Source organism: Crinia signifera, chromosome 11, assembly GCF_055691185.1.
Source record: "Crinia signifera chromosome 11, ASM5569118v1, whole genome shotgun sequence".
Taxonomy (NCBI): Eukaryota; Metazoa; Chordata; class Amphibia; order Anura; family Myobatrachidae; genus Crinia; species Crinia signifera.
Genome location: NC_139227.1, coordinates 48,083,171 through 48,143,544, shown reverse-complemented (window position 1 = coordinate 48,143,544; position 60,374 = coordinate 48,083,171). Strand labels below are relative to the sequence as shown.

General features: G+C 46.4%; 1 protein-coding gene and 1 non-coding gene across 2 annotated transcripts; one reads left to right on the top strand and one right to left on the bottom strand.

Moving 5' to 3' along the window:
* Positions 1-7,640: 7,640 nt before the first annotated feature.
* SLC7A10 (solute carrier family 7 member 10) lies at positions 7,641-53,632 on the bottom strand. Its single transcript, XM_083164775.1, is given in 12 exon segments — positions 7,641-8,154; positions 11,837-12,014; positions 13,407-13,556; positions 20,129-20,167; positions 20,169-20,226; positions 22,271-22,374; positions 22,483-22,606; positions 24,981-25,134; positions 27,859-27,984; positions 29,892-30,043; positions 35,156-35,360; positions 53,250-53,632. Coding segments are annotated over 12 exon segments (1,593 nt in total). The 5' UTR covers positions 53,422-53,632; the 3' UTR covers positions 7,641-8,023.
* Positions 53,633-57,835: 4,203 nt separating this feature from the next.
* LOC146046481 (U2 spliceosomal RNA) lies at positions 57,836-58,025 on the top strand. Its single transcript, XR_014465902.1, has one exon. It is a non-coding gene; the product is annotated as a U2 spliceosomal RNA (small nuclear RNA).
* The last annotated feature ends 2,349 nt before the right edge of the window (positions 58,026-60,374 follow it).

Below are 60,374 nucleotides of genomic sequence, written 5' to 3'. Positions count from 1 at the left end.
TTTTATGTCTACTTTGAGCTAAAGACAACAAACTGGGTATATTAAAAATGATATGTGGCAGGGGTAGCCAAACCAGTCCTCGAGAGCTACCAACAGGCTGTTTTCCAGACCAACTGTGAATCTGTATAATGTGTCAGTTAGGAATGAAGGTAGCACATGTTTGAAAATGTGACCGTTAGGAATGACTGCACCTGTGCACCAGCTAGGTGGTCTGGGAAATGTGTCCTGCTGGTCATCACTGCACAGTGATGACTCTAATTACCTACCCCCCCTCCCCCCCTTGTGGGAATATCTGATAGGAGAGACTGCAGAACATGATCACACAGGGTCTTCTTAACAGTGCTGGTTTATCACTAACCTATAGCATGCTGCTGCTAGTGAGTTATTAATCTATCTTTTGTTAAACACATACGTTTAAATAAAGTATCTGGTGTACATACTGATTTCACAATAAAATACACTAAAAACACACTTCTATGCTTAGGAATCAATACACACAAGGTCAAATTGCATTTGGAATGTATTGCTTAAACATCACATTAATCATGTATACTGTGCTGAGCATACCTCCCAACTGTCCCGCTTATCGCGGGAACGTCCCGATATTTTGGGACATTCCCGCTTCCCTCCCGCCGCCGGCAGTGTCCCGTGGCGGGGGGGGGGGGGCAGTTGGGAGTCCCCCCCTGTAGTCCGTTAATAGACGCTGTGCGCATGCGCACAGCGTCTATTCTTGCCTTGCAGGCAGAGGGGCTGGGGGCTGGCCAGCAGCTCACAGAGCTGCTAGGCATGCCCCCACCGCGGCGAGAAACGGGGGCGTGGCCTCGCTATAGCGCCGCGAGTATAGGACACGCCCTCTTTCCGGCAGACCACGCCCCCACAATTTGTTGCGCTCCTTCGCTGCGCACACCGTCCCGCCATAGCCAGCCCAGATGTTGGGAGGTATGGCTGAGTAATGAGAAAATAAATATCACAGTGTATGTATGGGTGCAAACAAGAAACCCCATGTTGCAGACAGCAGTATCAATCCTGCAAAACTTTGCAAAATATATTGTTACTAATGTTATATAGAAATATCTTGAAACAACAAGCATTTAAGCATAGACACACCCATATGTGCTGCTAGACATGCCCCTTGGGCAGAGTGTGACACGCCCCCTCAAAGGCGCATCCTGATTCTAGTTTCAAAAGTAGGCAAGTATGCTCTTGGTAGATCTCGGGGACCAGTTCGGCAAGCCTCGTGTGTTCCCTGTACACCCGACATCAGGTCTCAAGATGGAAATTGTAAAGCATGGTGTATATAATAAATGTAATGCTCAAAAATGTATTTATAATACCGGTCAAGTAGGCCAATTACAAAGTAATATATAATATCAATAATAGTTATGGTTTCTTAAGCCTCATCAGCTGCTTCCTGAAACCTGGCGTTACGAACAATGGCCATAGTTTAGGGCAGGCTGTGGTTTTCCAGCTGCAGACGAACTACAACTCCCAGAATGCTTGGCTGTCCCTCCCACTGCTAGTGCTTATCTACATATTTGTACTCTCACCCAATCAGAACCCTGGCCTATACCCATGAAATATTTTGTAGGAAACCCCCCCAGGATCTAGAGACATGGGCGGGGTCTTGGTGATGCGATTCTCCGCCAAACACGCTGATGTTCCGACTGTCAATCACTTTGTGCATACGTCATTTCTGCTGTCACATGACCATTGCAGCACATACGTACAGCGTCTTAGAGACCGTTTATCGCTCATCCGCGAAGAAATCAGGTTTTGCTACAGGACATCTGTGAATGAGGCCCTATGTACCTGTTTATATTTGCAATCCATTTTTATTCAAGAATCTTCATATTAAATATTTATGAAAAACAGAAACTGCAATACGATAACTGTTAAATCTACAGTTCATTACATGTACTTGCATAAAAATGAAAGAATAAAAACATTTTACTAGCGGCTATTCAGCTCTTAATCCCATAAAAGGTGCAAATAAATAATTGGTACAGCGCCATCTTGTCTTGTACTTGGTGTGGTAACCTGAGTGATGTCACTGTGTGCGCCTCCTCTCCTGTGGTACCTGTCAGTCAGCGCAAATTACTTCCTGTGTACTGTACAAACCATAGGTATTGTGCAATGATTTCTTCTTCGTTAGTCGTTATTGCCTCATGCCTCAACGATGCCTCTACTCCCTAATAAAGGGATGCACTAAAAATCTGAAGACTGACAGCAGAATCCCGATGGCAAAAATCCAGGATGCATCCTGCAGGTAAGTAGGTTGGGTTGGGGGGGGGGGAGTAACTAGGGTTAGACTATTTGAGTTTAGGTTGTGAAGAGTGCAGTGGTTAGGTTTAAGCTGCAGGGGGGGTTAGTGGTTTGCTGCAGGAGGGGTGGTTGGGGTTAGGCTGCATGAGGGGGACATTAGACTGGGTTGGGGGGGGGGGGCTAGACTGTACACTTATATGGTGTCCATGTTGACATAGACACCAAAAAATGTGAAAAACTCACGTCGGCCTTACATCAACAATGTCCATGTCGACATAAAGCTTGTGCCGACCTTCTGTCAGTGTTAACCTAGGGTATGTCAACTTTGTGACTGTCAACATTGTCTACCCTCTATTCCGTAACCCATGAGAAGGCAGTCATCTGGCAAAGAACAGGTGGTATATGGCCAGGCCCCTCCTCCCCCTGTGGCGGCTCCTGATTGGCTGCTAGTTCAATTAAACTGAGGCTGGCACCAATATCAAAATTCCACTGATGCTCCCCCAATGGCCACCTGCCCATGCACTAACTGCAATCATATGGCAGCCTGGTACCAATTCTGTGTCGAGCCCCCCCTACTCTCTGGAACCCCCCTCACCTCCCCTGCTCACAGTGAGGCAGATGTATGAAGCCTGGTAACGTGATAAAGCAGCAGCCAATCAACTGGTTTATTTTTTATTTTTACAAATGACAGGAGTTGATTGGCTGGTGCGTTATCACTTCACCAGGCTTAGCACGTCTGCAGCAGTGTTCTTAGACCGGGTTCCTGAAAATCAGTCATCAGGACCCCAAGCAGTTCATGTTTTTCTGCCGATCTTTAAAATGTTCCAGTTCGTACACCTGTGCCCAACTAAGTGACCTGTGTTGGGTCCTGAGGATCGAGTTTGAGGACCATTGCTCGAAAACGGGTCAGGTAACTAAAAATATATTTAGCTATGCCAACGTTACCCCCTTGATTTGAAAGGAAGGAAATCATATAATTGTAATACACACTGTACCCACAGAAATTGATGATATATCCTGTTAGTACAGTACACAGCCTGGCAGCCATTGATGATGATGATGACCATGTGTGGCTGTATGTGGTAGAACATTTGTACCACACACAGCCATACATGGTAATCATCACCAATGGCTGCCAGGCTGTGTGTGGTATAGCCATTGATAATGTGACATCCAGGTAACTATTAGTGTCAGTATTACCAGTGGCGGATTCACGTGCCCCCCCTATCATTTCATTTGGTAGCTGAGGACCAGGGCTTTCCAACGAGCCCAGCCCTGTGTCTCTAGCCCCCCTGGAACCGGAGATATCGCCTGGCAAAGCTGTAACGTTTTTTTCCCCATAGGATAATATGGGACCCGTCAATTCCGACCCCCACCCGGTTCCGACGGCTGCCAATTTCAAATCGCTGGGCCTTTAATATGATACCAGGCTAGTCCATATCAGTCATTCGGTTCCAGAGATATTGCGTGTAAACCGATTTTTTTATTTTTGAAATGTCATTTCATGGCTGTTCATGTTCTTTGAGGGCAGATTACTCTGGAACCAAACGTTCCAGTTTCAGTGGACCAAAATCATTCAAAGCCCACTCAAAAGTTCTTCAATATGATACTCATGTAAATGGGTCAGTTGTTTCCGAAGATATAGCCGGTTAAATGAGTTAACTGGTTAAAGGGGGGGGGGGGGGGGGGGGGTTCTCTCCCCCTCACACCAGAAAATGCAGGGGCAGGGACTAAGCTGGTGTAAAAGGGGCCAAACTGGGAATGCATTTTCTGTTGTGAAAGGGGTATTATTTAAAATAGCCGGTACCTGCAGTGCTCTGAATACAGCCAGGCTCTGCCACTGTCAGTGGCTATCACTTCTGCCAGGCGGCGGCTGTCCCCCATTTACTGCGAGCATGTACTCCCCCTTGGCAATGAACATGTAATCCCACATGGCAACGAGCATGGAACCTCTGGCAATGAGCATGGAACCCTTGGCAATGAGCATGTAGATAAGCAGCACTTATGTAGCATAATTTTTAATAGGCATTATGGTGTTTGGCATAATACATAATGGACATAATGGCGTGTAACTTAACGTGTAATGGACATTATGGTGTAAATGTTTAATGCGTGCCTTTGGTGGACAATGTCACTGTTTATGAAGCGTATTGTGAATTTTGGCTTAATATTTGTGGCATTATGTGAATTCTGGCTCAATCCGTGTGGCATTATGTGAATTTTGGCACAATATATGTGGCATTATGTGAATTTTGTCTCAATCTGTGTGGCATTATGTGAATTTTGTCTCAATCTGTGTGGCATTATGTGAATTTTGGCTCAATCCATGTGGCATTATGTGAATTTTGGCTCAATCCATGTGGCATTATGTGAATTTTGGCTCAATTCGTGTGGCAGTATGTGAATTTTGGCTCAATCCATGTTGCATTATGTGAATTTTGGCTCAATCCATTTGGCATTATGTGAATTTTGGCTCAATCCGTGTGTTATTATGTAAATTTTGGCTCAATCCATGTGGCATTATGTGAATTTTGACACAATCCATGTTGCATTATGTGAATTTTGGCTCAATCCGTGTGGCATTATGTGAATTTAGTTTCATTCCATTTGGCATCATGTGTAAGGGGGAAGTATAAAGGGGTCTAGTATTTTGTTGCATAATGTGTAGAAGTTGTATATGGTGTTGTAGACTACACTCAAGGACACACCTCTGTTGAGTGGCCACACCCCTTTTCCGGAGCACGCCTTCGGCGCGCATACAACTACATACTTCGCTTTTGTCGCCATGGTGGGCCTGCATACTTTAAATGCCAGGGCCTATTTTTAATCCCATTCCCACCCTCTCTCTGCCGCTCTCTTAGCATGTACACTGGCACCACTAACACTGCCCCTCCCCCACCTAAACCCTCTTTTATCATGGTACCCCCCCTGTCATTTTATCCTGGATCCGCCCCTGAGTATTACAATATGATATAGGGACAGTCTGTGCAATGTATCCCCTAGACTAGAGATGGGTATACCCTGACAGGAGCCTATAACCAGGCAAAGAAACTCGGCACTGCCACAACGGCAGTACAGACTGCGCGCTGCCGATATGGCGCAGGAACTAGTCGACTCTACTGAGGAAGTGGACGGACTTGGAGGCAGGGCTGGGGCATCACGCAGGGAAGCATGTTATACACAAGGACCTGACACACTGCACTGCATCCGGTCCTTGTACACTACAGTACTGTAACACACACACACACACACACACAACGGGGCATGCATATAGAATCTATACATAGATTCTATATGTAATGAAATGGGGGTAATGGACAGTCTCGCTGCCAAGAAACAGCCGGGCATGCATATAGATTCCATGGCATGATACCAGGCTAGTCCATATCGGTCAATCGGTTCCAGAGATATTGCGTGTAAACCGATTTTTTTATTTTTGAAATGTCATTTCATGGCTGTTCATGTTTTTGAGGGCAGATTACTCTGGAACCAAACGTTCCAGTTTCACTGGACCAAAATCATTCAAAGCCCACTCAAAAGTTCTTCAATATGATACTCATGTAAATGGGTCAGTTGCTTCCGAAGATATAGCCGGTTAAATGAGATAACTGGTTAAAGGGGGGGGGGGTTTCTCTCCCCCTCACACCAGAAAATGCAGGGACTAAGCTGGTGTAAAAGGGGCCAAACTGGGAATGCATTTTCTGTTGTGAAAGGGGTATTATTTAAAATAGCCGGTACCTGCAGTGCTCTGAATACAGCCAGGCTCTGCCACTGTCAGTGGCTATCACTTCTGCCTGGCGGCGGCTGTCCCACATTTACCGCGAGCATGTACTCCCCCTTGGCAATGAACATGTAATCCCACATGGCAACGAGCATGGAACCTCTGGCAATGAGCATGGAACCCTTGGCAATGAGCATGTAGATAAGCAGCACTTATGTAGCATAATTTTTAATAGGCATTATGGTGTTTGGCATAATAGATAATAGACATAATGGCGTGTAACTTAACGTGTAATGGACATTATGGTGTAAATGTTTAATGCATGCCTTTGGTGGACAATGTCACTGTTTATGAAGCGTATCGTGAATTTTGGCTTAATCTTTGTGGCATTATGTGAATTTTGTCTCAATCTGTGTGGCATTATGTGAATTTTGGCTCAATCCATGTGGCATTATGTGAATTTTGGCTCAATCCATGTGGCATTATGTGAATTTTGGCTCAATTCGTGTGGCAGTATGTGAATTTTGGCTCAATCCATGTTGCATTATGTGAATTTTGGCTCAATCCATTTGGCATTATGTGAATTTTGGCTCAATCCGTGTGTTATTATGTAAATTTTGGCTCAATCCATGTGGCATTATGTGAATTTTGACACAATCCATGTGGCATTATGTGAATTTTGGCTCAATCCGTGTGGCATTATGTGAATTTAGTTTCATTCCATTTGGCATCATGTGTAAGGGGGAAGTATAAAGGGGTCTAGTATTTTGTTGTATATGGTGTTGTAGACTACACTCAAGGACACACCTCTGTTGAGTGGCCACACCCCTTTTCCGGAGCGCGCCTTCGGCGCGCATACAACTACATACTTCGCTTTCGTCGCCATGGTGGGCCTGCATACTTTAAATGCCAGGGCCTATTTTTAATCCCATTCCCACCCTCTCTCTGCCGCTCTCTTAGCATGTACACTGGCACCACTAACACTGCCCCTCCCCCACCTAAACCCTCTTTTATCATGGTGCCCCCCCTGTCATTTTATCCTGGATCCGCCCCTGAGTATTACAATATGATATAGGGACAGTCTGTGCAATGTATCCCCTAGACTAGAGATGGGTATACCATGACAGGAGCCTATAACCAGGCAAAGAAACTCGGCACTGCCGCAACGGCAGTACAGACTGCGCGCTGCCGATATGGCGCAGGAACTAGTCGACTCTACTGAGGAAGTGGGCGGACTTGGAGGCAGGGCTGGGGCATCACGCAGGGAAGCATGTTATACACAAGGACCTGACACACTGCACTGCATCCGGTCCTTGTACACTACAGTACTGTAACACACACACAACGGGGCATGCATATAGAATCTATACATATATTCTATATGTAATGAAATGGGGGTAATGGACAATCTCGCTGCCAAGAAACAGCCGGGCATGCATATAGATTCATATGCAAACCCGGCTGTGTCTCAGCAGCACAACCATCCATTACACCATTTGGGGTAATTTACCACTGTTTCCTGACCACTGCTCTAAAAGATCTAAAAGCAGTACCATGCCTTCACAGCAGGGGGCGCTATTTCCCTTTCTTTGATTCCAGGACACTGCATTTGTTAAACAGTTACATCTGGTTTCACACTCGCACAATAGACTTCAGGTGGTTGAAAATGAGGCTTTTATTTGAGAGAAAAAAAGGCCCGTTTGATTTATACAACAGGAAGGCCAACCATGTTTTCTCAGTTAGAATATACAGCAGTACGTTTCACTGCCGGCGAACAGTGTTCCTGGGTCTCCGTGTTCTTGCCCCAGGCAGGGAAGGGGTTAATTAGCACATTATAACAAAAACAAAAGCGTCCAATTGATTTCGGTTACTCGCCTGTCAAATGTCAAAAAGTCCCTGCGCGTGTTTGTTTTCTGGGACGTTCCTCCACCCCCCGCACACCTTCCTTTCAGGGTTTTCTCTATGTTGCTAGGGCTTCAAGTACATTTTCTCCACAAATTGGCATGTAAACAAAATGCAAGTTGATACTTGGGAAGCGGCTCATTGCATTTTGATGGACTTCTCCTTGTCGGACTCCGCAATGTCGTTGCAAAGCTCCAGGTCGTCCTCCGGAGGGCTGGGTTGTGGGTACACAACGTAGCAGACTTTCTGGCCACAAAATGTCATGGTTTCTGAAAGTACAGTTTGATGAGTTAATTTATCACACAAAGCAAACTCTGGGCGGAGCAAACGCACTGCAGAGAAACACACTGGGTGGCAGGAATGCTCATACTGCCAGACTATTCTTACATGCATGACATACAGTATACAGCAGGAGTAGTAGGGGTACATTCTACATATAGGGCCTTGTTCTGGTTGACTCAGCTGCAAAGATCGCAGATTACCAAGTCCCAGAGTGTCCTCCCACTCAGGGGCGTAACTAGAAGTTTGTGGGCCCCATAGCAACATCTTGATAGTGGTATACCTCCCAACAGTCCCGATTTTAGCGGGACAGTCCCGATTATCAGGGCCTGTCCCGCTGTCCCACCCGCGGGTGGCAGTGTCCCGCGGTGTGGGGGGGCTGTTGGGAGTCCCCCCTGTCAGCTGCTAAGCAGCGGGGAATAAACGCTGTGCGCATGCGCACAGCGTCTATTCCCGCAGCCAGGGGGCATGGCTAGAGGCTCACAGAGCCTCTGGGTCATGCCTCCATAGCGGCAAAATGGGGGCGTGGCCTCACGGGGAGCCACGAGTATAGACCACGCCCCAAATTAGGCCACGCCCCCATACGGCGCGCAGCAGCGTCCCGCCTGCAGACCTGGCAGAGTTGGGAGGTATGTAAGTGTGACAGGGAGAGGGAGGGAAGGGATAGCTGGCAGGAGAGGCACTACTAGGGGACAGGCTGTCAATTTGGGGGTTGACAGGCACATGCCTCATAGAAAAAGGGGAGCAGGCTGTCACTTGGCAGGATCAGCTTACAGATTAGTTTACAGGATTGAAAGGGGCCGACTGTCACTTGGTGGGGGTTGGCAGACAGATATAGGAAATTGCAAGGGGAGGGGGGCGCAGGCAGTTAGTTACAGAACATTGCAAGGAAGGGGCAAGGAGGCTACCCATGACCTCAAACCCCCAGCCAGTTACCTGCTTCTAGCTGATATTAGAGGCTCTCTCACCCCCTTCAGACGTCCCAGGCTAGCAGCTCCTCGTGTGAAGGAGAAACCTGCTGCACATTGTTTATCTCAGTGACTGTCTGCTAAATACAGACAAAGGAGCAGCGCCCTCTAGTTTTTTGTTTTGCACTCCCAGCCTCCTGCCCGGAAATAAAGCTGACAGCTCCAGTCCCTGCACTGCACGGCTAAGAATACTACGGTATTTTAAATTAAAATAAGGAAGAAAAAACTGAAAAGGGTGCAGGGGATAGCCTGCTGGGTCCTCGGGCCCCCAAATGGCTGGGCCCCATAGCAGTTGCATCCCCTGCACCCACTGTAGTTACGCCACTGCTCCCACTGATATATCCTCTCACAGCCATCATTCGATGGTCGGTGAATGATTTCTCCTGGGCTCGCAAATGTAAGTCAGTGGAGACTGACATATTCACAGGCACCGGGTCAAAGACAGAGCAGGTGGCTGATGTCATGCCCGCCCCAAGCACACTTCTTCCCGCCTGTGCACCTATGGGAACGCCCAGCATTCCCATGTCCCAGCACAGCCCCCGTCCGCCCTCCCTCCCCGCTGCGAACGGCCCAGCAACAATGGAAATCGCAGAGGCCCCTCACAGACTGGGTTTGCACATGCGCACAAATACGCATGCACAAACCCCATCCACCAGGGCAGGGGCCAATTTCGGATCACTGCAAATGAACCAGAATCGGACACATATACTGTAGATACTCCTAATAAGCTTAGAAAGTCATCAATAAGTCTCAATGCACAACAAGCAGGATGGATAAGTAGTCAGAGCTTCCGAGAAGGGGGGGGGGGGGGTTGCTGGAGGGGCCCGGCAGGGGCCCTGGTCCGACCCACCACATACCTTGCCCCTCCGTCCCTGCTGGGCAGCAGCAGCATCACACACACATACAGCATGTGATGTGCTGACAGCAGGCTCAGCATGAGCGTTTCACTGACAGCGTGAGAGATCATGCTGAGCCTGCTGTCAGCACAGCACATGCTGTAGGTGTGTGCTGCTGCTGAGGTTGTGGGGGTGAGGGACGACTTTAGTTTTGTCACCCACCTTAAACATTTTTGGGGCGTGGTCTAATCGCAGGAGGTGGCCACGCCTCCCACAATTAGGCCACACCCACCAAATTTTACCTGGGCCCAGCATACCTCTCGGCTGCCCTGCAAGTAGTAACAGGTGTAAACCACATTGTACTGTATAGTAACAAAGTAGTTGCCACGGCAACCTTTCATCGTTGTTTTATTTGGCTATTTGCTTCATACAGTTGATGTGGTAGTATCGTGGTGGTACACTAATTGGGGGCCCAAGTGCTCAGATATATATACTTACCCCCAAAAAAGAAAAACAAATGTCAACATTTTATTGTGTTGATCATTCAGGCGTAAGCCTTGAGCTTGTGTCGACAAGCAATGTTGACCCTTTGCATGTCTACCCTATGATCCATACCCGTCTGCCAGCACTAATAGGCATTATTATTACATTGAATTTGTAAGAGCCAAAAGTGGTTGGCAGTGCCGTACATAGGGCACATATTAGAACAATACAGGGAGCACAAGACTAAACATAAAAGTAACTAAAGCAGGTGCTTCTGTAATCGCTGAGAAAATGCCTGGCCCGCCACTGCCCCAAAGGTCTGCACAAACGCAGTGGGGAAATCACAGGGAATATGGTGCAGAAGAGCCAATAAGCTTCTAACTGCCACGTTACATTCTGGGCTTGGAAATTGCCATTTAGGATCTGGGTGATTGGTATTTTATCTCCACCCCCCTGTATCTCTCACCAAAGCATAGTGCATAGGCCCCTTAGCAGTCTTTCTCTAGGCCAGTGGTAGCCAACCCTAGCCCTCGAGAGCTACCAACAGTTAACATTTTCCAGACAACCTAGCTGCTGCACAGCTGCACTAATTAATCACTGATACATTTTAAAAGATCCACAGATGGAGCTAATTAGCTCACTTGTGATTCTGTGAGGAGACCTGCAAAACATGCACTGTTGGTAGCTCTCGAGGACTAGGGTTGGCTACCCCAGCTCTAGGCATTCTGGGTGAGATTTACTAAGCCTTGAAAATGAGAGAGATACAGCATAAAGCATAGCCCTGGCTAATTGGCTCCCAACTGTAACATTCCAACTTTTGATAAATCTCTCCCTTTGTCTTGTCTCATTAGCCTTCTAAACCAAAACCTACTGGTGCCCGGGTAACACACTGGCCAAGACCTACTGGTGCCTGGGTAACACACTGGCCAAGACCTACTGGTGCCTGGGTAACACACTGGCCAAGACCTACTGGTGCCCGGGTAACACAGTGGCCGAGATCTAATGGTGCCCAGGTAACACACTGGCCAAGACCTACTGGTGCCCGGGTAACACACTATCCAAGACTTACTGGTGCCCGGCTAACATACTTTGCCAATCATGCTAAGGGACATATTCAGTTGTATTATCAGTTTCGACAATCATGATGCCGATTTGCCCAATCCATGTCTTTATCGACTATTGGAATGCTTGAGGCCATTGGATAAAAAACAGCCAAAACATTGAATAGGTTGAATGTATATTCTAGCCAAAAACTGCCGATATTTACTCACGATATTCCTGGCAGAGGCTGAATATGCCCCACGGTGTGTATCATCCCCCAAACCATCAGAGTGTGGGTAAAGGTGTCAGCAAATAACCATACGGTATGAAGGTCTCTTACTTACCAATAAATCTATCTACACACTTTGGTTTATTCTTCCAGTAAACGCCCAAGAAGAAGACTGGCACGCCCGTCAAAATAATGATGAGCCCTACGCCGCACACTATTGGCTCGGAGTAAAAGCTGAATATCAGGAGGAACGCCCAGAATATCAGGTAGGTGATTGGAATCAGTAGGTTTACCTAAAACAAAGCGATACATAGCTCACATCATCTGTACATGTGACATCACTGACCGTTATATAATACACTGACACTGGCCTTCATATATTACACTGACACTGACCGTCATATAATACACTGACACTGGCCTTCATATATTACACTGACCCTGACCGTCATATAATACACTGACACTGGCCTTCATATATTACACTGACACTGACCGTCATATAATACACTGACACTGGCCTTCATATATTACACTGACACTGACCGTCATATAATACACTGACACTGGCCTTCATATATTACACTGACACTGACCGTCATATAATACACTGACCGTTATATAATACACTGACCATCTTATCAGACACTGACACTGGCCGCCATATATTACATGGACACTGACCATCATATAATACACTGACCGTCATATAATACACTAACACTGACCGGCATATAATACACTAACACTGACGTCATATAATACACTGACACTGACCATCATATATTACACTGACACTGACCGTCATATAATACACTGACCATCATAAAATACACTGACCATCTTATCAGACACTGACACTGGCCGTCATATATTACACAGACACTGACCGTCATATAATACACTGACACTGACTGTCATATAATACACTGACTGTCATATAATACACTGACCGTCATATAATACACTGACACTGACCGTCATATATTACACGGACACTGGCAGTCATATATTACACGGACACTGACCGTCATATAATACACTGACACTGACTGTCATATAATACACTGACCGTCATATAATACACTGACACTGACCGTCATATATTACACTCCCCATGTACAGGAAGTAACATTTATATTGCTTTGGGGTGGGGGGATGTTATAAACTATAGCAGTGGTGTATGTATTATGGTGCAGGGTGTCCCTCCCTTCTCTCAAATAGAAGGGACTGGCTACTTGCCGAGACCTTCAGTGGCCTGCTCGCAGCACCCCCACGGTCATGCAGCCGGCCCAATGGTGTCACAGTTGATCCGATGTTGCATCCTAGGATGCAGCTTGGATCTATAATGCATGCAGAAATGTCAACGTTTATTTCTTAGTTTATACTCCCCCTCCCCCTATGAGATGATTGGGGTATTCCCCAATCCCAGCTTCTCCCCACACCTCTACTGAACTGACTTTGGTGTCTGTAGATTTGGGAGGAATCTCTAAAACACCTGTAGAGACCACTAGCCGGGGGGCCAGTTCTGGGGCAGCGGATCTCAAGGCGGGGCCCCCCTGCGGTAAATCATGTACTGATGTCAAAGTAAAAATGTCGGGAGAAGATAACAAGGTCTTATACACTAATATGTATGTTTGTGACAGATTCGGTACACATGGTGCGTACTGTGGTGGGGCTCTTACCTTGATTGGTCGGAACATTTTGGGCTTCTTGAAGCGAAGAACAATTAGCCCCATAATTGTTACTCCGTAACAGAGGTAGTTAATAAAAGACACATAGTTTATTAGGGTGTATGTATCGCCCACTAACATGATGATAATTGTCGCTCCGCACTGAAAGACAAAAACCCCAGTTATTATATGCCGTCAGCCTGCTATAAGTACAATAACGTAGTGTAGAAAGTAAGGGCCCTATTCAGAGGTGGACACAGTCGCGGCAGCTGTGTCTTTTTTGCCACTGTCGCGTCTGAATTGTGATGCCCACATTATAGTGCATTTCTGTCTGGTGCGCATTTACAGAACGTGGCCATTTGCACAGCGTCCACCCACAATTTTTACAAAATTAAGTCATTTATTTTATGACACATCTCCGCTACAATTGGAGCAGGTTACTATTCCCAAACGTACACCTTGTAGATGATAAAAGAAAAAATTGTGTCAACCTTATTTGTGCGACCATTACCATGTCAACCGCTTGTATCAGTCGGCCTATTGTTTTCATGAATGTCGACCACATGGGGACAATCGCATTGCCTGGCAACCTAATTAAGGTCAACTAGATTCCATTCTACCCAGTTGCCACCATGTTTTCCTGCAACCTTTTCTTGCTGCAGAAGTCGCCAGAAACAAGCGCTATTGTGATCTGCCATGCACACAGATGATGAACTCTGGGGTTCTATTTCACCCCATAGCCTGTGCCCCCTCAGACAAATCCCACCAGACATACAACTTGTTCCCCCTCACACACTCACTCCATAACTTGTGCCCCCTCAGACTCACCTCATAGCCTGTGCCCCCTTAGACACTCACCCATAGCCTGTGCCCCCTTAGACACTCACCCATAGCCTGTGCCCCCTTTAGAGACTCACTCCATAGCCTGTGCCCCCTCAGACACTCACCCATAGCCTGTTCCCCCTCAGACAAATCCCACCATACAACCATTGCCCCCCCGACAAGTTTGTCCACAGCCTGTGCCCCTTTTATCCCTAAACCAAAGGCTGTATTGTGAAGGTATACAGACATTTGGAAATGGATACTGTTCCCTGAACCAGGACTGGAAGCAGAGAGACCAAGCGGCATGAGGCACTGCTTATCACTGTCAGCTTGTGGGGGAAGGGGGGATCTTAGAATGCACACCGACCATATATACATGAGGTGCTTATCACTGTCAGGACAGATCCTTCCGCCCAGTGGCGTAACTATGGAGGGTGCAGCTGCTATGGGGCCCGGGCCCTTGGGCGGCCCCATAGCACAGCAGGCATCCCCTGCACCCTTTTTCCTTATGCTCGCTTGGCAGTGTCGGTGGTGCCGTCTCTGCCCCCTCCCCCCTCCCCCCCGCTGGCGACGATGCGCTGCTACATAATGAAGGGAATGTGGTGGTTCGGCTGTATCAGCCTTCCCCCCTCTCCCTCCCTGCTTTGATGCTGCCGGAGACTGACGTCACTATCTAATGACCAGCCCCGGCGTGAAACACGCTGTGCTGCTTGCCTGCTCTGTGTGGGAGACCCAGGCCCTGGGAACAGGAGACACAGAGCTGTCAGTGCAGGAAGACTCGGCGTGACAGCATCAATTGTGCTGGTAAGAGGGGGAGGGGAGGGGGAAGGAGGGAGGAACAGGGCAGCCTGAACTGTGGGTCGGAGGGGAGAGGATGTGAATAGAAGAAAAAAAAAGTGATGCAGGTGCCCCCTCCTCATTTTCTTCCCTTTCTCTCTCTCTCTCTCTCTCTCTCTCTCTCTCTCTCTCTCTCTCTCTCTCTCTCTCTCTCTCTCTCTGTGGGCGAGATTTACTAAAGGGAAAATGCCGTAAAACCCCCGTTTTACGGCATTTTCCTATGTATCAATCCCTGTCCGCCCCGTTTTCGCAAGGCTGGGTATCGCCACCCCCTGGGCTTCTTTCGCCTCCCGCCGTACGACGTCCACGCGTATGTCTCTCTCACTGTATGTCTCTCTCGCTCTGTCTCTCTCCACCTCCTCTCATTTACTCCCTCCCCACCATGTCTCCTTTTTTTCTCCCTCTCTTCTGCTACGACCTCCCCTTTACACCCCCCCCCCTTCCATATAATCTCTCTCTCTCCCTCCCCCCCCCACACACCTGTCATCCTCTTCTCCTGTGGCGGGGGGCCCTTTTCAAAATTTTGCTATGGGGCCCAGAAGGAAGTAGTTACGCCCCTGCTTTAGGGATGGCCATCGACCATCGATGATTCGAAATCATCGATGGTTCATGGCCGATGTCGAATACTTTTGCCATCGATGGGGGAGAACCAGATGGTTTTGACAATTTGACAAAACAATGTTTTGCTTTTTTTATTTTTTTCAAAGTGCCGGGACACGGAGCATAGCTCCGTCCCCTGACACTCGCGAAGCCCCGCCCCCGTGTTTTGATTGGTCCACAGGCCAATCAATCAAACACAATGGATGAGCATCGATATGTAAAAATATCACTATCACTGTAGCACTATCGATGGCCTGTTGCAGAATTGCCATCGATGGCAACCATCGATGGCAATGGCAACGATGGCCATCCCTACCCTGCTTCCGCCTCATTCATCTGTGATGTTACTTGTGGTCTCCTCAATGGATAAATCAAGCCAGAGGCTGGCAGCTTCCTTCACCTCTGTATAGGGGGTGGGGGGCGCTGTTGGGCGCATTGATGTAGAAAAAGATGTTCTGTGCTAAATGAACATTTAAACAATGTAGAAATACCCTGAATGTATCAGCCCGCCCCCCTACAATCAATGGCTGCAGGCAGTGGCGGAATTTGTGAGTGGTGGGGACAGGCCAGGGTTGCCTACCTGACCCTCTCCTATAGGGCGGGATGTATTAATATACATCGCCGCCCTTCGCCTGGCAGCCGCCGCGATGCTGCCGCTTATGTATTAACATATGCGGCTAGCATCGGGTTGCAGTGACGGAGACCCCCGCGATACCTGTGATGTGGTCTGCGGGGGTCTCTGTCACATCCCGGCGGCTGCCAGTGTCCCCCTGCGTCTCCTCCTCCCCTTTGCAGCCGGATGTCCTCCCGGCTGTAACACCTGCTGGGGGAGGAGGAGATCAGGAGGGGGGGGGGGGGGGGGGCGCGCGGACGTCAGGCGGCGATAGAAGCCCATAGGCTTATATAGGGTGATACCCAGCCAAGCGAAAACGGGACCAACGGGTGATGGTAAATAGGAAGATGCGGTAAAACCCCCGTTTTACCGCATTTTCCCTTTAGTACATCCCGCCCTCAGGGAGAAAATACTCTGTTCCTGGACTTCCCTGGTAATGTATGATTTCCATCACCTGTGGGGAGCTAGGTAATTGATAAGAAAGGTGCTTCACCACAGGTGGTGGCAATCATATATCACTATGGAAGGCCATGAACAGAGCATTTTCTCCCTGAAGGAGAGGGTCAGGTAGGCAACCCTAGGCCCAGGCCCCAGGTGCAAAAGTATAATGTGGGCCACATACCAGTGGGTGACAAGGGTACAAACTGCTGGTCTGGGCAGCAGTGCACCCATTAGGCCTCAGTGGCCCCGTGCAGTGCACCTGCTGCACCAGTGCATACCTCCCAACATGACCCTCTTCAAGAGGACACAATGCTCTGTTCCTGGAGTACCCTGGTAATGTATGATTGCCATCACCTGTGGTGAAACACCTTTCTTATCAATTATCCTGCTCAATACATGTGATGGCAATTGTACAGCAAGAGGAAAGACCAGGAGCAGAGCAGTTTGTTCCCCCTGGAATGGGTCATATTGGAAGGTACAACTGAGTACCTTGGCATTATTACTGCATTTCGGTACCTTGCATTGGTGCAAGAGAGTAACTTGGCATTAGTGCAACGGAATACCTCAGCATTAGTGTAACCGAGTACCTCAGCATTCGTGTAACCAAGTGCCTCAGCATTAGTGCAAGGGAGTAACTTGGTACTAGTGTAACTGAGTACCTCAGCATTAATGTAACTGAGTACCTCAGCATTACTAGTCACCGAGTGCCTCAGCATTAGTCTAACTGAGTACCTCAGCATTAGTTAATTATGTGTCTAGTTGATATTCAGCATGAGCTCTTATCTGAAGAGACATTTCCTTTGGTTTTGCAGGGGGAAGCACAGGTGTGCATCATGTGGTAGCACAGGTGGCTGCAGTCCTGATGAATGCACATTCCCTTGAGAGGAAGGCTGGAGAGAGCACTACTGTGAGTACATGATCACTAATATTACAGATGCTATGTCTTCTAGCAGGAGGTTATTTGCAGGATTATACAGTATATGATCCAACCTTTGGCGCTCTGTATTTTATATGTAATTATTATTTGAAGCGGTTGCCGTAGTGATAGGGTCCTGCAGTCTTATATGGTGCCGGCAGAGGGAGGTTGGTGCTGTTACAGGTGAGGGGGGATTATGTGTTTTGAAATGTGCGCTAGGGAAAGCCCACTGAGTAACGCTTGGTCGGGCTGTCCAATGCAATTCCCCCCGCCCCCCCCAGCTCAGAGCTAGCGTTGTCCTATCCCCACTGTGGGGACAACGCTAGCACTGCTGCTGGCTCTGGGCTGTGCACAACATGTCCCAATAAAAGCGGGATCTTGTACATGCCCAGAGAGACGGTCGGGGGGGGGGGGGGGGGGGGGGGGGGGGGGGAGAGAAGAAATGCGCATGCGCAGGGCTGCTGATAATGAGAGCTGTTATCGCTGCTTATTTCTGCTTATGTTCTCCTTATCAGCAGGGGGGGGAGGGGGGGGTTAATACATTCGCCCATAATGCCTCATTATGCAGGTGAAGCAGGATCCCGTTATTTCTTATACGTCATGGCCCCATTCGTACATCGGCCCAAACGTGTTTTTGTGAAGTATTCACTGTGCATTGGAGAGAAATGTTCTGTAAATCTTGTGGGTCACATACATACAGTGTACTGTATAATTGTGTATAGTAGTGTGTAACAATTCCATGCCATATTTGTGTGGAAGAAAATATGAACAATGTTTATAATTTGTCAGCCAATGCAGTATCCTTATCATTCTTACATTATTACTAGGTTATTTATAACCAGTAACCAGGCTTTATTCCATGTGCAGATACAGTGGGGCAGATGTATTAAGCCTGGAGAAGAGATAAACTGGAGATAAAGTGGAGATAACTTGGAAGAGTTAACGCACCAGCCAATCAGCTGTGTTTGAAATTTGACAGTTGGGATCTGATTGGCTGGTGCATTATCTCCTTCCACTTTATCTCCCGTTTATCTCTTCACCAGGCTTAATACATCTGCCCCAGTGTACATTATAGCAACCAAAATGTTTCAAACCCTGTGCAGTTCCTCTTCCCTTCTTGGGGTGTCGCGCTCTGCTGTGGTGCTACTAGCACAGTCTGGTCTGCATATCAGTGCTGAAATACAGACATCACTGTGCTAGTAGCACCACAGCACAGAGCGAAACCCCAGCCAGGTGAGAGGAACTGCACAGGGTTTTGGAAGCTGCAGGGTGATATAATGAACATTACAGATATTTAAGTACCCGAATGATAGGTTAACAGTTCCTAGGTTGACATTGACAAACTGCTGACATGCACTAGGTCAACATTGCCAAAAGGTTGACATTTAAATGGTTGACACATGAACAGGTTGACATGCGTTTTCCATATGATCTCCAATTGTAAAAGTTACAGCAGCCAAAGCACGGTGAGCGAGGTCAAAATACCGAGAACCATTGACTGACGGTCAAAATCCCGATAAGGTCAAAATACTGACATTTAAAATGCCGACAAGGTCAAAATACCGACATATAGTATGTAGACAGGTGAAAAGGTCGACAGGTCGCAAGGTCGACATGGGTTTTTTCACTGTTTTTGACCTGACATGTGCCGACAGGCGGTAATTCATGCCTTACCATCCACTAGGGCAGGCATTCCCAACCACGGTCCTCAAGGCACACCAACAGTGCAGGTTTTGTAGATATCCAGGCTTGAGCACAGGTGACTTAATTAGATAGACTTAAGAATCCTCCTCCCTCATGGAATATATGATGGCAGGATGTGACCGTGGGTGGTGGAAAACCAGACAGAAATCTAAGTTCTCAAAACAAGCACAGGTAAGCAGGGCTGATGCCTGGGATAAAAACCACTGCTCCTCCTAGATGTTCACAGTAAGTCCAAAGAGTCCAAAACCCTCCAGGGGAAATCCAAAGTAACTCCAGACGCGTTTTCGACTGCTAAATGCAGTTTTTCTCAAGGAGAACACGGGATTGTTGGGATTTTTACCTTGTTGGGATTTTGACCGTTGGTCAATGGTTGTCAGTATTTTGACCGTCGGGGGGGGGGGGGGGGGGAGAGGACGGTTTTGCATAGCGCAGAGCTATGCTAAGCCATCCTCAAAGCCACTCTTGCTGGTATAACCAGCAGATGAACGGCTTTCCCGGCGATGATGCGTGGCATACACACTGGGCGGCTTTGAGCTGAAAGCCGCTCAAACCTCCTGTTTTGCGCGACTTTCAGCTCAAAGTCGCCCAGTAAGTCCAAAGAGTCCAAAAACCCTCCTGGGGCCTTAGTCACAGCTAGACACTTCCCGAGACTTCCGCATGGCTACGCTATGACATCCGCTATGTTTTCATGTACAGGACTAAATAGGGGGCGCTATTGCATCAGTGCTCTTTATTTCTGGTAATACAGCCTAGGCCATTCTACAGTATACAGGCAGGCAAACGCTCCTATATCGTACTTACACAAACAAGCAGGGCTGGCACTGGGGTGCAATATTTTAAAGTGTATCATGGCCAGTAAGCTGGGCAAGTGGCCTTCTCGGGCTCCGGAGAAGCATAACCTGTGGAAAGAGGCAGCACATGGGTTAACATCCATCTACTCCAAGTGCTCCAAGAAGCGCTCTACTCACAGTGGAGATTCTCCAAATGGAAGGTCCGCTCCAAGTGACCACTCCACCACTTGCTATTCAGTCACTGATTGGTTGGATAGCGCTTTAAGCAGTGACGGTGAGGCCTCAGTGGAGAACGTCCACCTTGAGTAATATTTCTGTACTTTGGCGTTAATTCTATGCTAATGTAATGATTACATGGTGTTTGCTTGTCATAAAGCATTATTACAGAGGTAGGCAATTGCAGGAAAGACAAATGCAGTTAATAAAATGTTTAATGGAAGGATCTTAATCTGGACGGTGTCATGATTAAGTAACATTGCTATATCATTTACACAGAGTACTAATTAGTGCAGTGTTTTCCCAGCTACAGTCCTCGTGCACCCCCTACAGACCATCTTTTAAGGATTTCCAGCTAAGGGGGGTGGGGGTGTAATTAATGACCCAAAGAAATAGATGTAACTCACTAGTAATTAATGAAATATGGGTACTATGTGACTATATGCACTAATCCTGGGTTAGTGGCCATAACATCCAGTGGTTTAGGTCGGGGTCACTGTGGTAGGACACGTACAGCTTACAGTAGCTTCTCTTCCCCCATACAGAGGTCATTGTGTAGCTTCTCTTCCCCCATAACTCTTCCTCTCACAATATCATATCTTGGGTGTGGCTTCATAGAAGTTTGATTCCCACCATGACCCTATGTGTGTGGAGTTTGTATATTCTCCCCGTACGTACTCTCTGCGTGTTGTGTTTGCATTCTGGTTTTTGGAATGTGTCCAGTGCTGCATAAAGAGAAGGCCTAAACCAGTGGTTCTCAAACGCAACCAAAGAAATCCACAAAACATGTAGACCTGTAGATGGTTCTATATATTAGAACGCGTAATATTTGTATTCTGCTTGCAGGAAATTACTCCGCATGAACTGGGTATGAATGTCGACCACTTGGGTCAACATGGCTAAGGTCGAAAAAGCTGGAAGGTTGACAATTGGAAGGTCAACAGTCAAAAGGTTGACCTGAATTTTTTTCCCGAATTTCACCGTAAGTCGACATGGACACGGTATCAGTGTACCGCTGCGTTCGGCACACTATTGTATTCTCCATCCACGCCCTAGTGGGTGGTAGGGTATGAAATATCACCTGTCCACACAAGTTGGCTAAAAAAAAACATGAAAAACTCATGTCGACCTATTGACTGTCACCCTTAGCCATGTCGACATATTTAATGTGTTCAGGGGCGTAACTAACTATTTAGCCCCCCCCCCGCCGCACCTAACTCCCCCCCCCCCCCCCCTTCTTACCCACGGTCTGCGTCTCGCCTGGCTCTCTGTCGGGACCTTCCTGACATCACGGTCCCGGCCGGCTCCTTCTGCTACAATGAAAACGGACTCTTAGAAAATGGCTGCCCCCCTACTGCAGACAGAAAACTGTCTGCAGTAGGGGGGCAGCCATTTTCTAATTGTCAGTTTTCATTGCAGCAGGAGCCGGCCGGGACCGTGACGTCAGGAAGGTCCTGACAGAGAGCCGGGCGAGACGCAGACTGCGGGTAACTATAGCCCCGCAGCCCCCCCGGCGGCGCCCCCAATTTCTCTGCGCCCCCCCGCCACCGCGGGGGCAGCGGAGCTATAGTTACGCCACTGAATGTGTTCCCATTAAGTATTCGACCTAATGTATGTCGACCTTCATATTGTTAATCTAGCGACCATCTCCCTAAGAAAAGAACACTTACTAAGACCAAGTGTGCTACACTAGTGCCACCTGGTGGTTTATCCTCTCATATCCTACAGAATGTGTTCCCTGTCGTGCACACAACAGACACTGTAATTGCAGGCGTGCTGTCACACAAGTGCCCAAACTTCTATATAACACCGCACCAGTCGCCCCCCTGAAATCACAAGGTGCAGAGTCTTTCTGCTGATTGGAGATTTGCTACTGATTGCAGAGGAAAAGATGTTAGATGCTACATCTACAGGGTTAGACCATACTCCCTCCAACCTGGATGAGGTGAAGAGATATCCATTAATCCCGCCGAATGTGGACAGCGCTACTGACACTGGCATGATCCAAGAGAAATAGCCCAGTAGCTTTTCACCAAATGTCTAAAGCAACAGAAGGGGGGAGAGATTTAAATATATATAGGTATATATGGAGAGGGGGGAAACACTATAGATTGTCCGACAGCTGGGTAGTGAAACGCGTCTACTTACAACTGCCACGGCATTGGAGGACATCAACTCTTCAGGCGTCATGGCTGTGAAGTAAGCGATGTTCGTGAACGTGTAGACAAACGTCACCAGCGGGATGGAGATGAATATGGCGCGAGGTAGATTCCTAAACACATAATGGTAAATGATCAGAACATATTTAGTACCTGTCCCAGGGGAGGAACTACAAGCACCTGAGCAGTACTGTGCTGCACTGCAGGGTGTCAGATGTAACATGTGCACAAAGAGTTAAACCATATTACAAATGATGTAGCTCATTTTGGTTCTTGTGAGTTCTATCATTTGTCCATTGTTTACGCTCCATATCATTAATGATGCGCTCTCCCGCGGGTCGTTACCGATGTTCTCCATCACCCGTACATGAAACTCAATTTCCACTATATTGTCAACGAGTGCATGTACGGAGCCGGGGGGGCCCGATGGCGTCACTCAACGATATCATTAACAATATCATTTAGTGTGTATGTTCAATTGTTGATGATATCATTCATAAAGGATATTGTCTAGTGTGTATGGGGCTTTAGATTTTGGTGGGGTGTTTTCAAACTGAAATGTAAATTGCAGTATGAGAATAAAGCTGTCTAATATTTGTGGGCTACATGCAAAAGCAGCCAGTATTTCCCGTGCACAGAAACTATATAGATACATTTGCTCCCGTTGCGTGGCTACATGGTTCGTTTTAGACATGGTTGCTTTTTACTTCCAAGCATAATTCAGGCCCTGGGTTGGCAGTATTCCTGCACATCTCTTTCATATCCTAGCATACGGATACAGGACGGTAGTGCGAGGAGCCTGAATCCTCATAGATGAAAGGGACTCACACAGGCTTGTAATAAAATGTCTTTGTATACAAACATGTGACATTGCAAACATCATCATGTAATACTTTGTTGTGTGCTTGTTGAAGCTTGGCGGCAGCCTTATGGTGCCCACACACGCACTGATGCCGGCGGTGCGCGCTCCCGCGGCACCTCATCGCACAGTACAAAAAGTATGTGCTGCACATACTTTTTGTACTAGCTTTTTATAGCATTGCACAAGGCATACGATGCGATGCTATGTGTGCTAGTTAAGCCCACAACGCACGCTGGGATCGGTGCGTGTGTGGGCACCTTTAGTCGCTGACTGTTGGTGGCCTTAAGGCTCTCCGGGAGGCTCACTTCAAATTACTATTGTATGTAAGAAACTCCTGGAGAGCTGGCAGCAGGGTACAGGGATCGGTGATCAGCGGAGTCTGGGCAGCGGTGAGGACCACATAGCGGCAGATGCCGAGGTGGGAAGCGGCTGATGAATTTGGTTCCTCTCTGTATTGTATGCAGTGCCCGTGTGGTTCCTCTCCGTATTGTATGCAGTGCCCGTGTGGTTCCTCTCTGTATTGTATGCAGTGCCCGTGTGGTTCCTCTCTGTATTGTATGCAGTGCCTGTGTGGTTCCTCCCTGTATTGTATGCCGTGCCCGTGTGGTTCCTCTCTGTATTGCATGCAGTGCCCATGTGCTTCCTCTCTGTATTGTATGCAGTGCCCGTGTGGTTCCTCTCTGTATTGTATGCCGTGCCTGTGTGGTTCCTCTCTGTATTGCATGCAGTGCCCGTGTGGTTCCTCTCTGTATTGCATGCAGTGCCCGTGTGGTTCCTCTCTGTATTGTATGCAGTGCCTGTGTGGTTCCTCTTTGTATTGTATGCAGTGCCCGTGTGGTTCCTCTCTGTATTGTATGCAGTACCCGTGTGGTTCCTCTCTGTATTGTATGCAGTGCCCGTGTGGTTCCTCTCTGTATTGTATGCAGTGCCTGTGTGGTTCCTCTCTGTATTGTATGCCGTGCCCGTGTGGTTCCTCTCTGTATTGCATGCAGTGCCCGTGTGGTTCCTCTCTGTATTGTATGCAGTGCCCGTGTGGTTCCTCTCTGTATTGTATGCCGTGCCCGTGTGGTTCCTCTCTGTATTGCATGCAGTGCCCGTGTGGTTCCTCTCTGTATTGCATGCAGTGCCCGTGTGGTTCCTCTCTGTATTGTATGCAGTGCCTGTGTGGTTCCTCTCTGTATTGTATGCAGTGTCCGTGTGGTTCCTCTCCGTGTTGTATGCAGTGCCCGTGTGGTTCCTCTCTGTATTGTATGCAGTGCCCGTGTGGTTCCTCTACGTATTGTATGCAGTGCCCGTGTGGTTTCTCTCCGTATTGTATGCAGTGCCCGTGTGGTTCCTCTCCGTATTGTATGCAGTGCCCATATTTTCACAGTTCGCAACAGCTTAAAATTTAATTAATATAATGTAATGTGCATTCAAATTATCTGGTGATAATGAGAGTTTGCGGAGTAAAGAACGAGCACTTTATATAAAATATTCATTTTACGGATTCAGATTTCCTCTAAATAGTTCATGTAAAAATGAAGACTTCATGTGTGAGGGGCAGGAGTGGGGTCTCCGGTGACTTGTGCCTGTACGCCACTTAAAAAGCAATGAATATAGAATGAGAGGAATATTCTACTCACCGTCGGGGATCCACCAGTTCTTCTGTGACATAATTCAAGAAGTTCCAACCGCTGAATGCAAAGGATCCTTGTAAGAAGGCCAGAGCCAGCTGCCCCACTGTGGGGGTCATCCAGAAATTAAACGCATTACTTGGTTTTAACGCTTCATAGTTTCCTGTACAAAAAGTGATATTTGCATCACGTCTCCTTACAAGTAGAATAATGACTTAAATAGCAAATGTAAGTCATTTTGAAGCATTTTTTTGTATACTTTATATCAGGCATGTCCAAACTGTGACCCTCCAGCTGTTGTGAGACTACATATCCCAGCATGCCTTGCCATAGTTTTAGCATTCCCTAATAGCAAGGCATGATGGGACTTGTAGCTGGAGGGCCATAGTTTGGACATGACTGCTTTATATAGCTCGTTATATCCTTTTTAAATTTTCTCTGGAGAGAGAGCAAGTATGGCTGCTACATACTGATATAGGCATACCTGCCAGCTTTCTGGTTGCCCCATGCGAGAGGCAGATACCAAGGTCTGTGGAACAGGGGATGTTGCCTCACACACAATGGGTGGGTAGTATGGGGCATGGCTGGATCATTAAAGGGGGCGTGGCTTCACAATGCATGGACGTGTATTTGATTGATATGGTTCCATCCTCCACTATTCAATGGAATAACAGCAATGGAGTCACTTACCTCTTTGAACCATCCACTTTCAAGGATGGCTGGGGGGGGGGGGGTGTCAATGCTGGTAGACTTGCCTACCTTTGCAGGGGGTGCGGCACATGGTTTTTGAAAGACCAGGCGGTCTGTATGAGTAGGCAAGTATGGTTATAGGGTTTATGTAATAGGATTGCTGACAGACCATGTCTAAGTGGACAGTTAGGTCCACACAATACCTGTATGGTTAACATAAATATGGTTGACATGGTCAAAACCTCGACATGGCTATGGTCGACACATGAAAAAGGTTAGGATTGGTCAACACATTAATTTTTTGGGCCATTTTTGACATTTTTATTATCCTTTTTTACCATCCACATAAATTCTGATTGCAAACGGTAACGTGGCATGGAGAGTGTAGTGGTATACTAACTGGCGGTCCACGTGCTCAGATGTTGACCATCATAAATACCATGAAACACCCTTCCCATGTATCAACCTTTTTCCAATGTCGACCTTGTGCATGTCGGTCTTTTGGGTCAACCTAGACATTGTCTGTCAGCAATCTGAAAACTCGGACCCTATTACATGACCCCCCCAAGTCACTCTACAACACAGACACAGGTTCTTAGGCTTCCAGCATGTTATGTGATGTCAGAAGTGGGGGTTTGGGTCAGATGTCACAGTGGTAAAAGAGCTCATGGGGGCATTCCTAGTCTCTCTGCTCACACCATCATGGGACTGTGGTTGCCATAGTAGCCTCAGTACACTTTAGAAAAGCTGCAAAATGTATCATTGATTAATGGCAGTGTGAAGGAACAAATCAAGGTCAAGAAAGGGCAGTGGTGGATGGTGCGCTCAGTAGTTGCACAGGAGCTGGTGGGTTGCGGCAACTAAAAGACTCATATGGCTATACGGGACTCTGCAGAAGACATGGACATGAGACATGGGGCAAACTTCAAACATAGCGCTGGTGTGCCATGGCCGTACAGGAGACATAAGGTCAGATTTGGGACCATTGATGTTCCCGATATGATGAAAATGCTTTATGAATTCCATGGTTGGATTGCATTATTTGCAAGTTTTTTGTTTTTTTGTAGTTTTCCTTTAGCTATCTGATGGTGTCATCCCTGCTATGTACATTTTCTGCACATGTGGAAGCTTCAGCGTGCCCACTGCGCAAAAGTACCAACATACCATCAACGGTGAAACCATAAACTTATTACCATGCAACCACTTTATGCCATCACTAAGCTTATTCAATGGCACTTTTCCGATAGTAATTCCTATGTAGGATTTTGGTGTTAGTGGTAATATAGTGCCACCCAGTGGCCAGCACTGTCAACACGGTACACATTTATGTTTCAGTGGGCACATATGGACCGGGAAAAGGGTGTGCACATGGCCGGCTCTACCATTAGGTAGGTTGAGGCAGCTGCCTAGGGCGCCGGGATCTGGGGGGGGGGGGGGTTGCGCACGCGCCACCAAGTCTGCAAGTCAAAAAATCAAGGGTGTCTGGGCCTTATTCTAGTTTACTCTTTCTGACAAAATCCTTCTTAGATGGACAAAACCATGTGCACTGCAGGGGGGCAGATGTAAAATGTGCAGAGAGAATTAGATTTGGGTGAGTTATTTAGTTTCTGTGCAGGGTAAATACTGGCTGCTTTATTTTCACACTGCAATATAGATCTCACTTTGAAGTAAAACCTCCGGCCAAATCTAACTCTCTCTGCACGTGTTGGATCTGCCACACCTGCAGTGCACATGGTTGTGTCTAGCTAAGAATGATTTTGTCAGAAAGAGTGTACTAGAATAAGGCCCTCTGTGAGGATCATTGTTGTACTTAATGCAGGTGGTACAGCAGAGGGGGCGGATGTAACAAGTGCAGAGTTCGATGGGGGAGGGGTCCCAAACTGAAATGTAATTGCAAAAGAATATAGCAGCCTATCATTTTGTGGACTGCATGCAAGAGCAGACAGTATTTACCCTGCACAGAAACAATATAAGTATATTTATCCCCCTGGAATTGCAGCATGGTTTGTTCCAGATACAAAGTTACTTTAGAAAAAAAAAAAAACTTCTGCTTCGCCTCCAATTCAGAATCAGGTGTTTTGTGTCCATAGGACTGAGATTATAGATTCTAAAAGAGCAATCGGCATTTCTCCTAAGGGCGCACTTACGTTCTGCAACCATATTATTGATGAGACCACATACACAACTAGTTTGGTACCTTTAAATATCTGCATAAACCCAATCGCTATAATGAGAGCCAGCGCCAGGAGCTTTCCGGCTGTGAATATATCCTGAATCCGCGTCGCCCAACGGACACTTGAGCTGTTCACCCAGGTGAGAAGCACTGCGAATAAAGAGAGAGGTGTCAGGTCAGGGACAGAGGTGCCAGGTATAAGCTGCAGACTGTACTGTAGCTGTATGGTCACAGCAGGGGGTAAATATATCAACCAATCTGGTTCGACTTAACCTTTATCTAGAACAGGCATGTCCAACGTTGGCCCCCCAGATGTTGTGAAACTACACATCACAGCATGCTTTGCCACAGTTTTGCTATTAAAGAATGCTAAACTATTGCAAAGCATGCTGGGATGTGCAGTTTTAGAACATCTGGAGGGCCAACATTGGACATGCCTGATCTAGAACCTTCTGTAAGACCATGGCTAGATTTTGGTTGGTTGCTATGGGCAACAACTCCACAACTAGAAACGCAGTATAGACGGTTTAATGTTTTCTCAGGCTGAGAGCTGGTTTCCTGCCACCTTGTGGTAAATATGTGAATCACAGGTACAGAACAGGTCATTCACTGATTGATTCACTTGTTCTCCCTCCAAATAGCCCTGAGTTTTGCCAAGCAAAAAGAAAAATAAGTTTCCTATTATGGTCCCGTTTGCTGCTGTTAGCCCACCCAAAGAAATGTCTGCCAAAATGTAACCGTGTGCTGCTGCTGAGGGTAGGGATACAGAAGACATTGTGGGTCCGATTCGGACCCAAACGCGCGGATGAGAATTCTTAGCGACCAGCGTTCAGTTGAGCTTTCAAAGCAACTTTATTAACCCTTTGAGGAGTGACAAGTGCATTTCTCAAAATAGGTGTGAAAATTGCCAAGAAAACATTTGTATCCATCACAATGATCGGTAATGTTACCTTATGTAGGAAATAGAATCTATTTTTTTACAACATATTTTATTTCAATTTATATAACAAATGTGCAACACTTTTGTTGGTAAGCTGCTCAATCAGAGGTGTGTCACTCAGGTGCCAAAAGGGAGGGGTAATTCTGTCTAGGAAAAAAACATGTTGTATCCCAATTGCACACTGAGTGAGAAAATAACTACATATTAATTAGATAATACAGAGATTTTGGTTGCAGATATCTGCAACCAAGATCTCTGTATTATCTGATTAATATGTAGTTATTTTCTCACTCAGTGTGCAATTGGGATACAACATGTTTTTTTCCTATAACAAATGTGAGCGACGCTGGTGTTTTGTAGCGGATATTTTGCACATCTCTCACAGAGCCGTTGGCACTCAAAGGGTTAAACACACCCTTGCATGTTACAATTTTCAGACTGGTAGAAGTCTGGGTACTTGTGTAGTTTTACGGCACCTGATTTATCGGATGCGATATTGGCCGATATATCGATGTGATCCAAAGTGATTTTTGACCTGTTCATATCTAAGTACTATCCACTACGCATGGAGTTGATTTTATATAGTGTGGCGAGCTCCGTAATCCACGTCCCCTCGCGGGGCTCACTACGCTCACCACACTATATAAAATCAACTCCATGCATAGTGGGGTTATGAACAGGTCAAAAATCGCTTAGGAAAGCATTCGATATATCGACCGATATAGCATTCGATATATCGACCTATATAGCATTCGATATATCGACCGATATAGCATTCGATATATCGTCAGATATAGCACTCGATATATCGGCCGATATAGCACTCGCTATATCGGCCGATATAGCACTCGCTATATCGGCCGATATCGCACTCTATATATCGGCCGATATCGCACTCTATATATCGGCCGATATCGCACTCTATATATCGGTCGATATTGCACTCTATATATCGGTCGATATCGCACTCTATATATCGGCCGATATTTTTATCTTTTCGATATCGCATCCGATATATCAGGCACCGTGAAACTACACAAGTACCGAAGTCTGAATAAACCATGATCTTGAGTGTAGCACATGCGTATTTCCCACGTCACACCAATGGCATACTCACATAAGCAGACCAGGGAGAGCGCCCTTGTGGCGTCGTAGGGTGGGATGCAGTCTGGGAAGACCGGCTGCAGGACGTAGTTGGAGAATGTCAGTGCGATGACTGCCAGGCTGGTGGGGTACATAATAAGAACCGCACTCCACAGGAGGAGGAATCTGTAAGAGATGGAGACACATCAGGGTGCAACGTGGAAGTGTTTCCCTCTATTATGGGAGCAAACCTAAGTTATGGACAAGTACGTAGATGCCCATACACAGGGCCAGTGTAAGGACTGCTGGAAGCCTAGGCAAAACTTCAACGCCATGCCGCCACCAATACCCACTCTCCAACCCTTCAAGTGGAAGCTGCCACCTACAACGGTTCTGGGATAGGCGATCCACTCTGTTTTGATCGACAGTTAAGGTGATCGAACACCCCTGGACTTACGTGTCTAGTTAGAGGCCTAAAGATAGTTGACGGGGTCTAGAGTGACTATGACGGGAGTTAGACACAAGTGGAAGATCGAAGGAGATAAGGTCAACAGTCACCACGTAGACAAGATTTTTTTCAGGGATTGTTTGGGGTTCTGAATGACCCAGGTCCCCGTGGACATGGTATTTGTGCACAGTGTCCCACTTGGCACACTATTATACTCTAACTCTATGTACACTTGGATAGTAACGTACGAACCAAGTTGGGCTGCACCAAAAAACCTGAAAAGCTTGTGGTGACTGTCGACCTTAGCTCCATCGATCTCCCACTTGTGTCTAACTCCGATCACTGTCACTCTATGGGGCAGATGTATTAAGCTTGGAGAAGAGATAAACTGGAGATAAAGTGGAGATAACATGGAAGAGATAACGCACCAGCCAATCAGCTGTGTTTGAAATATGACAGTTGGGATCCGATTGGCTGGTGCGTTCTCTCCTTCCACTTTATCTCCAGTTTATCTCTTCACCAGGCTTAATACATCTGCCCCTATATCCCTTGGACAATCTTTAGTCATCTAACTAGACGCCTTTGACCAAGAGTGGTCGATCCCGTAACTGTCGATCTAGACCGCTTTAACCCGGCAACCATATAAGCTTACCACAAATGTATTTTTCTCATGGGCATCCTTAATTTTGTTATATGCGGTCTCAGTGGTGCCCCGCAGATCTCGGCACCCTAGAGCCGGCCCTGAACCTACAGTGGCTGGGAAGGTTCAGAGGCAATCATTGGAAGCTCTCGTAGATTGGTGGGTATAGCAGGGATTGCTCTGTGGCATCGAGAGGGCAGCTCATGGAAAACCACAGGATTCCTCTCCCCATCTCCAAAAGATGTAAATATATATTTTGTATCCAATAAGCTAGTTGACATTCAAAAGGTCAAAACCAGAATTTTGACATGGGCATATTGTAAATTCAACAACCAATATGTTGATATACAAATAGATGTACATGTTTAAAATGTAAACGCATTCATAATGTTAACATCTAATATGGACATTTTTTGTTGATTGCCAGCCTTCATTTATCATATTGCCTATGAGAGTTGCGGAATAAATGGCCAGTGTTACACCAATCTGACAGGCAGCGACACTAATCATCAGTCTCTAATCATCAGTCTCTGATCCCATATCCGCTGTGATTTCATGGTTCATATGTAGATGAAATGCATCAGCCATTTGTATTTAAATAAATAGTTGTTTGATTAGATCTATGTTATGGTATTTAGTCTCAGGCCTGGTGCACACTTATATTAGCGCGGCCTTCCCATTATTTTTGTTTGCAGTTGTGGGATGCTCAGAGTCCACACCAGTGGACTGCTCTGGATATATCGCTGTTTGTACATTGACACACTAGAAAGCTGCAGCTTAGATGATTGTCTGTCTGGATACATAATTCCTTCATTATTTAATATTTGTCTGTAAGGGACTTTTCCTCATATTTAGCGGCTAATTTAAAAAACGTTTTGGTGAAGGGCTTTGTGATTGTCATGGGGACTGCATTCTATCAGGTATGGGCCGTTGGGTTGACCCAATTTAGGTCGACATGCATTGTGTCGACTACTAAAGGGCGACAGGGCTCAGGTTGACGTTTGAAATATGTTGACATGGCTAAGGTTGGACGGTCAACTTAAGCATTAGGTCGACAGTCAAAAGGTTGACATGGGTTTTTCTGCTTATTTTTTGGGTACTTGTTTCCTAGCACGGCCACAACGATCATGATCGTGGGCATCGTGAGTAAAAATCGGGGGCATTGCGGCCATCGCATGCACTAAAAAATCGTGGCGAGCGGACGCGGATACCTGTGAAGCCCGCGAAGGGACGCGTTTACCTGTGAAGGTATCCGCATCCCCTTGCGGGGCTCGCTGCGCTCGCCACGTTTCGGGCTCGCTGCGCTCGCCACACTATTCTATTCTCAACTCCACGCCGACGTGGATAGTGGGGGTATGAAAAGGTCGGAGGACGCGTACCGCCGCCCCTCGCGGGCTCGCTGCGCTCGCCACGCTTCGGGTTAGCGTTGATCGTGGGGTGGCGTAAACTACTTTTGTGGGGACATTTCACTGTTCAGGGGTGTTTTTGGGGGTTTCTGGCCCATTTACCATTGTTCCCTATGATAATTTGGTGAAATTGAGGCATTTAACATTGTTTCCTATGGGAAATCGGGGGCATTGCGTCTGGACCATTTAAGCCTTTTTTAGCCGCGACCGACGCGATTTTGACTTTTTTCAATGCATTTCAATGGGAAAATCGGGGGCATCGCGTCAGTCGCGTCGCAGACCACTAAAAATTACACCCGATGCCCGCGATTGTGGCCGTGCTAGGAAACAAGTACCCTTTTTTGTCCCGAATATTGACATAGTCGGTAGGGTGGCTAATCCCGAGATAAGGATACTGGGATTTGGCCCAAATTGCCGGGATTTGAATACCTGGATTTTAGTTAGACTAATCTAATGCTGGGCTTGTGTAGACCTTCTGACACTGCCAACCTTAGCTATGTCTTCCTATTTCAGGTGTCCACCTAAGCCCCTTACACCAGTTGGTAACTCGTTACCCACTACCCACCCTGTCCAGCTAAGCTCTGTCAGTCTTCAGTGGTCAAACCAATACATCTTGACCAAAATATGGTCGACCTATCCCATTGCATCAGTGCATTGCAAAGTGTTTCTATCCCCATACTTCGCGGTGACAGCTGCTGCTTCCGCCATCGCCTTGGTGTTATACCTGCTGCACTATACCTACCCCATTGTGGGTCACTGTAGCACCCTACCCTGTATAGCACTGTCTTGCTGACACACTGGGGGTGATTCATCACTGCTCGCTAGCAGTGGTCGCTCACTTCTTATCTGCTGTCCAACTCAATATTTCTATGTAAGCTCTAGGAACCATTAAGAGCAATAATATTAACAAAATCTGTATTATATTATTGAAGTTGTTGCTGTGCATGACTTGCTGGGGAAGTTACTGTGAATAGTACAAGGGGTGATCTGTCTGCCTGTGCTGTGATTCCTATGAGCAGCAGTATATATTATAGAGTTATTATCAGCACCAAGGACAGGGACAGCTCAGCCTCCCCTATACCCACATGTGTGTGACGGCCCGTCACTATTATATATGTGCTATTACACAGCGCAGCCTCCCCTATACCGACATGTGTGTGACAGCCCGTCACTATTATATATGTGCTATTACACAGCGCAGCCTCCCCTATACCCACATGTGTGTGACAGCCCGTCACTATTATATATGTGCTATTACACAGCGCAGCCTCCCCTATACCCACATGTGTGTGACAGCCCGTCACTATTATATATGTGCTATTACACAGCGCAGCCTCCCCTATACCCACATGTGTGTGACAGCCCGTCACTATTATATATGTGCTATTACACAGCGCAGCCTCCCCTATACCCACATGTGTGTGACAGCCCGTCACTATTATATATGTGCTATTACACAGCGCAGCCTCCCCTATACCCACATGTGTGTGACAGCCCGTCACTATTATATATGTGCTATTACACAGCGCAGCCTCCCCTATACCCACATGTGTGTGACGGCCCGTCACTATTATATATATGTGCTATTACACAGCTCAGCCTCCCCTATACCGACATGTGTGTGACGGCCCGTCACTATTATATATGTACTATTACACAGCGCAGCCTCCCCTATACCCACATGTGTGTGACGGCCCGTCATTATTATATATGTACTATTACACAGCGCAGCCTCCCCTATACCGACATGTGTGTGACGGCCCGTCACTATTATATATGTGCTATTACACAGCGCAGCCTCCCCTATACCCACATGTGTGTGACGGCCCGTCACTATTATATATGTACTATTACACAGCATTGCCTCCGTATGACTGCAGTGTTGCTCTGCTGTATATGATGGAAGTATTACAGTCACATTTATGTATTACAGTATACTGATTAGAATTCTGTAGCCATAAAATATTCAGCAATCACTTATAAGACAAGGAAACTCCTCACAGAATTGTGCGTTAGTTGGATGTGGATTAGTATCCAACTGTATTCATATATAAATATACTGTACATAGACAATATTTCCTGATAAAACCAATAAACTCAGAAACTGACATGAATATATAATCCCTGTTTTACTTCCCAGCTGATGCTGATTTGCGCCCTACTTGTGTGTTTATAATGTAAAATCTTGTAGAAGGAAATGAACTGCTCTTTAGAAGAATTGCATGAGTCATTTGGATATTCCTTCACGCTGCCATATTTCTGAAAATGTCTGCACAATATTTCTTATGGTAGTATAGAATGTATGTTTGTATGCCCAGAATATGCAACACAATGCTGTTCATCTATCTATATAATATAATATGTCTGTATTCTGGGACGGGACATGCATTGGGTAGACTACTGGTCAACATAGCTTATGTTGACACATGAAATAGTTTGACATAGCTAAAGTTAACCGGATTGGAAGGTAGACCTAAGCATTAGGTAGCCAATGGGAAGGTGGGCAGTCAAAAGGTCACAAGATTAAATGCTAAAGGACCACATCGTGTGACCTCAAGAGAAATTGGTGTTTAGAGTAGCGTTGTAACCCATATCCACCAATAACGTTCTAGCTACTATTTCTATCACTGTTTAGAAAAATAATAGCTGATAATTGGTTGCTATGGGTTACAACATCTCTGCTGTGAAGTCTTTTGTTGTGATTTTTAATACATTCCTCCCAACTGGTATGGATCTTTGGGGGGACATAAATACATTATACAAATATGGTAACAAGTTAATACAGTCATTGATCTAGTACTTACCCTGTTAACCCACCAAATATCTCAGTGACATATGAATAATCACCTCCTGATTTAGGAATCGCGACTCCAAGTTCTGCATAGCACATAGACCCGAGGGCAGCGACACCACCACCGAGAACCCAGATAATTAACGCCAACCCCACAGACCCGCTGTGTTCCAGGACGCCCTTCGGGGAAATGAAGATACCGGAACCTATAATGTTACCTGCAACAGACACACAGATGGTCAGGTACAAGGTTTCCCAACTTTGTAACACTGTGGGCCAGATGTATCAATCTTCAACAGCCAGCCAATCAGCTCCTAACTGACATGTTACAGGCTGGGCTTGGAAAATGACAGGAGCTGATTGGCTGGTGGTTTATCACTCTCCACTTTATTACTTTTTTGAAGCTCAATACATCTGGCCCTTTTTATCTCTTCCCTTGATTGAGTTTATAAACATACTTATGATTCTTAGCTGGAGATGTATCAAACATTCTAAAGGGGACATTTGGAGACGTTTCTAATAGCAACAGATCAGCAGCTTGGTATATATTTATAGAATGGATTTGATAAATATATTTTTTCTTTTATACTCATGTTATAAAATAAATATATCTTTAAAAAAGAAAATATTTTTAACAAAAGACACTGGGCATATCTGTTATAGATGATAATGTAATACCCTGGTACTGCAAGAATTAATACTATTTAGTTTTATCATGCATAGCTAGGGCTATTTCCTGTGCACTGATTGGGAGAAGTTTGGAGATCAGGTAGTGGTCACATGCAAGCCTCCTGCAGAGGGGGAAGACAGGAAGTGAAAGTTTGAAAGTAGTGATGGGAAATCTAGTTCGTTTTGGTGACTAGTTCATTATGATCTAGTTCACCCAAAAGATTAGATCAGAAGATTAGTTCATCTAGTTCATTTAGTTCATTATTCCAGCACTGACTCAGAGACTGAGAGGAGTGCATGGATCTAGATGAACTAGATTAGTTTATGACACACAGAGCAGGCATTGTAATACTAGATCATTGTAGGAGTTATAGTCTTGTTAGAGTGATCATATACTGTATGTTTAATAAATCAGATTTTCTAGTTTAGAAAAGCAATAAGTTATATGCAGCACTCTTCTAGTGACATGTTTATTGTTTAGCTCTTCAATATTAATCCCATTGTGGTTATTATTTTACATTCCATAATATGCAAGTAAAATACCCAAATTCTGAGTAATTTAATAAGTCAATTTTTTTCTGCTTTTAAAATACAGTAATTCGAAAAAAACATGTCCCCTTGCCCCAATGTAACTGACCTTAGAAAGAGATAAAGTAGAGACTTTGCAAAGTAACCAGTTGCTGATTGGTTGCTAGGGGCAACTGCTCCACTGTATGCATCATGAAGGTTCATACATATCCATCTCTGACTGTAATGTGGAGTAAACAGAGCTACTACAGTATACTGTATAACATGCAGCAGCCAGCACTGTGTCTGTGGCTGCATACACACAATACATGTGCCTGAGCACAGCAGTGCCACACATGGTAGCTCACAGGTACTGCACAGTCTCATTATGGTGTATAGTCAGAGATTAGTTCAGGGATCTGTATGATCAGTGAACTCATTGAACTACTGAACTATTTGCAGGACTCATGAGTCATCAGGACAATGTAGTTCATTTGGATCCGCAGAGTCCAGACCATGTCTGAGCTCAGCACTGCCATCTTTGGCAGCTACCATGTACTGCCTCCTGTGTATTGCATGAGAGCTGAATAACATGGCTGCTGCAGAGATGCACCTACACAGGTCCCAGCAGAAGATTTAGCACAGCAGTATGCTCAGGACCCAGTACCAGTACCAGTACCAGCAGCAGCAGCAAGTGTTTGGACATCTGAACTAATCATATAATGATAGCATCACATAAAGGTGAGCAGCATGAGCACACATTCTCCCTCACAGACACACCACACAACTTTGGCTAGGCAGTGCATATTTTTATTTTATTAGATCTGTATTTGCTGGGCTTTGTTGTACTTTTAACTTTAGATACAGGAAGTAAAGATGCAGTAAATGAGCCTTATGGAGCTGCTGGGCTCTGTCTGTCTGTGTTACACCTCCCACTTGCTTTACTTCCTGGTGAACTAAATGAACTAATCTTTTCCAGAGCAGTGATCTGAACGATTTAGTTCACTTTGAAGATTAGATCATTTTGATCTAATCATTCACGAACTACCCATCACTATTTGAAAGTACTCAGTCCAGATTCAGGACAAGTTAGGAGGAAAAGCTAGGAGAAGGATGCATCTTCAGCTAGTCATTCCATGGTCCCCAGCTCTGGAAACAGCAGTCATGAGTTGCACCCCTTCTATGTAGAGAGCAGCAGCACATGTGGGTGCTTTTCTGCAGAGTAACATGAGGAGAATGCAGCCCCTCACAGCACATGTGGGGAGTGCTGCCAGATCACAGTGTGAGAGCAGCAGTACTGAGTCCAGTAAGAGGGTGATGCCCACCTGTAGAGGTGCCCTAGAAAAGTGCCAGGTGTGAGACTCAGGAGAGGACGTATCTGGGTGAGTGGTCAAAGCCATGAGGCATGCTGAGTATCCCCCCATTGATAAGAGTCCTTGTTATGTATGAGAGAGACAGTAACCTGTGATGTGTAGCACTACTGGTCCCAGGATGCCCTGGTATGAACTGCTGCTATTTATGCCGCTGCAATTAATTGATGTGCTGGAGGAGGTGCCATGATGTAACCGATACGATTAATGTGCTGGAGGAGTTGGCGTGATACGTGACCTGATATAACCATTATGCTTTGTGCTGGAGGAGAGTGTTCAGAAGTTATCCCTGCTATATCCCTGCTATATGTTACATAAATGACTATGCTGTTTTATGAGATGGCCTGGCACCCAATTCTTTCTGCGCTGCACTCTGGGAAAGATTAGTTCATTTAGTTCACCAGGAAGTAAAGCAAGTGGGAATTGTAACACACAGACAGACAGAGCCCAGCAGCTCCAAGGCTCATTTACTGGATCTTTACTTCCTGAATCTAAAGTTAAAAGTACAACAAAGCCCAGCAAATACAGATCTAATAAAATAAAAGTATGCACTGCCTAGCCAAAGTTGTGTGGTGTGTCTGTGAGTGAGAATGTGTGCTCATGCTGCTCACCTTTATGTGATGCTATCATTATATGATTAGTTCAGATGTCCAAACACTTGCTGCTGCTTCTGGTACTGCGTCCTGAGCATACTGCTGTGCTAAATCTTCTGCTGGGATCTGTGTAGGAGCTTCTGCAGCAGCCATGTTATCAGCTCTCATCATGCAATACACAGGAGGCAGTACATGTTAGCTGCCAAAGATGGCAGTGCTGAGCTCACACATGGTCTGGACTCTGCGGATCCAAATGAACTACATTGTCCTGATGACTCATGAGTCCTACAAATAGTTCAGTAGTTCAATTAGTTCACTGATCATACAGATCCCTGAACTAATCTCTGACTATACACCATAATGAGACTGTACAGTACCTGTGAGCTACCATGTGTGGCACTGCTGTGCTCAGGCACATGTGTTGTGTGTATGCAGCCACAGACACAGTGCTGGCTGCTGCTTGTTATACAGTATACTGTAGTAGCTCTGTTTACTCCACATTACAGTCAGAGATGGATATGTATGAACCTTCATGATGCATACAGTGGAGCAGTTGCCCCTAGCAACCAATCAGCAACTGGTTACTTTGCAAAGTCTCTACTTTATCTCTCTAAGGTCAGTTACATTGGGGCAAGGGGACTTGTGTTTTTCTAATTACTGTATTTTAAAAGCAGACAAAAAAATTGACTTATTAAATTACTCTGAATTTGGGTATTTTACTTGCATATTATGGAATGTAAAATAATAACCACAATGGGATTAATATTGCAGAGCTAAACAATAAGCATGTCACTAGAAGGGTGCTGTATAACTTATTGCTTTTCTAAACTAGAAAATAATCTGATTTATTAAACATACAGTATATGATCACTCTAACAAGACTATAACTCCTACAATGAGCTGGTATTACAATGCCTGCTCTGTGTGTCATAATCTAGTCTAGTTCATCTAGATCCATTCACTCCTCTCAGTCTCTGAGTCAGTGCTGGAATAATGAACTAAATGAGCTAGATGAACTAATCTTCTGATCTAATCTTTTGGGTGAACTAGATCATAATGAACTAGTCACCAAAACGAACTAGATTTCCCATCACTATCCCAGAGCAGTGATCTGAACGATTTAGTTCACTTTGAAGATTAGTTCATTTTGATCTAATCATTCACGAACTACCCATCACTACTGCACTGACACCTGTAGTCCACTCCCACAATGCAACCGTAATTAAACTCTTTGATTATTCAGGGGACCCCCTGGTACCTGTGCCTTACCCATGACCAGCTGGAGGAAAGTAAGTGTGATGCACTATACACAGTGACTGCAGTTATGCATAAATAGCGCAAATGGGGGTTTACAATAATTTTGCAATTAAGTCGCCGTTACTCTTTTTATGGTTTACGTGTGTGTGTGTGTATTTATTAATTTTCTAATGGGACTAAGTAAAAACCGGACCCGGATAAGACACCGGAATGCCGGACCAGACATCAAACTCTGCATTCCGGAGCTTATAGTGTCTGGTCCGAGGGGTGTCCCATGCGGGGGGTGTCTTGTCCGGGGGGATGCCTGTGATTGCTCACACCAGGGACATGGGGAAGGGGTGATTACAGCCTCCCCGTGTGGTCTGGAACGTTCCAGTTTTTATTACACCCCCGGACCATGCGGTGAGGCTGTATTCTCCCCCCTCTCCTCTCCCAGGTGACAGGTGCGAGAGCAGCCTCATCAGATGGAGCACCCCCGGACAGGACACCCCCGCACCGGATACTACAAGCTCCGGAATGCAGAGTTTGATGTCCAGTCCGGCATTCCGGTGTCTTATCCGATTCCGGATTTTACCCATACCCTTTTCTAATTTTCATTGAAGATTGAGGGCCACATGAGGGGTGCCGAATGTCCTCCCACCAGTCAGTATACCAACATCGGAATCCTGACTGTTCAAATGCCTAACTGTTGGGACCTTGACTAACAGGGGCTATTCTCCCTTGTGGGGTCCACAACCCCCCATATAGGGAGAACAGAACCTGTGGCAAGCGCAGCACAAGGGGCTTTGATGCGCTCACCCCATGTCAGTGTACCAGCAGTTGGGATTCCGATGTCGGTATATTGACCGTTGGAATCCCGACTGTTGGGCCGCTATGCCACACCCCACAGGAGGATCCCCCTGCCCCTTTAATGGTGTTGGTGGTGTCAGTGAGGCTTCTATGTACACTGAGTGTGACTGTATTCAGGCAGCGGCTGCTTTGCATGCAGAAAAATCTCGCTTTAAACTCCACAATTTCCTCTGATCAAGTGTCGGCGATGTTGTCTAATGAGTCAACACTAGCTAGATACACTGGAAACAAGGGGCCTGCAAACCCTGTCAGATGGCGGAGGGGGGACAACACCCCAGAATGGGCACATTCTGTTGCTAGAACATTACCCATGCAAATGACTTACACGGAAAGGCCAGCTTGTACACACAGGCACAACGTGAATTTGTCAAACTGTTTCCACCGCACACGGAACAAAGGCGGCTATCTCCCATTGCAGCTGGATTGTGTAATCTGCTCTGAGGTTCCTGGCTGGAAGGAAATCTCATTGGTACTTAGCAGAACCTCTTTATTATCTAGCAAAAGCCTTTTAGCTCCGTGGCACGGGGTCAAGCGAACACCCCTGCCACGTTCAGTGCCTTCTCTTTCCCCAGGGCAACCACCTTGAGAAGTTATGTCTCTCTTTTCCGAAGTGCTCCCTGCTTGGCATGCACAATTACAGCCAGACATTCACACTTGTCTTAGGGGGAAGTCAGCCAGGACCAGGAAACGTTTTACCGGCCATTTAACTCCATAACGTCCGACAAGCGCATGTGGGCCTCCGGCGCTAGGGGCAAAATAGCAGCAATTCATAAATGACATTTACACCTCTTACATAGCTGGTAACTTGTTCTAGAAAAAAAACAAAAGTCCTCTTAACCCTTTGAGTGCCGACATTGCTGTGAGCGAGCCTCAAAGTATCTGCAAAAAATGCCAGCATCGCTCGTGCTTTTGGCTGCAATATTTAACTAAACTACAATGAATTGAACAGTCGCTGTGAGTGGCGCTGGCAACTTTTTATCAGATATTTTGAGGATCGCTCACAGCAATGTTGGCACTCAAAGGGATAAAGACCAATAATCTGAAAACTCCAGTTAAATATGATGGTGCTTTATAAACACATGTTGATAAATACCACATGACATATATATATATATATATATATATATATATATATATATATATATATATATATATATATATATATATATATATATAAAAGAGCAAATAACAGCTCTCGTAGTGATACAGATCTCAGTCTGTTCTATGCAATGGATCACAAGCTATTGCTCTCTGTTATCTCCTATTAAAATACAATGACTCATATAATTTAAAATGGCTGGTAATACCATTCCCGGATATTTTTTTTTTATACAAAACAGACATTATTATTACCAGTTTCTTATATAGCGTACAGATAATGGACGGGATTCTCTAAACCAGAAATGCGGTAAAAACCCTGTTATCGGGTTTCTGTATTCTCTAACCCCCCTCCGCAGTGTCAGCGCTGTGGAGGGAATCGCCAGCAAAAGCTGGCGATCCCCTGGAGAAGCCTATGGGCTTCTTACCACAGCTCTGTGTGAGGGATCCGTCACGGATCCCTCCCAGCATGCCCTGCAGCTGGCTCCGGTGCTCTGCGCATGCGAAGATGGACTCCCGGGTCTCAGACCCGAAAGTTCAGCACTGTGGCCACATCGCAAGGGACAGCATATGCGAGTACCCGGAGGAAACCCATGCAAGCAGGGGGAGAATATACAAACTCCACACAGTTAGGGCCATGGTGGGAATAGAACTCATGACCTCAGTGCTGTGAGGTGGGAATGCTTACCGTTACACGGTTACACCATCTATGCTGCCTGACTTAGGCCTTTAGGTAATTGTGCAGCAATGTTCTGCCTCAGTAAAGGAAACTGGTACAAATATAAGGCAATAAACCAGGGCTGTAACTAAGCGTGGGTAAACTGGGCTAGCTTTTGCTCTGTGGAGGGGCCAGAGAGAATAGATGGTGGGCATATAACAAAGGATATTGGTAATTTTCGATTGGCTGCAAATTCTTCACACAGCGAGCACATTAATTTGTAAGGCGGGATTTCACAATAGCGGGGCAGTGTCTGCCTGTTCGCTGTCACATTCGTTCAGCAGCGGTCAAGTCTGAATTACTCCCATAGAGTAAAGGGTTGGAACTGGAAAATAACCTAATGAATGAGGCACTTCCAACATTTTTAGTAAGTTGAACCAATTTTTCTGCTGACGGAATCTTTGCAGGCATTATATATATAGTAACTCAATCTCCTTATTATACGCCACCTAAGTATGGAACCATGAAGTCCTGTAATCATTTGGGTGGCACTTATAAGGGCTTGACGTTCAGCACCTGACCTAGGTAACTAATCTCTCTAGTATTGTCCAGAGCCCCTTGCAAAGGCAATGAATGCATCAGCAGTTTTCTGAGAGATTAGCAGTATTGATGATATAAGCTCTGACCCAGTGTGTGTGTATATATTGTAGAATGCGGTTCTCCGAGACCCTGACTTCGGCATGTAACAACATGAACAATTGCGGTGTGCCGTAAGTCTGACATTCCTAAAGGACTTTTCCTGGGATTAGGAGCAATAAGCGGATTATGCGGTGTACAACTTTATCGAATCTGATGGTCACTCGTCCTTCAGGGCTGCGCTGCATGATGCCATATATGGCAGGTAGCGTGCACAGCAACTGACATCATTAGTGTAACATTATGTGTATCACACACGTCCGCCCCAGGATTCATGTGTGATTTCCACACAGGCCTGCCAGCCATCTGTACTCAGTATGGTGCCTGCGCCAGGAAATATAGTGCGCAGGGTAAGTGTGAACGCATTGCACTGCGCAAATGTACAAAATGGCATTACAGCAAAGAGGAGTTACATAAAGCATCGTGCGGAAGAAAATAAAAGTCTTGGGGATATTTTCCAGCTATTGATTGGAGGCTCGCAGCCTTTTGCCATATTATATACCATATTATATATATATAAGTTTAAAACTACAATAAAAAAAACTTTAATATTTAAATTATATACATATTGCTGTTATGGGTGATGAGGAATGACGTGGGAGAAATGTCCATTCATTATAGATATTTAGCATGGACTATTGAAACTATAATACATACAGGTACTTCCCCACTTTAGTGCTCACAGATTTGGAATTTGCTGCACCAGGGGTGCGGCTGTCCCAAAAAGGGGCAGAGCCATGGATGGGTAGGGGATGGGTTTGTGTGGAGGGGTGTGGCCTATGACAGCAACCTCCAGTTTTGTAATTTTGCGGGGGATGTGAGCAGCCGACTGTTCCACTTCTCGCACTTACAGATGCTGTGCACATGGCATCTATTCATTGATCACTGTCTACCCCCCCCCCCCCTTCATGTCCGCGTGACACTGCGACCAGCGGGTAGGAAGCTGGACAGTGACTAATTAGCGGGACTGTCCCACTGCAATCAGGATAGTTGGAGAGAGTTAAAGTACAGACCACCAGCCCATAACTGTCACTTTTCAAACACCGCCTGTAACATGGTGGGAGCTGATTGGCTGGTGCTTTCTTTTTCCAATGCTTAGTAAAAAGACCCCTAACATCTGTGTGCTTCAGACACAGCGCAGCTATCCCATACACAGGTGGTCCGCCCATATAACCCCTTACTGCCATTGTTCAGCCCCCATAATTCCTCCCTGGAGCCTGTTATGTTACTGCTCTGGCAAACAATGCGATCACATCTTTCCGGGATGTGATCTCCGTTCGGCACTAAATGAGCTGCGGGTGCGCAGAAGTCTGATTAGGATTTTTGCACTTCTGCTGGGCTAGCTGAATTATTCCCATAGCGGGTTATTCAATCCTGGCTGCTATTTCCGCTGGCGGAAATATCAGCCGTCGCCTATTCAATGCTGTAGTTTCCAACAAAACAAAAAGTCAGATCCGTTTTGTCGGAAAAGGCTGCTGGCTCTACCAGTCGCCCTCCAGGAACCCCCCATATAATGCACAATTCCTGTGTCCAAGCCTGTACTGCCTCTCTGTACAGACACATGCACAGACGATAAAACATCGGTCATTTGCAGAAATATATATCAGCATAGTGCACAACTCAGTCAGCCCTTACAGGACATTTATTACTTCCTAATCCATTGCTATGGTCTGCACTTGTTTTATGGGTCAATAAGGAAAGCCAGCAGTTTAGTTCATTGCACCTCAGTTGTTTGTACACTTTAATCAGCAGAAGCTGCTAGTGTGCAATAAGAAATATGTCCTCTGCTTCCGCTGACCTCTGCCTGGCGCAGAACACAGGAGTGCGGGAACTAGTACGGCACTCTATATTCCTGGGCAGTGTCCAGCTTAGAAATGGCATATGAAGACCTTTGGCCTATATGAGATTTAGTAGCCAGCACTGTAGCACTGTGAGGAGCATTGTTCTGCTTCACACTGACATAATTAACATTCTTCCTGTAGTAAATCGGGATATGCTGCTGTCCCACTACAACGTCCCCCAGTCCCTAGTTTCATTTACACTTGATCCTCTATAATCTCTCGTCCGCTTTGTTTTACAAAACTGAAGTGAAAGGAAAAAAGCCTGAAGTAGATGTTGTAATTCTGCATAAAAGGCTTTTTTATGTAATTTTACGTTAAATGAACGTTTCAGCCCTAATAATCGCAGTGTGTAATAATGGGCGGCACGTGCGGTGCAATGCTTAGCATTTCTGCTTCCCAGTGCCGAGGTCAATGTACAATGGCCCTAACTGTGTGGAGTTTGTATGTTCTACACTTGTTAGTGTGGGTTTGCTATACCCTGTTTTTTGGTCTTTATGGACACAGTATAAGTGTACCGCATCCCCTCACATGGCTCACTTTGCTCGCCATGCTTTTGCCAACTTTGCTGTTCCCAATCTGAGCCCCTGTGGATGGTAAAGCATTAAAAAGTTGGAAAATTAAAAAATTGTAACAAACGCTAGAAACTTGTGTCGACCATTTAGTGGCTATAATATATGTGCCCCCCGGCCGATAATTTGTTAGTGTTGACTGAGTGCATGTGGACTTTTTGTCAGTGTCAACCTAGTGTATGGTGACATTTTTGTGTCGACCTATTGTGTCAGCGCGTGTACTGCACATGTGCGACTTTGGCCTTTGGTCAGTGGGAGCTAAGGAGGTAAAATCTGTCTCTCTGGTAAGATGAACTGAGGCCATGTTCAGATGATTCACACCTAGGGCAGCCACCTCTCCCGGATTTCCAGGATTCTCCCATTTTCGGTGGCAACCCTCCAGGAGGCTTTTCCAGTCTCCCGGATTCCGGGATTCTGGTGGAATATGAGTGTCTAAAAAAGCCTCCATCCCTCCATAGCCTACCCTCTCCCCAGTTGCCAGCCCAGTACCGCTGCGCCTGCCTACGCAGCCTGCCCAATGTATGCGAGATGATGTAATCATCTCGCGAGTCTTCGTCCTGCGTGCTGCTGCTCCGGCAGGCTGGCCACCCTCCTCTCTGCTGAGGGCGCATATCACTGGTCCTCCTGCCGCTGCCAGATGCCCTGCCCAGCCACCACTCACAGCCAGCCATTAGGTGAATAAAGTTAAGGAGATAGTTTTCTTGCTTGTGTGTGTGTGTGTGTGTGTGTGTGTGTGTATATATATGTATATATGTATATATATATATATATATATATATATATTTGCTTGTGTGTGTGTATATGTATGTATATATATATATATATATATATATATATATATATATATATATATACATACACACACACACTGTAATCATCACCTTTTCTAATAAGGGCACTTTTAAATAACTTTTAAATAGCTGGGTTAATTCTCTGGCATCTTGCTGTTTTAATTATTGTATTCCAGACACCACGCCCACTTTTTAAATAAGCCACACCCATTTTATGAGGCCACACCCACTTAGAATTGTGGGTGAAAATCTCCTGGAATTGATGAGGAGTGAGGTGGCAACTCTATTCACACCCCAGTGCTTGTTGGATCTGACAGATTAACGGCCTCCGTAGACACCTATGGAGGCTGTTTTTGCTGCAAGTAATGTAGGGACTGAATAGCTGAGCGCTAGTGCGCAGTCGCCAGCATTGGATGTGGCTTCATTCCCCTACCAAGATGGCCGCCACTGCTGTGCACTTGTGATATCATCTTGTTACTGTGTATCTGTGACATGGAGTGAGATTTAGCTGCAAGAGACCTGCGACAATTTACCCCATGATACGTCTGTTCCAGTACCCTACATCACGGAACCTGACTACACTGCATCCTCACTAACCAGTCTACCATCCTTTCTCAATAACATTCCAGCGCTAATCTGCTGGTAATACCAGCAGATGAGAGGCCGGACAAGCGATGATACAGGAGCTCGCAGAAGCGTCCATCGCTGCCCCGTACACACTGGGTGGCTTTCATGCTGTAAGAAAATTGAGGGTGCTTCAGCTGAAATTCGCCTAGTGTGTATGGGCCTGTACTCCAAACCTCCAACTGTACATTTGCAGTATCCGGGATACTTTGACATTTTGAATTGTTTTTAATTAGCTAATAATGAGCGGTCCATTCTGGGGTGTAACCGTGATGGAGTTGAGGGATATACTGTAAGTATGGAACAGGTATATTGGGGTGACAAGTGTTTCTAGGCTTGCAGGTGGGAATCATTGGCTGTCTTTGCAAAGTTTTTGAGGGTACCTTTCATTGACCGAAATATATACTTAGACCTATTTTCATGTAGCCCAAATTTTATGAGCACAATTATATTAAAAACACAACTTGGGCTTAATTTTTTTTCCCAGTGGGTTTAAGCATATTACAGCTATCTAACACACTTAATCCTTACAATCGTTTTACTATACCCTCTAATATACTTCTATACTGTTATCCTATGTGACTTTGCCATTTTAGGGGTACAGGCTGATCTCCCCAATTTTCACCTGCACATTTACTGGTTAACACATCGCCCCTTTATAGAGATTATCTAATAGGATGGGTATAAACAGGAGCACGCATACCCGCGAAACGCGACAGGTGTGATAACTTTACCCGTAATCCTCATGTCACAGCTAATTGGATATTCCCCATAATACTAATACAATTAATAATATAACTTCTAATGAGGATGAGGATGATGATAATGATTTTATGTGTTTGTCTGACCACTGCTTGGAATTGCCCATTCATAAAGTCCTAGAGCAGTAGCGCACGCAGGGGGGTTTCTGAGTACCCAGAAACCCCCTCCATGAGTCTAATGGCCCTAGACTGGAAGCTGAGGGTCCCCTCTTTTCATGGGTACAAGAATTTTAAAAATTGGCCCTTGAGAACCGGAGATATCTGACTTCAAAGCAGTGGTCCCCATCCAAGCCTGTTAATTGCTCTTCCCAGTCAGATATTTCAGGTTCTGTCTGGCTTAGGGTTTTTCTGAGGGTACATTTAAAAAGCTGGGACTCTCCCCCATTGATGGACAGTAGTAGCTTGTCTCTACTGTTCTCACAACCAGAGATATTAGCCTTCCAGCAGCTGGTTACTGCTAAAGCTCCACACACCTGGTATGTAGTTTTATATACTCGTTGGTAGATTGCTCTGCCTCCTTAACTCTGATCCCCTAGTTCCCAATACCATTTGATAGATGGGATTCTCTAGTTTTTAATTCCATAAAAATCTAAGAAATTTGTTTCCGGGAACTGGAGATATCTACAGTCAAGCAAGCTGTCCTCCCACCAGAAAATTATGAATAATAAGCCCACTCCACTATGCACCCCTCCTCTGCATATTAAACATCCTCTACCACCCAGGAAGTTATGCATCAGGGCCCCTTCATTCAGCCCAATGCCCCCTTCTCCCACCCCATCTCCCACCATCTGTGCAGTAAAGGGGTAATTAGTGGAAATTACTGATCCAGGACCTACATGCTCAGCGGTTGATATAATACCCCCTACCACCCGCGGGACATCAAAGCTTCTCCCACCCCTACCGCTGGAGGATCGGTAGGGGCCCCAATACATTGCTATGCCCAGGGGTATACACTGCTGTTGACGCCCATACACTATTGATGCAAATGTCTGCAAAACATTTAGGACTATTCAACACCGGGCCCAATTCAGCCCTGATTACAGGGCTGCGAATCTACAGTCCTGACGATTATTGGAGGACCAGGCATGCTGCAATGCGCGGTTCGCATGAGCTTTCACAGTTAGACAGACCGCGCTGCTGCGGCTCCTTTCTATAGAGGGTTCGGGGTAGGGATTGGGGGATGCGGTCATCTATTAGAATGAACTTAGGTCTACAGTCATTAGGTCGACCCCACTAGGTCGACCTGCCAACTGTGTCCATGTCGACTGTGTCGACATTCGACATTCGGATAAAAAAAACAGTGAAAAACCCATGTCGACCTTATGACCAGTCGACCTTCCTCATGTCGACCTTTATGCAAATTCAAACCTTAAGTCATGTCGACCTTGGCCCATGTCGACCTTAAGTCAGGTCGACCTAGTGGGGTCGACCTAATGACTGTAGACCTAAGTTCATTCTGACAGATGTACCGATTCCGGGATGGGACATCTCAAGAAAACATCAGTTAAATTATGTTTTTCAACATTGGTTACAAAACATCATTTAGACTTAAACATTGGTACTCCAAAAACCGATGATAACCAATGTTAACCGATGTTTCTATATATGTTTTAATAAACTGTCTATTTAAGCATATAATACACTAATAAACTTTTGAAATGATAACAATCCTCTTTAGTTAATCTTTTTCTCTCTTTTCGCCTCTCTCAACTGAAGTCTGTATCATCACCACACACAGGGCCAGATGCACTAAGCTTCAAGAGCTCCTGCATGACATTTTTTAAACAGTCTGTGACATGTCAGGTAGGAGCTGATTGGCTGCGGGTTTATCACTCTCCATTTTATCACTTTTGAAGCTTAGTGCATCTGGCCCAGTGTGTGTTACTATACTACTTTAAATGATACAAAAAAAAGTAATGAGCTGGCTGCCGAAAGCAGTGACAGCACCACACAGTGACACACACAAGAAAAAAAAACATTGGAAAATTGAGAAAAACATTGGGGAATAAATGTAGCGATGTTGAGGAAACATTAGATCCTCAACATCGCAGGGTTAAACATCGAACATTGGAACCATAAATCCGATGAAACATCATATGATTACCCATCCCTAGTTAGGGGGAAACTTCTGCCCAGCTGGCAGCGCGGGGAGTATCTCATAAGCTACAATAGACTACCAGTATCCAGAATATTTGGGCCTATGGAGGGATGCAGCTGCTTGTGACAAAGGAGGGATATCAGAGATACCTGCATGCGGCCGGTTCTTCATACGTGTGTGGGGGAATTTAATGTTTGCATCTAAACCGTTTTCAGGGATATAACAACAAATATACTTTGATAAATGGGCCCCTTGGAGTCTCCGCACCAGAGCAATGTTGAGTGGCTCCTGTGATTTTGCGCTACTTGTGGTGAGTTGGATACTTAGGACCCCGACAATGATTAGGACCAGTAACTTTTTTTTTTTTAAATGTCCTCTTCAGCCCTAATGAGAATGTAATTACACTGTGTTCAGATGATCACGTTCTCACTCAGTTGGAGGATATGAATGTAAAGTAAGGAAATAACTAATAAGAAAAAAATAGTAAACCCCGCAGTTATTGGGAATGTCGGGGACGATGGTGATATCGCCAGCAGGACTGTTCTACGCACAGCGACACCAATTGTCTCAGGCTCTGCCAACGAAGCCTCCAGCCTGAGATTTATGTGATACTGCTGGAAGAATGCAGCTCAGAACGTGATGTTCGAGTTCACATCCGCTGATTGTTCCCCAGAGATCTGTATTCTGGTGCAGACAGAGGGGGCTGGTACCTGGTCACCACCAGCAATGACTCCATGAGTTATTAATGAGCGGCCAACTAAGGGCCCTTTCGGCATTCATTCAACCACAGGTAATTAAACAGACTAAAAAGAGATGACCTCAATCTGTGCAGACCAATGTAACTGTCCCCCTGCCTATAGCGCTATGCTGCCAGTACTACTATAGGACATTTGTATTACTAAGGACTGATTCTGCAAAACATCAGCACACAAACTCAAGGCCTGATTCAGGTTCGATCGGTCCCTGGCGTATTTGATGGGTACGCAGAAAGCCGTGCGCCGCAAATATAGATTGGTCTAGAAGACTGACATATTTGTGAACCGGGGAAAAATCATTCACTAGTCGACCCCAGTACGCTCTTGTGCAAATGGATGCTTATGCTAATACGGAGGTGTTAGATGACTCGCTAAGCAGCGAATCAACGTGAATCAGGCCCTCATGCACTTATATCACTGAGGGACTCTTTATTTTGTTGTCATTAAGTAACAAGTTAATAGTAATATCGGTGACTGAACGGCGCACTGATTGCATTTCTCCGTTGGGTGCCAACAAGGGCCACTGGTGCGTACAACACTTGAATCCCCCATAGTGTTGAGGAGCAGTGGTAGCCTCTATTATATAACAAGCTAGTATATTATACTGCAGTGTGCAATTGGAGAACGATGTTTAGGCACCTGGGCCCTGCCACATTGAAGGTTATAGGGCCGCCTTTATCAAACCATGTTTGCGGCTAAATCCCTCAAATATTAAGTATCACTGTAATGTACCAAAGGAATCTCCGATTCCTAAATGGGCCCCTGAGTCTGATATTGCTCCCACCTGTGACAAATTCATAGCCGCCTCTCCCCTCCTGCATTCTGCGGGAGACTCCATAAAGTAATAGTGATCTCCCTGACTCCCTGCAAAGTCTTACAATTTCCCTGATTGCACCTGACCCACATTATACAGCTGTTTTTCTTAAAGGTAAAAAATAAATCATCTATCTATCTATCTATCTATCTATCTATCTATCTATCTATCTATCTATCTATCTATATATATATATATATATATATATATATATATATATATATATATATATATATATATATATATATATATATAATCTCATCAGCCTTTTCCCTGCATTGGGTATAAGGCAAAATAATCCCTATGGCTATGGGGTTTCTTGTGGCCACTTGTATGGAGCTACATGTAAAACACAATATATGAACAAGCCCAGACACTGTGACCTGTCCTGGTTACTGACACAGGGGCACATTTATTAAGCTTGGTGAAGTGATAAAGGGGCAGATGTATTAATCTGCCTATAACGTTTGGCGAATAACGAGTCCCGCTTCTCCAGCATAACATGAAGAAGCGGGCAAACGTTTTAGGCAGATGCATTAAGCAGATAAGGAGAGCCGTTATCCCCAGCGTGAACGGCTCTCCTTATCGGCTCCCTCGCCGCCCCGCACATGCGCACTCGCAGTCCCCCCACCTGGCCGGCTTTCTGGGCATGCGCGAGATCTCGCTAAAACCGCGAGATCTCCAGCGCAGCCCAAGCCAGATGCAGGGCTAGCATTGTCCCCACAGTGGGGGATAGGACAACGCTAGCCCTGAGCTGGCAAGGCTGGGGTGAATTAACACCTTGAAGGCTGTTAATACATCGCCCCGGCCGTTAATCCCTGGGGGGATTGCAGGGACAGCCCCGCCGAGCGTAACTCGGCGGGCTGTCACTAGCGCACATTAGGTGCGCTAGTGATACATTAGGGAAATCGTAATCCCCCCCAGTTAACCAGCGTTAAGTGCATTTTTGCACTTAACGCTGGTTCATACATCTGCCCCATAGTGTCTGGTTGTTATCACCGGTCAATCAGCTCCTAACTGTGAAGTTACAGGCTTGGCTTGAAAAATCACAGGTGGGAGCTGATTAGGGGGGGGGGGGAGAGGAGAGGAGAGACCTGTACAGGACACTCACCATTCTCCTGCCCTAACCCCTGAGCATTAGTGTGTGGTAAGTGGTGACATCCCGGCAGCTGTGTGACCTGTCCTGGTTACTGACAATGGCAGATGTGTGTTTCCCAGGAGGCTGTGGCACTAATCCAGGTCTTACTGGGTCACGTGATACACCATGTACAACCGGAATCAGTCTTTGAATAAAGGACCAATCACAAGTATGCTATAGTACAGATGCCCCTATGATAGCAAACTTCCAAACCCGGGAACTCTTGCACACGTGTGTGGGTCAGGGTTGCCGACTTTTTTAATTTAGAAAACTTTCAGAAGAGGTTGGGGGGGGGGGAGGCAGCGGGCAGCGTGACATCATTAAGCCCCACCCCCATGCTGGATAATGACCCGATTTGCCCATCTCTGCAGAGGGGGCTATAATGAAGCGATTATGGCACTTTTGCCCCCTCATCGGAGATAAGTAGATAAGGTCATTTAAACGGTGCGTCAGGGGAGGGGGAGCGAGGGTCCCCCAGAAACCGGGAGGTTTGCCCACTTTTCCGGAGGGGGCGGGAGGGGAACCCGATTTTCGGGACCCTCGCGGCCATTGCGGGAGGGTAGGCAGCCCTGGACAGTGCTGAACCTGCCTGTTACCCCATTCACATGTGTCTGTGATGCACAGAGACTGTCTGCATGTTTTCCATGCATGTGTGAAAGAGCCCACTGTGTCTTCTATATACAGTTTGGCAACCTGGACCACTCCAGCTGTTATGGACGTACAGGTAACAGGCTGCCCTGCAGGGCCACAACAGCTAGTTTGCTATAGGTTGCCTTCCTATTGCCATACACTAAATCAGGGGTTCTCAAACTCGGTCTCAGGACCCCACACAGTTCACGTTTTCCAGGTGCATTTATTACTCATTTACACATTTTAAAAGATCCACAGGTGGAGCTAATTATTTCGCATGTGATTCTGTGAGGACCGATTTTGAGAACCTGTGCACAAAATAAACCAAGTAGAACTTTCACCATTGGTATAAATGACCGATTAATAATAATTTAAATGTTTTTTCTTACCTATAATAATAGCACAAGCGCTCACTAGGCCAATTTCTTTCTTTAAAGTGACATTCTCTGTGGCTGAGTCCTGTACCGGCGTGGCGCTGGGTATGTGTGGTGCGGGCGCTGTTGGGCCATGCCCCGGACCGCTGCTGTTGTTAGAGTTTTTGATGGGCTTCTCTCCTGCCATTTCTCCAGCGTCCTGGATTTCCTTCAGCCCAGCTCTGCTGCTTGGTGTGGGCTCTTCTCAGACAGGACCCTGTGTCTTCCCCAGGTACCTGTTCTCTCTGCTGCACCTGCAGAGCACACACACGCACGGGCACACACAAGCACACACACACAGACTGGCTTACGTAGAATCGCCTTCACATGCTGCCTTCCACAGCCAGAGTGTGCACTCTACACAGTCATGGGCAGGAGGGGTGTCCACACACACTGGGCTCTTAAAGACACAGCGCTCTCATTCCCCCCCCCCCCCTCCCCATTTTCTAAAGAAAGTTGATTATAATCTTTCAGCAGTAAATGCAAATATTTTCTGATCTTTAGTATTTATCTGCACCACAGGGTGGCTCTTAAATCCTTTGCTAATCTCCCTTATATTGGCAGGCTGTAATTTTTCCAGCGTCATGTGAGTATTCTGCAACGCTTACTAAAGTAGCTTGCATTATTGTTCTGTACGGAGTGTGCAGGTAGTGGTGCCTTTCAGTCGCCTACCTCTCCATTTATACAGTGTTTGCATCCACTGGTCGATAATTTATAATTGTCATCAGGCTTTAATATGTGATTGCTGCTCTTATTTATTGTCAAACTGGGACATACATGGCACAGATCCTGCGGCAATGGTCTATGATTATATTGATGGTGGTCACGGAACAAGACCCCCCTCCCCCCCCCCCCCCCCCCAAAAAAAAAAAAAAACTGTACAGACCATTGTTTTGTACCTGTTGATCTTAAACACAGTTGACCTTTTGTTCCTGTCGACATAATAGATGTTGACCATACGGTGCTGTTCACTTGACTGTCAATGTAGACCGGTGGTTCTCAAACTGTGGGTCCTGACCCGAAAGCAGCTGATGACTTCTCTAATTTCTCAGCCAGTGATCCGAGGAGTCTGATGAATTGTTGGGTACTTCAGAGGCTCCTCCAATCACTGCGGCTAATCCACAATGCAACCATGTATGTGCCGTATGCTGACCACACGCATGTGGCGACAATTCTGTGGTATCTTGCTGGGGTCCTGTAATCATTTTTATTATCTGACTGGGTCACTCCCACCGCAAAATAGTTTGGAAACCTTACAAAGAAAAAAGGAGAAAGAATGTCTCGGTGTGGTGCACCTTATAGCTAACAGATAAAATATAACTTTTAATTATAGATTATTAAAAGGCTGCGAAATATAAAAACAAAAAGTACATAAATGACACGGACAGTGCAATTAAAAAGGAAATAATCCTCACACCGTGAGGCTCCCAGAGTCTGTGTCCCTTTTTTTTTTTTATAATAAGAATTCAATGTAGTGCTTTGATACATATATTGCAGTGTTGTATGTTTAGAACCACAAGTAACAAAAGTGTTTATACATTGCAACAGTATCCAGATGTCCCACAATTAGAGGAGAATTCTCCTATCAATTCAGTGAGGCCAATAAATATACTGGACAGTCTGGTATTACTGTCTCGGTGCCCGACAGCTCCTATATGTGTAGGCAGTAAGGTAGCCGTCTACATAGGGCGCATAAACGGCATGTGTATGCCCCGTCCTCCCTATGGCTGTAGGAACAGCGCGTGGGGTAGGGTCGGCGGTTAGCAGCAGCCGCGGCTAACTGTGGTGGAGTGACAGCGGTATTGTGTAGCCGCTTCACTCCTAGTAAGCCGTCTGCCTGCAAGTGATCACCGCGTCCTCCCTATGGCTGTGGGAACAGCGCGTGGGGTAGGGTCGGCGGTTAGCAGCAGCCACGGCTACCTGTGATGGAGTGACAGCGGTATTGTGTAGCCGCTTCACTCCTTAGTAAGCCGTCTGCCTGCAGGTGATCACCGCGCGGTGTTCAGTATGAGACACCGCGTCTCAGGCTAACAGGGAGAGCCGGCACCGGGAACGCAACACTAAGCTAATACAGATCAAAATTCACATATAACATTTCAAAGGGAGAGGGAAGGCTGGGAGCACACACGAGGTGTGTGCTCCCAGCCTTCCCTCTCCCTTTGAAATGTTATATGTGAATTTTGATCTGTATTAGCTTAGTGTTGCGTTCCCGGTGCCGGCTCTCCCTGTTAGCCTGAGACGCGATGTCTCATACTGAACACCGCGCGGTGATCACCTGCAGGCAGACGGCTTACTAAGGAGTGAAGCGGCTACACAATACCGCTGTCACTCCATCACAGGTAGCCGTGGCTGCTGCTAACCGCCGACCCTACCCCACGCGCTGTTCCCACAGCCATAGGGAGGACGCGGTGATCACTTGCAGGCAGACGGCTTACTAGGAGTGAAGCGGCTACACAATACCGCTGTCACTCCACCACAGTTAGCCGCGGCTGCTGCTAACCGCCGACCCTACCCCACGCGCTGTTCCTACAGCCATAGGGAGGACGGGGCATACACATGCCGTTTATGCGCCCTATGTAGACGGCTACCTTACTGCCTACACATATAGGAGCTGTCGGGCACCGAGACAGTAATACCAGACTGTCCAGTATATTTATTGGCCTCACTGAATTGATAGGAGAATTCTCCTCTAATTGTGGGACATCTGGATACTGTTGCAATGTATAAACACTTTTGTTACTTGTGGTTCTAAACATACAACACTGCAATATATGTATCAAAGCACTACATTGAATTCTTATTAAAAAAAAGGGACACAGACTCTGGGAGCCTCACGGTGTGAGGATTATTTCCTTTTTAATTGCACTGTCCGTGTCATTTATGTACTTTTTGTTTTTATATTTCGCAGCCTTTTAATAATCTATAATTAAAAGTTATATTTTATCTGTTAGCTATAAGGTGCACCACACCGAGACATTCTTTCTCCTTTTTTCTTTGTAACATTTCCATGTCCAGTGGTAGCACACCCCTTTCCAATATATGATAAAATAATCACCCATGTGCATTAGGGGGCCATTCTGAAATAAATTTTGGATAATTTCTGTGCGACTGGTCACCCCCCCACAAAACCCTTTTTCCTAGTTTGGAAACCTGCGGTCTACACAGTGTAGGAGCGGGATGCACTAAGATTTGCACTAAGATTTGCCACCCCTCTCCACCACACATTGCCGGCTACCGCATAGATAATTATCCCATATGTACTAACATATGCGATTATAGCAAAGGACAGCTCTTGCGTTTAGAGCTTTCCTTTGTGTTGTGCCAGCGGTTCCCCCTCCCTCCCTCTCCAAGCCAGATGCTGCTACGGGGCGGGCTGGGACCACCTACACCAGGATGGGGAGCGCAAGGGGACACAGCCATGGAGGCTGATGCTGCTGCTGGCCATAGGAGACAGGCGCAGAGCGCACCTCTCCAACACTCCCCCTCGCTCTAAGCTGTCTGGTTACATATAAAAGAACATGACATTTCAATGTAGTCATACCTGTAACTGAAAAACATGGGTTAAGAGAAATAAACAGTGAAAACAAATTAACATTAAACACATTCAAGTCTTTAACAATGTATTTTGCAAGTATGTCGACAGTCCTTTTCTCAACATGTCGTCTTCACTTGCTATCCACTGTTGTCTCCCAGGATCTATCACAAACTGGCTTGCCCGACTCACTTCATGTGCGATGTCGGGGCGAGTCCCAATGCTTGCATACAGATGGAGCCGGCGTTGTCTTTGCAGGGGATGGCGGCAGAATCGCCAGCCGCCATCCCCCGCCAGCCGCCATATGCTCTGCGAAAGGGGACGCGCGCACACGAGATGCGCGCGTCCACTTCCGACGGCGATTCCCCCGGGGTCCCCAATGCCTCCCCCTACCGCCTCCCCTAACCCTGTCCATCTCCCTGAAGCGGAGACGGACAGGGTTCCCGTCGCCCCGCCGCCTGGAAACTGAGACGTGCGTGAGACGCACGCACGTCTCAGTCAGATGGACGCCGGGCTGCTGGCGGATCGCCAGCGGAGACAGTCTGTCGATTCGCCAGCAAGAGGGAGCCCGGCTCCATCTGTAGATCACATTACCAACTGGAAAGTTTAGCATTTCTTCTATCTCTCCCTGGATATACAGTATGGTGATAGTGTTCATTCTAGCACCCGCCATATTTGAAAGCCCATGCAGTTCCTCTTCCCTGCATTGGGTGTCGCTGTCTGCTGTGGTGGTTCTAGCACAAGTCTAGTTTGCATATCAGTGCTGACCACACTGTGCTACAAGCACTACAGCAGACAGCGACACCTCAGGCAGGGAAGAGGAACTGCATGGGTTTTCAAATATGGCGAGTGCTAGAATGAACACTAGGTGACATGGCTTCGGCTATTTCTGTACAATTTTCCATTTTGGAAAGTCTAGTTGATATAGCAGTAGGTTATGTGGGCGTGGCCATGGCAATCTCCAATTTCAGGGTGCTGTAGATCTCTCCTTGAATTGATTTCTGACATTTGGGTCTACTATAGTACATGTATCGCTTCTCGGCCTTTTGGCTAAGATCAAGTGTAGTATCTGTTCTTATCAGTGGGTATGGACTGGCCTCTGGCAGAGAATAGAGAAAGGTTGGACTAAGTAGCTGCTCTGATGGGCGGAGGGTGTGGGACCCCTCTTTTTTGCCTGGGAGTGGTGAAAAGTCTCACTGAGTATCTTCACCTCTGCCTTTGGTAGGAGGTGTTGTTTCCGTAAATCCACTGGTAAGAGGGGGGGAGAAACACTGGGCCTAGTAGTTTGACTCTCCTGACGGGGTTTGTAGCCCCCGAAGGATGAGCAGCGAAAGGCTCAGTCTAGTATCCATTCCCAGGGAGCGGAGAAAAGCTGAGACCGAGTAGATTGGTCCAGGTTGGGGCTGGCCCCCATCCTGGGCACAGTGAAAAGCTCAGCCTAGTATCTTAACCCTGGGAGCGGAGAAACACTGGGACTGAGTAGATTGCTCTTCCGAGGGGGGTGCAGCCCCTAAGGGAGTCTTTCGAAAAGCCCAGTGGAGTACCCATTCCCATGCCGGGGGCTGGAAAATGCCTGCTGGTGAGACGGAGAAAAACTTGGTCGGACGCTGATTGGTCGGCTGCCTGGAGCCCGAGGCTGCACTGTGCCCCCGGGGAAACTCGGGGGTGCCTGATTTGCACTGGTGATGTCCAGCACCATGCACTGAATGGCACACACACTGCGCACTTCCCTCTAGGTTAGGCTACACGTCCTTACCTCGTCCTTTTGGATGGGGTAGGACAATTTTTTTACACCCCCACCCCGGCCTTCTGGCTAGGGCCTCTTTTTATTTCTTTCTTTGATTTGCACTTTTGAGCACTTCACGTTTTTCGTTAGTTTGTCACGTTTTTTTGATTTGGGTAGTGCGGCTGTCCCTAACGGGCCTTCCGTTCCCCAAACGTGGCTGGGACTCTTCACCTTTTGGGGAGAGTCCCGGTCCCCTCGAGGGCAACCCCGAGCCACAAGGTGGAGGGAAGCCTAAGCGGGTCTCTCCAAACCTTCGGGTGCGGAGGACCCACCGTCCAAAACCCTTCCGGGGGTGGAGGAAACGCGGGTCTCTCTGAGCTTCGGCGAAGAGGACCCACCGATCCCTTTTTTCCCTTCCTCTGCCTTATGGTTGAGGGGGGTTAGGGGAACCATGGGGCCTTTCTCCTTTGGGAGAGGGTCCAAACATTCGTACGGCTGCCCCCTTTGCACGTGTTTAGGCACAGCACTGGTGGTGGTGGGAGCACACCTCGGGCTCCCTGAGTTTCTTTAAACTCACATGTACTATTTTCATCCAGCACTGACAGCTCTGGATCTATTGCCGACTTCCACTCTGTCCAATCACTGCTTGACTTTGCTTCTTGGATGTTTTGAGATTCACAGGAAGCTATATTCCCATACTCCTCACTGTATCACTTAGCGGGTACACCTTTGTTACTCCATTGGAAACTCTGTTCCCAGATTGGGTTTCCACTCGGATAGTCTTTTTCAGACACACTTTCTGCTGCCTGTACATCCAGCAATACTTTATCTTCTTGCTCCACTGCCTTAGTTAGTGGCGCTGTTTCCTGGAACACCACATCTCTGGATCTCAGAAGAAGTTTGTTTTCTGTATCTGTCTGTATCCTTTACTTTCTATGCAATAGCTGAGCATTATGCATTGTATGGATTTTGGATCTAGTTTTCTTCTTTTCTCTGGGTGTATTGGCACAAGCTTTAATCCCAAAGACACGAAGATGACTGACACTTGGATTTTTCCTGGACCAGGCCTCCAGTGGCATTTTACCTTTAACAGCTACGGTAGGTGCTTGATTTTGCAGGTAAACTGCACTCGATACTGCTTCTGCCCCAAATCTTTTATCCTGGCCAGCGTCAATCGGCATCATCCGTGCTCTCAATTATGCGGTTTGCCCACTCACTCGCGCCATTCTGTTTCGGTGTGTCGGCATTGTTAGTTGGTGCTTTTATGCCATATTTTTTAGGGAATTCAGCTAACACTTAGTTGTCGTGTTCTCCACCATCTCAGGATCTTTAACTTCAGACCCGTCTGAGTCTCCACTTCCTTTTTATGCAGCTCTCGCACACAGGTCTTTCAGTGTTGCTCATGGTGATACCTGTCACCATTCCATCCATCAGTTTTTGGACATTGTTATATCCCTGATGACCTAAACGTTTGTGCCACAGCTCCATTGATTTGTCTCCCTCAGAAGCCGTCATAGATGAACCCTCCTCTGTGTCCAGGACATACAGTTGGTTGTATTATGTTGCTGAAGCAATTACAGTCCCTCTTTTATTATGCACCATACACCTGCCCTTTGCAAATCGCAAATGAGGTTACTTCCCAAATCTGGCATAAACAACACATCTTGGATGTCTCCTCCAATTCTTAAACGTATTGTGATTGACCCAGCTTGTAATGCAGTAAGGACCTTGTTCCTGATCCCTTGAACTGTAGCGGGTTCACATGGTGTCAAAGAATTGAACCAATGTTGATTGCAGCTAAAATGCCTAGTGACTCCCGAGTCCATGTACCAGCAATCCTTCC